This window comes from Ornithorhynchus anatinus, chromosome X1, assembly GCF_004115215.2.
Source record: "Ornithorhynchus anatinus isolate Pmale09 chromosome X1, mOrnAna1.pri.v4, whole genome shotgun sequence".
Classification (NCBI taxonomy): domain Eukaryota; kingdom Metazoa; phylum Chordata; class Mammalia; order Monotremata; family Ornithorhynchidae; genus Ornithorhynchus; species Ornithorhynchus anatinus.
The window spans coordinates 113,630,700-113,700,887 of NC_041749.1; the positions used below are offsets into that span (position 1 = coordinate 113,630,700).

Below are 70,188 nucleotides of genomic sequence, written 5' to 3' on the forward strand. Positions count from 1 at the left end.
ATAAGTAAGGGAATGGCTGCTAGGGCTATGTCCAACAGCGGTGAAGTTTTCTGACTGAAGACGAGGGCATTCTGCAAGTAGAGCAGCCCAGCAGGAATCCTGAAAAATAGGTGGCTAAGGTAAGGCTCCCTTCTAGGTCATGCGCCATGGCCCAGAATTGACACTAGACTCTGGTCACTTTGGCCAGAAACAGATCCTACCCATTAAAAAAAAAACAACAAACAGACCTTTGTGTGCACTTCACCATTTCTGCACCCCTGACTGCCTATTCCCTTGTTGCACTCAGTGCCCCAGGAGGAACATAAGGTGGGTTAGCCCCCGGAGATGTGATCCCCTGAGGGCGGATGCTGCAAAGCCGCTCTGAGAAGGTTCTCGGAAAGGGCAAGAAGCAGCTTCGTTCTCTGATGGTGGAGGTGGGGTGCTGCAAGGCTACCACTAGGAGATGTTCAGAAGCAGGAATTGCAGGTTTTTTGCCAACGTATCAACATATCAACATATACGTATGAACGCATCAACGTATCACATCAGTCACGATCCGGTGGGTGATCTCTACCAGGGACAGAGTCAATCGAAGAGAGTCACACTGACCATTACAATCTACCCACTTACATATATCCTCCCTCAGGTCCACTCTTCTGCTATTAATCAGTCAGTTGATTGTATTTTATTGAGCGCTTATTGTGTGCAGAGCACTGTAGTTAGCTCTTGGGAGAGTACAATAAAACAATATAGCAGACACATTCCTTGCCCTCCATACCTTATCTCACCTTGGCTTCACGGATCTTATCTCTTTGGCCGATCATTCTCCGTCTCCTTCGCTGTCGCCTCCTCCCCCTCCCATCCTTTAACTGTTGGAATTCCTCAAGGGTCAGTTCTTGGCCCTCTTCTGTTCTCCATTTTACACTCACTCCCTAGGTGAACTCATTCGCTCTCACGGCTTTGACTGCCATCTCTACGCAGATGACACGCAGATCTACATCTCCGCCCCTGTCCTCTCCCCCTCCCTTCAGGCTCACAACTCCTCCTGCCTCCGGGATGTCTCCACCTGGATGTCGGCCCGCCACCTAAAACTCAGCATGAGCAAGACTGAGCTCCTCATCTTCCCTCCCAAACCCGGTCCTCTCCCAGACTTCCCTATCACCGTTGATGGCACGACCATCCTTCCCGTCTCTCGGGCCCGCGATCTCGGTGTCATCCTTGACTCGTCTCTCTCGTTCACCCCACACATCCTATATGTTACCAAGACCTGCCAGTTTCACCTTTACAATATCGCCAAGATCCACCCTTTCCTCTCCACCCAAACGGCTACCTTACTGCTACGGGCTCTCGTTATATCCCGGCTAGACTACTGTGTCGGCCTTCTCTCTGACCTCCCTTCCTCCTCTCTCGCCCCGCTCCAGTCTATTCTTCACTCCACTGCCCGGCTCATCTTCCTGCAGAAACGCTCTGGGCATGTCACTCCCCTTCTTAAACACCTCCAGTGGTTGCCTATCGACCTCCGCTCCAAGCAAAAACTCCTCACTCTAGGCTTCGAGGCTCTATGTCACCTTGCCCCTTCCTACCTCTCCTCCCTTCTCTCTTTCTACCGCCCACCCTGCACGCTCCGCTCCTCTGCCGCCCACCTCCTCACCGTCCCTCGGTCTCGCCTATCCCACCGTCGACCCCTGGGCCACGTCCTCCCGTGATCCTGGAATGCCCTCCCTCCTCACCTCCGCCAGGCTAATTGTCTTCCCCTCTTCAAAACCCTACTTAAAACTCACCTCCTCCGAGTGGCCTTCCCAGACTGAGCTCCCCTTCTCCCTCTACTCCCTCTACCGCCCCCCCTTCACCTCTCCGCAGCTTAGCCCTCTTTTCCCCCCATTTCCCTCTGCTCCTCCCCCTCTCCCTTCCCATCCCCTCAGCACTGTACTCGTCTGCTCAACTGTATATATTTTCATTACCCTATTTATTTTGTTAATGAATTGTACATCGCCTTGATTCTATTTAGTTGCCATTGTTTTTACAAGATGTTCTTCCCCTTGACTCTATTTATTGCCATTGTTCTTGTCTGTCTCCCCCGATTAGACTGTAAGCCCGTCAAACGGCAGGGACTGTCTCTATCTGTTGCCGACTTGTTCATTCCAAGAGCTTAGTACAGTGCTCTGCACATAGTAAGCGCTCAATAAATACTATTGAATGAATGAATGAACTGCCCACAGTGAGCTTACAGTCTATTAGTCCTCTTCTCCATTTGTATCCTCCTGTGATCGGTTGATCGGGTGGGCTGGTGTCTGCTCCTGGTGGTGGTATTTGTTAAGTGCTTACTATGTGCCAGGCACTGTACTAAGCGTTGGAGGGAGTACAGGCTAATCGGGTTGGACACAGTCCCTGTCCCACATGGGGCTCCCAGTCTTAATCTCCATTTTACCGATGAGACAACTGAGGCCCAGAGAAGTGAAGCCACTTGCCTAAGGTCACACAGTAGACAAGTGGAGGAGTCGCGATTAGAACCCATGACCGTCTGACTCCCAGGCCCGTGCTCTATCCACTAGGCCATGCTGCTTCCCATGGGCCCCCTCCCCATCTCCTGGTCTCAACTGGTTTCAGCTAGGGCCTGCAGGGGGTTCTTTTTTCCATGCCCTCTGTGGACTCTTCTCTTCTTCTGGTAGTCAGTACTAAGTAAGCCTAGCTTTTCATCTTCCACCTGGCCTTCTGCCTTACATCCATAACTACATTTCTGGCATTCCACCTTACATCCTTTGGTATTCTTTGCCTTATAACGCATAAACCTACAGCTTCTCTCCTTCGTCATTCCTTGATGGAATGAGAAAGTGAAAGTGGCACTGTAGAAATCGCTAGCTCTAGAATCAAACCCTTCATGCAGGTTTTGGGTCCTGAAACTTCAGAAATGAGACACGTCCATTGTTCTTGATAGGAGATTCTATCATCATTGCTCTTTAGGTGAAAACCAATATCCTCATTCTTTAATAATAGCAATAATAATAATAGTAGTATTTGTTAAGTACTTATTCAATGCTAAACACTGTGCTCAGCACTGGAGTAGATACAAGATAGTTGGATAATCAAGTTGGACACAGTCACTGTCCTACATGGGGCTCACCATCTAAGTTGCAGGGAGGAGGATTTGATCTCCATTTTACAGATGAGGAAACTGAGGCACAGAGAAGTCAAGCCCAAGGTCACAGAGAAATCCAAGCAGAGCTGGATTACAAATGGGTCCTCTGACTTTCATCCTCTCTTTCCACTGCCTTGTGCTAATAAATCCTTCACCAAGCTGCTCTAGATTACCATTACTGAGCACCTATTGTGTGAGCACTTGTGACATATATAGAAGTATATTAATACCTTAAATTGGTATAATGCTTTTTGTCTTTTAAAAAATACTTTTACATTACTTACCTCCTGTTGTGCTCACAATATCCCCGTGAAATATTCCCATTTTACAGAGAGAAACTGAAGCACTGAAAGATTGAGTTACCCAGAGTCACATGGAAGGCTAATGGCAGAGCTGGGACTAGAACCAAAATCTTCTGATTCCCACACTTCTTCCCACTAGACCAAACCTTTCCTTGTTCCAAACCATCCTTGTCTTTATGGAGTTTGCAACCTAATGGAGAATGTAAATCCATATAAGCGCATATAAGACTATAAAAGTTCCCGTAACTGGGTCAGACCAATGGTCCATTCAACCCAATATTTTGTCAAAAAATGATAAAGGGAGAAGCAGCATGGCGTAGTGGATAGAGCATGGGCTTAGGAGTCAGAAGGTCATGGGTTCTAATCCTGGCTCTGCCACTTGTCTGTTGTGTGGTCTTGGGCAAGTCACTTCACTTCTCTGGGCCTCAGTTACCTCTTCTGTAAAATGGGGACTGAGACTGTGAGCCCCACGTGCGACAGGCTGTGTCCAACCTGATTATCTTTTATCTACCCCAGCACTTGGAACAGTGCTTGGCACATAATAAGCACTTAATAAATACCATTGTTATTATTATTATAACGGGATGTTTGGAGAGACTGTGTGATGGCTGATCTCTTTGACATCAATTATTTTAATTGCGTGTCTTACTTCTGTTTCACTCTCCCAAGCAGTTGGTTCAGCAGCATGGCTCAGTGGAAAGAGCCTGGGCTTAGGAATCAGAGGTCATGGGTTCTAATTCCGGCTCTGCCACTTGTCAGCTGTGTGACTTTGGGCAAGTCACTTAACTTCTCGGTGCCTCAGTTACCTCATCTGCAAAATGGGGATTAAGACTGTGAGCCTCACGTGGGACAACCTGATTACCCTGTATCTACCCCAGTGCTTAGAACAGTGCTCAGCACATAGTAAGCGCTTAACAAATACCAACATTATTATTATTACAGTGCTTTGCATTGGTAGGTGCTCAATAAATACCACTGATTGATTGATTGATGATCCTGATATTTGGGAATATACCATCTAAAATCTTTTCCCTCTTCTTCCCTAACTTTCCCTCGAGTAACTTATTATGGATCGCTTAGCCATTAATTTACCCAAAGCCCTCTTGAACTAGTGATATTTCCCGCCTGCACCTGTAGTCCCATATTCCATATTCTTACTACCTGCTGTGTGAAAAAGTGCTTCCTTTTGTTTTTTTTTAAACCTACCATTTTCAAGCTCCAGTGATCAGGAGCTTATGCTTTATATGAGACGCAATGGGGAGCCACCGGAGATTTTTAAAAAGGAGAATAATGTGCTCCGATCAGCATTTTAGAAAAATGATTTTTGCAGCTGTGCTGAAGATAGACTGAAGAAGAAAGAGGCTGCAGACAAATAAAGAGATTGTTACAGCAATCTAACTGGGAGATGACAAGGGTTGTAACAGAATAGCAGTTGTAAGGATGGAGAGGAAGGAGTGGATCTGTGAAATATTATTAAGGACTTAGACTTAAAGACAGATTGAGTGTAGGAGGTACATGAGAGAGAGTGAGAGAGGAGTCAAAGATAATAGAGATTGCAAGCTTGTGGACCAGGAGGCTGATGGTGTTGTCAACCGTGATGGGAAAATTACAAAAATGAGGGCTTAGGAGGGAAAATGAGTTCAGATTTGGACATATTGAGTGTTAAGTGCCAGAGGGTTGTCCCAGCGGAGATATTCTGAAAGCAGGAAGAATTACAAAATGGAAGAGCAGGTGAGAGGGTCAGGGCTGGAGGTGTAGATTTGGGAGTCATCCACAAAACCGTATAAGAACCAATGTTTCATTTCAAGCACAGGGATGAAAAGGTGACTGAGCATTTAAAGAGGGAATAAGCACTTCAGAGCTTAGGAGTGACAGGCAGGTACTTCTTCGAATTAATGCCTGCTATTAGGTCTTCTCGGCCTTTCTTAAAAGCTCTCAGGTTTGGCCTGGAGACCTAGGATGAGCAAGGCTAGCAATCTATCCCCAAAAGCTGGGGAGGGGAAAACAGTGGCTTTAATAGTGGTGGTGGTATTTTATATATATATATGGTACTGGTTAAGCCCTTACTAGGAGCCAGGGGATAAGTTCTGGGATACAGCCAAGATAATCATCTGGGCCACAGTCCCTATCCCGTATTGGGCTCACAGTCTAAGTAGAAGGGAGAACAGATATTTGATCTCCATGTTACGGATGAGGAAACTGAGGCCCAGAGAAGTCAAGTGACTTGCCCAAGGTCACAGAGGAGGCATATGGTAAAGCAAGTATTAGAACCCAGGTCCTCTGACTCCCAGGCCTGGGCTCTTTCCACTAAGCTTTCCTAACTGCTGGAAACTGATAGGGGTGCCCCCATCACCCCCATGGAGTTGGCACCTATGCACAAAAAGATGCAGCTGGAACCATGAGTGCTGATGAAAATGAGATTAAAGTGAGCAGAGCAAAGTAGTAGAAATGGTACTTATTCAATCAGCGGTATTTACAGAGTGCATAGCACTCTACTAAGCACTTGGAAATAATACACAGGTGAGATTGGGCATGGTCCCTGACCCTGGGGGGGGGGGGGCGGCGCTCAGAAGCAGCACTTAGAACAGTGATGATGATGATGTTGGCATTTGTTAAGCGCTTACTATGTGCAAAGCACTGTTCTAAGTGCTGGGGAGGCTACAAGGTGATCAGGTTGTCCCACGTGGGGCTCACAGTCTTCACCCTCATTTTACAGATGAGGTAACAGGCACAGAGAAGTTAAGTGACTTGTCCAAAGTCACACAGCTGACAAGTGGCTGAGCCGGAATTTGAATCATGACCTCTGAGTTCCAAGCCCGTGACATGTGCTTGTTACATAGTAAGCGCTTCACAAATACCATAATTATTATTTTAAAAAGCCAAGAACTGAGCCCTGGAGGTCATCCACAGTTAAAGGGTGAGAAAGAAATTAGAGTCAGCAAAAGGAACCTAGGAGCAGTCAGAGAAATAGGATGAGAACTAAGAGAATATTATGTCCAAGGCCAGAAGGAATTTCTATAAAGAGAGGGATGGTCTACCGTGTTAAAAACAGCAGAGGGCAAAGAGGAATGGGACAGACTGTAAGCTCACTCTAGACTGTAAGTTCATTGTGGGCAGAGAATGAGTCTACCCACTCTGTTATATTGTCTTATTGTATTCTCCTAATCGCTTAGTACAGTGCTCTGCACACAGTAAGTGCTCAATACATACAATTAGTTGATTGAGGAAAAACCATTAAGTTTATAGAAAGAGATCACTGGAAATCTTGGTGAGTCTGGTCTCAGTAGAGTGAATACCGTCAAGAGAGATATGGAAAAGAGGAAGTGGAGGCAGTGGATGTATAAAAGCTCTTTGAGGTTTTCAGATAGGAAGGAAAGCCGTCTTTTTGCTGTCTTCTCCTGCGATACCCCAGTTCAGACTCTTCACCTTCTCTCAAGTTAACTTCCTAATTATACCTCACTCGCACTCTCTTGCCCTTTGACTCCTGACTCTCCCATTTCTGATGCCCTCCCCCCAGTCAATTCGTCAATCAAATCCGCCAAATCACGTCCCTCAGTCATTCATTCAATCGTATTTCCTGAGCGCTTACTGTGTGCAGAGCACTATACTAAGCACTTGGAAAGTACAATTAGGCAACAGATAGAGACAGTCCCTACCCAACAAGGAGCTCACAGTCTAGAAGAGGGAGACGGACAACAAAACAAAACAGAACAAGTAGACAGGCATCAATATCATCAAAATAGATAAACAGAATCATAGATATGTACACATCACTAATAAGATATAGTAATAAATATGTACAAATATACCCAAGTGCTTTGGGAAGGGGAAGGGGGTAGAGCAGAGGGAAGGAGTAGAGGCAATGGGGAGGAGAGGAGGAGCAGGGGGAAAGGGAGGACTCAATCTGGGAAGGCCTCCTGGAGGAGGTGAGCCCTCAGTAGTGCTTTGAAGGGGGAAGAGAGTTAGTTTGGCGGAGGTGAGGAGGGAGGGCATTCCAGGTCAGAGGTAAGACGTGGGCCAGGGGTCGACGGTGGGACAGGCGGGAACGAGGCACAGTGAGGAGGTTAGCGGCAGAGGAGCAGAGTGTTCGGGGTGGGCTGTAGACGGAGAGAAGGGCACCCCCTTCAACAAGTATTCCTTGACTACTGTCTGCCTTTCTGTTCACGTCATCTTATCTTAATACTGAATTACCTGTTCTTCCTCCCCCTTAGACTGTGAGCACTATGAGGGTCATGGATTGTGTCCAACCTGATTATCTCATATCTGCCCCTGGCTTAGATTTAGCACTTAGAGTAAGTGCTTAGCAAATACCATTATCATTATAAGCTGTTTATTGCATTTAGGGACTTTGGGGATTTTTTTTTGTTTTGACACATTATCATTATGCTCTTTCTGTTGTTGTCATTGCATGTTTACATTTTGTGATTGCCTGACTCCTCCATTAGATTTTAAGCCTCCAGAGGGCAGGGACTGTTTCCCCATTTTACAGATGAGGTAACTGAGGCCCAGAGAAGTGAAGTGACTTTTCATTCATTCATGCAATCATTTTTATTGAGCGCTTACTGTGTGCAGAGCACTGTACTAAGTGCTTGGGAAGTACAATTCAGCAACAAATAGACACTTGCCCAAAGTCACACAGCAGACATGTGGTGGGGTCTGGATTAGAACCCATGAACTTCTGACTCCCAGGCCAGTGCTCTAACAATAATAATAATAATAATGTTGGTATTTGTTAAGCGCTTACTATGTGCAGAGCACTGTTCTAAGCACTGGAGTAGATACAGGGTAATCAGGTTGTCCCACGTGAGGCTCACAGTTAATCCCCATTTTACAGATGAGGTAACTGAGGCACAGAGAAGTTAAGTGACTTGCCCACAATCACACAGCTGTCAAGTAGCAGAACCGGGATTAGAACACGTGACCTCTGACTCCCAAGCCCGGGCTCTTTCCACTGAGCCACGCTGCTTCTCCCACTATGCCATGCAGTCCTATGCACACAGTGAGCCTTCAATAAATATCATTGTTTGATTGATTGATTCTACTTTTATTGTATACTCCCAAGTACTAAGTATAGTATTCTGCCCGCTAAATTCCTATTCACAACTCACCACTGCGAGGGTTGGTGGGGTGAAACGGTCAGAAGTAGGGGAAAGCTGGCTGACTGAAAAACCACCTAGAATGTCTTCCAAGGAGGGCAGGCTCGACAGAAATTCTGAAAATAGCTGGACTATGTGGGTGGCAAAGACTGTAGTGGCTATCAAGGTGGTTACCTGGCAACCACCTGCTGGTCTAGCATGCTATGGCTTCAGCACTATGCTGCAGTCACTTTAGCTGTACATAGAATTTGTCTGTAAAATTATCGTGTGCACTTTACCATGTGCGGCAACCCTGCCTGCCTGCTCTCTTGTGACATTTTGTGCCCCATGCGGGAACACGACTGAAAAGGATAAGAGAGTGTGGGTGGTGCTGCATAAGGACTAACACTATAATTAATTCTTCTGTGCAGCGTCTGAATGCCCCAAAGTCGTGTGACTGAGGCTGTTCCATCATTCTTGATGGGATAGTTTATCCTTACAGTGTTCTGCACACAGTAGTCACTCAGTAAGTGCTGATGATGAGTGTTGGTCCAGTTGAAAGCACTAGACTCTGGGAAATAGCAGACCTGGGTTCTAGCCCTGCCTCTGAAAGTAGGGGAATATCTGTTGGGGCCATTTTGACTGAAGGACCACCTGAGGTGTTTCACGAGGTGGACAGACTCAGTAGAAATTCTGAAAAATGGCTGACTAACATGAGCAGCAAAGCCTGTGACTACTACCAAGACAACCAAGACTACCACCTCCAGGTCACAGTGACGTGGCACAGTATCGACACAACACTGCGGTCGCTTTGGCTGTAAATGGGTCTGTGTGTTAAAAAAAGCCAAAACACTCTGTGGACACTTCCTAATGCATTGCATCCCTGCCCGCCTACTCTCTCTTTGCACTCTGTACACCAGCAGAAGCAAAAGTGGCAGGAATGAGAGAGTATGAGTGGTGTTGAGGATGCCATCAGCACTATAATCAATTCTTTGGTGCAAGTTTTCGGTCCTGAACCCTAAAGACCGAGGTTCATCCGTCTTTCTGGACAGGAGAGCACATCACTGATGATGATGGCGTTGATGTTGAGCTTACTCCAAGTTCGGTAAATTTTTTTTTTGGTGCACGGGGCATGGCTGGCAGCCTGTGGATCAGCCTGTGGGAAGCAGCGTGGCCTAGTGAATAGAGCATGGTACTGGGAGTCAGAGGACCTGGATTCTAATCCCAGCTCTGCCACTTGTTTGCTGGGTGACCTTGGGCAAGTTACTTCACTTCTCTGTGCCTCAGTTACCTCATCTGTTAAATGGGGATTAGGACTGTGAGCCCCACACGGGACATGGACTGTGTCCAAACTGATTAGCTTGTATCTACCCGAGTATTTAGTACAGTGACTGGCACAAAGTGAAAAAAAACAGCATTCATGACTCTAGGTGGTCAGGCAATCCTATCCTTCATTCCCATGGTGCCTGAAATCCCACCTCCTCCAAGAAGTCTTCCAGATTCATTGCTGCTCCTAAAATGGATTCACCAATCCAGGAGTGCACTTTCCCCTTAGCTCACATATGTTAATTAATTATTCTCTTCTTGTTTATATTCTTGCTCAAAGTACTTCAAGTCTTTCTTTATCTGGGTTAAAGTGTACGGGACTAGAAGGTGCGAAGTGCAAGTAGTGCACTTTGCATAGCGGCTAGAGCAAGGGCCTGGGAGTCAGAAGGTCAGGAGTTCTAATCCCCGTTTTGCCTCTTGTCTGCTGGGTGGCTTTGGGCAAGTCACTTGCGTGGCTCAGTGGAAAGAGTTTGGGCTTAGTAGTCAGAGGTCATGGGTTCTAATTCTGGCTCCACTACTTGCCAGCTGTGTGACTTTGGGCAAGTCACTTCTCTTCTCTGCACCTCAATTACCTCATCTGTAAAATGGGGATTAAGACTGTGAGCCCCATGTGGGACAACCTGATCACCTTGTATCCTCCCCAGCGCTTAGAACAGTGCTTTGCACATAATAAGCGCTTAGCAAATGGCCATCATTATGATTATTCTCTGAGCCTCGGTTCCCTCACATGTATAATGGGAATTAAGACTGTGAGCCTGTTGTGGGACAGAGACTGTGACCTACCTGGTTTGCTTGGGTCCACCCCGGCGCTTAGTACAGTGCCCGGCATAGAGTAAGCGCTCAACAAATACCGCATTTATTATCGTCGCTATTAGAGAAGCAGCGTGGCTCCTTGGAAAGAGCCCGGGCTTGGGAGTCAGAGGTCATGGGTTCAAATCCCGACTCAGCCACTTGTCAGCTGCGTGACTTTGGGCAAGTCACTTCACTTCTCTGGGCCTCAGTTACCCCAGCTGCAAAATGGGGATGAAGACTGGGAGCCCCACGGGGGACAACCTGATCACCCTGTATCCCCTCCAGCGCTTAGAACAGTGCTCCGCACCTAGTAAGTGCTTAACAAATGCCATCATTCTTATTACTAGCCCCCAGCCCGGAAGCCTGTGAAAGGACCGAGGTAAAAAACATTTTCTGGAGGGCGACTCATTCATCTGTTCTTTCGTTTCATCGAATTTCTTCCGTCCCCCGGTTGAGAGAGGGCGGGAGGTGCTTGAGGAAGGGGAAGCAAGGGAGCCCCCCATAGGGAAGTAGCACGGCCCGCCGCCCGAGCGAGCCACGCCGGAAGGGCGCCCTCCGGCGGCCGGACAGGCCGGCGCTCTGGCCGGCGGAGGGAAGGGAGAGAGGCGAAGGGCGTGGCCGCTCGTCCCCCGGAGGCGGCCGAGGGGGCGCGCACGCAACGTCCACCGGCTGGGATGGGAGGAGGGCGGGGAGGAGGAGAGTGGGAGGGGGAAGGAGGCGGGGTGGCGCCTCGGCTCGACTCGGGGCAGCGGGAGCGGCGGGAGCGGCAGTCCCGAGGAGGAGCGGGTCGGCGGTAGGAGTCGGAAGCGGAGATGGAGCAACCGAAGAAGGCAGTGGTGGTGACGGGTAAGGGTTCTTGGGGGAGGGGGCGGAGCCCGGAGGAAGGAGAGGAAAATGTTATTGCTCCAAGGGGGCAGTTCCTAGTTTCCTTTGCTCGGGGGGCGGGGGGGTTCGTTGGTGGAGGAACGACTGCCCTCCTGTCGAATCTGGCCCCTCTACCCTCTTTCCTCCTCCATCCCACTTCACTTGAGTGAGGCGGGGCGGGGTGGGTCCCCTCTCAGCCGTTCTTGGTGGGGACGGTTAGCCCTCCACTTCCTCTCCGGGCCCCCTCCCCCCACCCCTCAGCCGGGGCTGCGGGCCGCGGGGGGCTCTGCGCCCACCCAGGCCCTCGGGGCAGGCAACGGCCCCCGTTAGCCGGGGGTAGGGGGAAGGGAGGGGACTGTGGAGGGGGATGCCGCTCCGGGAGGGAGTGACCGGCCCTTGCCCTTGCTGCTGTGGACTTGTCAGAAAGTCTTATCTTTCCCCTCCCCCCCGGCTTCCCACTCCTCTCTTCTCTCTCCCACTCCTCTCCCGGGCCCCTCGGGATACAAAAGAAGAGGTTGATCTCTGGGAGAAGGAGCCTCTGTGACAAATGGGCGTTCTCAAGGTTTCCTGGAGCGCCCCGCACCGCCCTCGTCGGGACCTGTGTTGGGCGAGGGGCTGGATGGGGCTGGTAGCTGATTTGGGCTTCTGGGGCTAGCTTGGCTCGGCCTCACTCCTAGAATGGTCAGGGGTCCTGCCCCAAGGACCCCCGAGAGGGAAAGTGCCATTCAAGACACTTCCCTGCAGAATTTTCTGCCGAGTGTGACTGGCCTTCCTCCTCTGCGGGTCACTCCGGGCCTCTGCTGTACCTTTTTTTCCTCCTTCCTATAATCACCCTGGCCTTCAGAGCCCAGCTTTTCGTCCCACCCACAGGGCAACTTTTCCCTCTCCCAAAGGGCAGTGCTATTCATAATTCCCACTCCCCCACATGCGTGTTTTCTTTTAGTACTTTAAGGATTGGTGGGGGCGGGGTTGGTTGGGGGGGAGAGGCCAAAAGGAGAGAAGAATCCTAGAGGGATCTCTGCTGCTAGCTTGTTGCTAATTAGTCATCGAGAGTCCCCTCTCCCCCTCCCCCAATCCCTTCCTTTTCTAGTTAGGTGTCCGAGCACATTCTGAGCACGTTCTGTGAAGTTTGTCTGATGGCATCAAAGTTGGCCATCCACCATGAACTGTGTGGGAGGGGAGATTGAAGAAGAGTCTGAAAACTCTGTAGGTGTAGGAGCAGTGAAAGGTTAGATTTTGCATTGCTTGATTGCAGTCAAAGTTTAATCTCTTGAATCAGTATTGAGCTTCGGGGCTATCGTCCTCAGAGCTGAGCACTTGGTGTGCAGATTCAAAATGGACTTTCTTTGACTGCTGGTAATGTGTCAGTGCCCAAAGAGAAAGAAATGCCAGGTCTGTAGAAAAGAAATGTCTGCAGGGGTGTCTGCCATTAAAAGTTCCTATAACTCTTTCTTGAGTTCTCTTCTGGAAATGGCTTTCAGCTATCTTTAAGGGGTATATTTTAATTGTTTTGGTTGTTTTTTTTTTGAGATGTGATTTTTTTTCACTTCCTTTTCCCCCTCCACAGCTGTTAACCTTTTTCCCTGCCTTCCTGCTTCAGTAAATGTGATATTTGCATGAAAAACTTGGAAGTATTGAGAATTAAGTCAAGTTTGTGAATGACACCTGCTGGAGTTACTGAGAGAATTCTTTGATATCACTTATACTCCTGAATGCTAATGGCACTTTTCCTATTAGGACTTCTTTTTGACTGCCTCACTAATGATGGAGAAATGGGTTATGTGATCTATTGATAAGAACACAACTCTCTTGTGGTTTAGACATAGATTTTTTGATTTCTCAGTAAGTCAGCGTGGACAACAGTCTAATTTTACACGTAGCCAAATTGCTCAATTTGTTTTGATATAAAAAGGAAAGATCCTTACTTAGCAACGCTACCTTGCTTATTTATTAGAACTTGCAGGTCCACTGTTCAAACACCTCTTCTGGGATTTCTTTAATCACTAAAAGAGCGATCACAGAGTTCCTCTAACTTTTCTCTGTCTTCCTTGGTAGTAAGAATGAAAATCAGCTGCCTTTCCTCATCCTTCGTATGCACAGCACTCCAGCTTTTCTTGAATTTTTTGAAGATGAAAATTTATTGTGGAGAACTGGCCCCAATTTGCTAGTGAATTGCAAATTGAAATACCCAGGAACAAAAAGGTCCTTTCATGATTGCAGTCCTCTTTTATCAGCTCCTGAGAAGCCCTAATTTAGTTCAAGCAATTTCTATAATCCACTCAGAGTGTGTTTATTTCTAGAGACAATTGTATGGGGATCATCTAGGTAATATTTGATACTTTCCATTCTGCAGTCTGATTGTGGAAACTTTTTTTTTAATGCTCCCCAAGAGTTCAAAGGGCTTTGCTGAGTGTTTAGTTTCAGCAAGAGTCTAGACTGAGGAAAAATTACTGTGAACTGATTAGGCTTTCCCAAGGCCCTTTTCAATACAGGGAGATGCAAATTGCTTCATTCATCCACTTCAGCACTTGAAGACATGCAGTAATGACTTCATTATTGTGAAACTTTTCTTTTGTGTTTTCAGGATTTGGTCCATTTGGAGAACACACAGTTAATGCCAGCTGGATTGCAGTCCAGGTAAAAGTATACTTTCTAATATACTACACACATATATCAGGCTGGGCTGATATCTTCGTGCTTAATAAAATAGTTTGTATTAGAAAAAGAGTAATTGAATAAGAACACTTCCTTGAGAAGTACCTTGGGGAAAATATTTAAGTGAGTGTTCACAGATTTAAAAGACATGTAACCACTGCAAACACCATCTACACCATTTCTTATATTAAGGAAAATATGATATGCTACTCAGTTTGTCCCTGGGAAATCATCATGAATGCTTGATTCACAAGAAGAGGGGCCAGAAAGGGGGAGAAAGCCCTGGATTAGAATTCAGTTCTGTTCAGTACGTGGCATGCTATTCAACTTTCAACAGATGGAGAAACTGAGGTACAGAGTGGAGGAATGGGATATTGCCTGGGTGAAAGTTGCTAAGTGCACATTAGTGTGATGTCTTTGGAAGTGGGCTCCCAATTCCATTTTAGTGACTTGCCTCGTAGATGAAATCGGAGTCTTGCTAGGTGAGACCGCAGAGAGTTGTTTTGCAGTACCGATGTAAAGATGAGGAAAAGCTTTTTTACAGCAGCCATCCTTTAGCTGTAAACTGTTCCTATGTAGAATGTGCACAAAGCTCCATTGTAGCTCTGCAGCTGAAATTTAGGGAGAGATTTTTCTCTTGATTGCCATGGAAATTGAACAAAACTAGCCCTTCACCGGGCTCCCCGAGACTGTAGCCCTTAAAATGGGAACTCTTTCCAATTAAACTGCAGACTAAACACAATTAAAATCGTCTTGGAAATGGCTGGCCCAGGTGGTCACGGCTGTGCTCTGCTCTCCTCCTTGACACTTTCAGAGTCCCATGGGGACCAAGAGCCCTTGAAAGGGGCTCGCCCCCCTCCGCCCCCCAGTTTGAAGAGAGAAGCAAGTGCCGTAATGTAGAAAGGCAGCACTACCATGGGTTGGTTTAGGCGGGACTACTGACTGGCTCCTGTCCAGCTGAGGTTCAGTCCAGCTGTCCTTAGCCTGAGGTCAGCCTGTGCAAGTAATTACCGTTTCATTGTAAGAAGAGGCGGTAAGTGGGATGGCAGTGAAGGAACAATGGCAAGCTTTGAGGGGGTGGGGAGGAAAGAGAAGGAAGCCAAATGTTTTTCTACTCTTAGTATAAATCAACCCTATTGAGACTGCAAGCAAATATTATTTATGCCCCGTTAGCCCCTCTATTAAAGACCCTGACTGCAGCCAGCTCTCATGCGTTGCACTCGTAAAAATTGTGAAGTTGAAAATCTTTATTTTGACGCAGGTAGTTGTAGTCTTATGTCTGTGTAGGAAGCTTCCTGCTCCGTCATTCAGCTCTCTCATCGTGTTCTAGTGACACTTTTTTAAATTCATTTTTTTAAATTTTACAGTTTAGTTGAGGAGTGACTAAAATCCTAAAATGTAAAATCCCCAGGCCATGTGTACCAGGGATTTGCCATTCCTCGCTGTGTTCCAGTCCCAAGAGGCCCAAACAAAAAGGAACAGCATGTCTTTGAACACGTGTGAGTCTGGCATTGTGCAAGTTTCAGACAGGGGACTTCATGGAGCTGAGTGGACACAAAGACGTGTGTCTGAGTTTCTGAATCCCAGACAGTGTGATCTGCATCTTAATAGAAGAAAAATCAATTAAACAATCTTTGTAAACCCTTTCTAGCTTTGGGGCTAAGCTAGTTCTGGTTTATTGCATCTTTTATTATTCTGCAGCCAGAGGGTAAAATTCCTTATTTTTTTCCAACTTTACACCCTTTTTTCTTAAGCACTTTTTTTATTTGTTTAAGAATATAGGTCACAATATAGGATTTTCTTTGAGAGACCAGCAATTTTAAATCTGGCTTGAAAATCAAATTTTCAACTTATTTTTTGACTAATCAAAGCCATTCCCCAAAAGTCTTGATTGCAATGCCCTGATCTCTCATATTTTACTTTTTCTCTGGGAGAGTTTCCATACACACATACACGTGTGTGTGTGTATTTTGGGGAGAGGTTGAATTGATCAGCAGTTTGTGCCACCTACTTCTTGCACACTGCCTGGCGCAGAGTTGAGATCCTGGCTCTCCTGACCCAAATTTAATTTTCAGAATACAAGCTTCCCCCTTTTTAGCTACCTTAAAAATCTGCTGATTTTCTCCAAATGCTCTCCTGCTGTTCCGCACGCACAGAACAAACTTGTGCTGTGAGATGAACCCTTTCCCATAGGTCACAGTTGGGATTTCTGATGTTTTCAGTTCTGGGCAGTGACTCCCTATTTTTCAGGGTGATGGCCCACTCTTCAGAGTTTCTCTCTAGTCACTGCATTATTCATGCTGACTCTTTCCTGTTTACACCAGGTCCTGACAGATCAGGGGTACAAGGAGTGCATGCGAATGTGCTGCTCTAAAGATGTATAATTCATCTTTAGACTCAGGTGTGCCCTGTAGACTGTGAAGCTAATTGGCTCATGTGGCCAACCTCTTGATGTGTTTCTGCCGGAGCTGGAGGATGAGAAGATGGGTCAGAGGGCATTTTGACATTACCAGGGACAATTGCTGTCAGGGTGTCTAGACAGACCTGATAAGGATATTAAAGGCTAACAAAGAAGCCTATTGTTGAGGGGTCAGGGAATAGGTCAAACATGTTCGTTTTTCTATATTTGTCAGGTATACAAGGCTGTAGACAATAAGTTTGTCTGGGGCCAGAGGACTCCCTTTATTACTGAGTAGCTGTACGTGTGCACAGTGTTGGGTAAAATGTTCTTTTCATTGGGAATTGGTAAAACTATACTTTATAAAATGCTGAAGCAGTGATGTAGTTTACCTTCAATTAGAATCGTGACAAAAGATCCATGGGGCAACCTCAACGTGTTCAATGTTGTTAAAAAAAAAAAAAAACAACAACAACAAACATTCAGTGTCAAGGTACTTCACCAATTCTCATTTCACTATCCGCACAGTCCTTTTCTAGTGTCTTCAAGTTAACAAGGGAGAATTTCTGAACGATGTTAGTAGAAAGCGAGCATGTGTTTCAAGAAAGCTGAGTTACTAAAATTCTGTGTAGGTAACTGCTTGTTTCACTAATGCAACAACTTTAGAATCTCCCATTTAAAAGAGAAAAATGAGTGGGGTAGGGGAGGAGACCCAGAGCAGTATTGGGAAGAAGAGGTAGATCAGCACTTAACATCCATTTCTAGTAGGGTATCTTGATGTGCCACGGATAGTAATCAATACAGCAAGCCTTTAATATCAGGACCTGGGTCCCAAAGCCCTAGCAAGTAATTTATCATTGCTGTTGGGTCAGACTCGCTGTCCCATAAGAGGTTGACTTCAGTCTTTTCTGGGTCAATTAGTAATCTTGTTAGTTACCGCTTTCAGAGTCCGTGCTGTTCTATAGACGCACGCACGTATCAATCAACTTTACAGATAATATACAATTTGTCAGTGTGCACGAATATTTCTCCCTGCCTGCTCTGTTCCCCAGGCAGAACCCAAATAGAAAAATTAACATTCTTCTGTTGGCCTAGCATAAATTGTTATCAAGTGGTAATCTGAAAGACTCTCATGTGTTTATTGTGAATGTGTATAGCTATTCAGATGTATTCATTATGTGTATGGTATACTGTAAATAAATCTGCTAGTGCGTGATTTCTTCCACCTGCTTGAGTTCTAAAGAACAGGGTTGTTAATTAGTATTTGTTGTTTGCCTACTGCATGCAGAACCCCCCCCCCCCCCCCCCCCCCCCCCCCCCCCGGGGGTGATAAAAGAAGAGTAAATCCGCACCCATTTGCCGTCCCTGCCTTTGAGGAGTTTTCAATCTAGTGGTGGAAGCCTAGAAATAATGTCTCTGCAAAATATGATAAATACAAAAAAAAAAGAAAAAACCTGTTCAGCACATAAAAATCAAAGCAACATACAAATGTCAGAAACAACGTGATATGCAAGGACTCTGAACTAATTAAATAATTGGAAAAACTTATCACTAGGGGGCTCTGGGACCCAGGCTTCAATTAGGAAGAAGTAAAATGCTAAACTGATTATTCTTTTTTTTTTTTTTTTTTAAGTCAGATGTGGACTGTTCATACTATTTTACTAATTTTGGGATAAACACTCTTGGGGATGGGCCAAGTTGAGAAATACATTGTAAGGGACAGAAAGTGAGTTTGAAAATAAGATTTCTCTTTTCCCTCTCCCATTCCAATAAACTTCAGATTTGACTCCAAATCTGTTACAGGGCCTTGAGAAAAGTTGTGAATATGTATAATATTGAAATTAAGACCATTTAAAGCACACTGCTAATATGACTTGGTAAGCAAATTCTAGAACAGTAATGTTTAATGACTCCTAAGTGAGTAATTCTAGCCTCCAAGAGACCCATATTTACTGAGGAAGAACTGCAAGTGTGAAGTCTTGAAAACAAGATCCATATTGTCTAAAATGTAGTAAGCCAGAAGCCTTTCAGTGTCTCTTTAATTTATCTTTCTGTTGATAGGCACATGTAAGCCTGTGACATTAATAGGAATTATGTATTCCAGTTGAGAAATAAATCTTCCTCCTTTGGCTCACATGAAAATTTGAAGATTGTTTTCAGTTTCAGCCTAATACATTTATGACCCAGTTAGCATCTGTGCTTAACATGTTCCCAGTGCTCAGCGATAGAGCTGTGTTGGCAGTGGGGCTTCAACAAAAATCCAAAGGTAAAGAGAAAAAAAAAAGTCCATTCTTATGTCTTGGGCTGTTATCATGCTAGTGGTAAATATGTGAGAAAACAGTTATCCATCTTATTTCTGACCAAATTGAGCTCCCGATTCTGATGGAATGTGTTCGTTTTCTTGAATGGTCAGGCTGTGTTTTGGAACAAATTGCTAGGAATCGGGTAGGTATGAAAGAATCAACAAGTTTAATTTACAGAATAAGGCTTAGCAACAGCAAAATAAACATTAAGGTGGAGGTGATGCTTTTCAGTGTGAGCTTAAAGTATAGAGCCCCTGATGTAAAGGAAAGAAGCAGCTAAAAGATAAGGCAAGGTTCAAGAGACCAACCAGCAACATGAACTAGAGAAATAAAAAAAGACCATTTCCTAATTCAGCCAAACTCAAGGAGTTGTTATTCTGTCAGGGATAGGCAGTGTAAAGATCAAAACTATGTAGCTAAATTAATGGCTCTCTTGTTTCCTGGGCTGGTCGATGCATTTTCTCTAGGGCTTTAGGTTTGTTAGTGGTATTAACTCTGACTTTTTTCAGCTGTTCTCTTGTCTCCCAGGCCCCAAGAACATGCGTGAGCTGGTAAATCTTTGCTATTAATCTGCAGGGCTGTACAGCAAGCTTCCAATTATTCATGCTGATTGGAAGGGGGCAGACAGAACATGGATAAATGGAATCCACAGTACTCTGGAAACCTCATTTTACCCATTCATATCCACTTCCTACCCCACCGAACTATCTCTGCACTGCCAACCAAGTGGTAAAAAGAGCTGATTTGAATGTCACCCAACTGTCTTTTCTTCTGCCCAGCAGAAAGTGTAGTGCTAAGAAGCAAGCATCAAGAGGAAGGAGAAAAAGAAACAAGAATCATGAGTAATCCACAAAGTGGATGATGAGTATTGATTGTGCTCTCGGAAGAGAGGGGTGAAGTTCAGCGTGGAAATCCTAGAAGAGGGAATCCTTAGAGCTTTCAAGAAGGGCCTGGGGTCAGAGACCCCCATCTAGCATTCCTTCCTTGGAATGCTGGGGTTGTGGCTGTTGGGGTGTGAGCAGCTGGGGGAGGGAGGGGTAAAGTGGTTTTGCAGAGAAGTGAGAGAAGTTGACCTTGATAGTTCTCCCCACCGGCTTCTCTGCAGCTGTAGAGTAAATTGGATAGTAAAACTTTAGAATGGGCATTTGGGGCTCACAAAACTTCTCTCTCCCTCTCTCTCTTTCTCTCTCTCTCTCTCTCACACACACACACACACACACACACACACACACCATTTTCCTTGAATCTTCACAGTTCACTGTAGCACCAAAAAGACATGCAGAAGAGGAAAATATTTCTCATTCAGATCACTTCCTTCTTTACTTTGTAGAATTAAAAACAAAGAGATGGAAAAAGACCCTCTTAAAGCTGTGGGACTGTGTAGTCCCTCTTCATGCCTTTCTATACACATGCCTTATTTTGAATTTCTACTTTCCAAAGCAATCTCACTAAGACCTCCATATCCCTATGGTGTTCACTCAATTTATGAACCGCTCAACAGATACTGAATAAAATCACTCTTCATTTCCTTGGACACGCTCTCCACAGTTCTTCGTCCTATCCTTGTGGGATGAAGCTCTGCACAGAGCCTGGCCAGCTCACGGGTCCCACAGGATCAGATTCCGTGGACTTGGAACAAAACCGGTGGGCCTAGATAGCCTCCACCTCCCCCTGCTCGAGCCCCACTTCCAGACAAAGCAGTGGAGGGAAGCGGGGAGGCAAGGAGCTGAACTGATGAGGCTCCATTCAATTCATTAATTCATTCAATTGCATCTATTGAGTGCTTACTGTGTGCAGAGCACTGTACTACTAAGCACTTGGAAAGTACTTCACAACAATAGAGACGATCCCTACAATGCCCACAATGGGGGTCTGGGGTTCTTTACCTTAGCCGCTGTGTGAGCGGCAGCCATGCTGACTTAAAGGGGCCACCCCCTCTATAAATGTTGGCCCTGCCACCCAAGAACATTTAACAGCAAAACCTGGGGGTGGGGAGAGAGACCAGACTTCACATTTTTCAGAGTGGCAACCTTGGACCAGACTTGGTTGGACCCTGAAAATCTAGGTCGTGAGGTAGTGGACCAGACAGGTAGTGCGAGAGAGCGGCCATTTTAAGGATGGGAAAATGAGGGCATAGAGGAAGGCCACGATGCAAGATAGTCCACAAGCTATGACCCGAGCGAGACCTTCAAACTAGTGATCTGTTCACGAGGCTGATGCTCTCCGTCTGCTGCGGGAGTCCCTGGAAGTAGGAGATGGCTCTTTATGGTCCCCAGCTCTGCGGCGATAGCTGCCTCCCTAGCCCACGCTTAAGTGAATCAGCGTTTGGGGAAGAGCCACAACGAGAGCCCCCCCAAACTCATCTTAGGCAGCCACCAGAATCTTTTTCACCCATGTGCTAGGCCATGCTGCCCTCCAGTGGCTCAGGCTTCTCTAGCACCGTGTTTGATGCCGAAGGTGATTGCGCTGATGGAAAGCTGCCCTAAAACCTAAAGAGAAAAGCTTGTCTACCTGGGATGCCTCTGTGAGCCTTACATTCTCCTCTAATTTCCCAATTTGGGATTTCGGCTTTTAACCAGCCCTGAAATGCGTGGCTCTGCTTTTTTCTGCAACGAGGTGGGACCTGGTATCGTATTAAACGCCAACTAGAAACACACTTTGCCCCTGCGAACTACACTCCACATTATTCTTCTTTCCTCCCTCCATGTCACTGACCCTTCACCTTCCTCCTCCCAGGCTGTTTTTGTGAAACTCAAAACCAAAATGCCATTCAGCAGAAGCCATCTGGCAGAGCTGTTTTCAGGAACACCTGTTGTAAAGATGTGCGTTTGATGCGATCAAAGACAAATCCTTTGAAACGCATATCTACAAAGTAAATCAATTTAGAGAAGTTCAAGTTGCATTGCTCCCCCTGATTAAAATGAGGAATTCGTTTTGTAAAAGACTAGTTACAATTGTACCCTGATTCTGTGCTCCAAACTTCAGCCTGCTGTGGAAAATCAGCAGAATCCTTTACCAGTTGAACTTTTATTAGGCCTTTTTAAACATTTTATGGCTGCAAGGCAATCCCTTTTACAAGATTTCACCTTGTCTGGAGGAACAGAGTGACAAACTTGATGCCCCTTAGTTCAAGTGACCAGATGGTTTTCAGCCTGCTCCCAAAGAGAAAAGAGAACCCCTCTCTTTAGCACACACTAATGACCTGTCAGCCGCTTTCAGCATTCAGAATGTGGACCCAGTGCTTGTTGTTTAGGCTCCGTACTCTGATCAGTTCATCAATGGTATTTATTGAGTGCTTGCTCTGGGCAAAGCACTGCTCTAAGCAGTTGGGAGAGTGCAATACAGTAGAATTAGCAGACAATTCTGAACTCTGGAATTTGAGTCTACATTGGTTCTTTCTGTATCTTTTGGGCTTTTCTCCAGGATGTTGTTTTCTTTAGGGTGTTTGAAAAAAATAACACAATCTCACGGAACATCCCTTGTCCAGGTGCACAAACAATTGTGCTGCTTGTTGCTCCGGGTTAGGCAGGAGAAAGATGGTGGCTGGGAGTTTTAACACTTCATAAACCAACTTCTGCAGCCAACAAACTTCAGTTACTTCCATTTCCATCTCTATTTTGATCAGAATGGTTCTAACATCTTCTGTCCCAGCAGGATATCCTGGCTGCACTTTCTGAACAACAGGTTCTCCACATTAGTCCTGAGCAATATTACCCTGTTACATCCCCGCTGAGGCAGCAGCTTTGTCATTAAGCAGCAGGCAAAACCTTTTCTTTAAAAAGGTTTTTCCATACATTTGTGCAGATGGCAATTAGACTTGATGCCAAATTGAGAGAAATAGTCAGAATATTGAATCCCAGGTAGACATTTTCGCAAAAGGGAAGTCCAGCCATTTATTGCTGCACCTGAACACATGTTGAGAGATAAAAGAACTAGTATAAACCCTCCTGGGAGTTCTGAGTAAGGCTATCAAAACAAATTACATTCCCGTTTGAGGCCCGGCCCCATTTATGACCGCCACAAATGGTCTACAACCAATTACCAGTATTATTTCTGACATTTGTTAAGCACTCGGTGCACAGCAATGTACTAAGCGCTGGAGAAAGGTACAAGGCCCGGCACCTGACCCACTGAGGCCTCGCAACCTAAAAGATGGGAGGGAGGCAGACACGCTGGGAGAAAAATAACCAGTGAAATGTTTTCAAGTTCAGAAATTGCAGCTGGGGTGAGTTGCGATTGTACTGTTTCCATCTGCCCTGTGGCTAAAGCCCGGATGAGGCCTTGCTTCTTTCTCCCTGCCTCCCAGATCTTATCGTGGGAGGAAGCTGCCTGCTGGGGTGGAGCATTTCAGCGCCCCCATTTGTACTAGGCACATCGACTCCCCCACAGCTCCAAGACCTACTGTACCTCGCCAAAGTCCGGGTGGGGTGTGTGGTGAGTTCTGTTGGGCTCCAAGTGTCTGCTGATGGAAGCCCACGTCTTCCCAGTATGCTCCAGTTGGGCTCTCCATGTGGTCTGTTGCTGGTCTTTGCAGAGTGCAGGGTTCCATGGTCGGCTCATGTCAATCCTTTGTGGAAGGGGCTGTGTGTCTAGTCTATACAGAAATCCCTCAGGCTGACCTTCTGCCCCCTCTCCCCCCCACCCGTGCTGAACCTCAGAATTTGAGCCCCATCAGTTTCTTCCAGTGACAGACTTCTCTCCAGGCAGTTGTTTTCTTAGCATGCTTTGAAAAACACAGTTCTTGAATGTCCCTTGTCCAGATGTAGCAGAAATCCCTATCCCTTTCTCTCCTCGACTCCAGCTGAGCGTCTGGTGTACAGGAACGTGGAGCTTGGATTCTCAGCCTGGGCCAGCGAGGCTGGGGGTCACCCTAGTTAGGGGCTTAGCAGATGTTCGCCCCCTCCAAGATGGTGGTCCCGCTCCCTAGCGGGAAGCAGGAAGTGGTTCTGGATTGTCCTCATCGAATGCTTCCACCTCAGCCAATTTATATCTGTAAGGACCCAATGTGCCAATCTGGTCTCATTGTCTTGATGCTTTTTGTTCCCTCTGCTTTCCTGTTTCAGGAGCTGGAGAAGCTGGGGCTGGGGGACAGTGTGGACCTCCACGTGTATGAAATTCCAGTGGAATACAAAACAGTACAGAGGCTAATTCCTGCCCTGTGGGAAAAGCACAGTCCACAAGTGAGTGACTAAAACCCCAAACCAGCAGGATAGGTTGATCCTGGGCCCCTGAGGATTGAGTGTGCAACTCTCCTTTGGGAAGTCAAGGGCCCCAGTGCAATCGCAAGATCTGGAGGCCGAGAGGGTGAGGGGTGGTGGGTACATGTTGGGCTGTAGGTGGTGCTGCCAGCAAAGACAGCTCCCGCGGTCCCAATCCTCCCAGCCCATTTTGCTGGCTACCCTCTCCCACCCCAACTCTGAGGTGGTACAGATAATTCCTGGGAACCACCCTCATTATGACTTTCTCACCCCCTTCGCCTCCCCTCCCTGGCACCGGCACCTCATTCGAGGAAATGTGACCTCTGCATGTTTGGTTGAAACTCTGACTCTTTCATCGATGGTGGGGCAATGATGTCTGTAACTCAACTCGCATCTAAAGTATTCTTAGCACTTGTCATCCTTTTCAGCGCCAGTAGTAAAACCCACATGATCATACCCAAGTGACGAGGTCCACTGTAGCTTCGTTAAAATGTGTTTCTGATGTCAGTCCGATAAATGAGCCTAAGCTGAAAGTGAGTCTGTGACCAGGCCTTTAGGAAAGCGCGTTGTTTTAGTGGGAAAGCTCTCTGGAAAGGCCTTCCCTGGCACCCCACAGCTAAACTGGTCACCTGGACCGGCTTAGCTCTCCTAATGCAGGGCAAATCCTAGGCAGCTGGAGCGGTCAGGTCAGACTGAGGATGTGTGACCTAGGACCCAGAGAAAGATCCCTGTGCTCTTTGGCCTTGGGCTGCTCTCCTCCCAGGGTTGAGCAGAGCACAGGGTTAGCCAGTCGGCATGCTCCTTCCTCTGCAGCTGGTGGTCCATGTGGGGGTGTCGGGCATGGCAAACACCGTCACCTTGGAAAAATGCGGACACAACAAAGGGTACAAAGGGCTGGACAACTGCCGCTTCTGCCCTGGCTCCCAGTGCTGTGTGGAGGATGGGCCAGAATGTATCGACTCCATCATAGACATGGACGCCGTGTGTAAGAGAGTCACCACCCTGGGTCTGGATGTCACGGTGACCATCTCCCAGGATGCTGGCAGGTAGGACACCCCAAGCAGCGGGGGAAACATCCCTGGGTTTCTGAGGCACTCGGAGCTCCTTTTTTTTTTTTTCCTCCCAACACAAAGCCAAGGTCTAGTAGGAGAGATAGACCAGGTGAGAGCCCCATGTGGACTCGGGTCAGCTTGTGGGTCATGAGCCAAAACTGGCCAGGTTCAGATCCATCCCCTATTGCCCCTTCTCTCCCCCGCCTCCAGTTAGAACTGCTGCAGGCGGTGAAGGCGGGGCTGCAGTGCAGCTGAAGCGCTGCAGCCTGGGGGCAGAAATCACATCTGATTGAATGCACCATGCACTCATGGTGGTGGTCCCTGGAAGTCAGGCCTGGACCCCCTCCGGTCCCAATCAGATCTCCTCCGTCCCACGGCTCAGCTTGGCTTGGGCTGGACGAGAGGTTTTCCGTCCATGTACGGTTCGACCCCAGGTGCTCGCCTTTCTTCCAGGGTGGGTGATGGTGCTGCCCGCAAGCCCAAGTGGTTGAGCAGCATAAGAACACCCTGGCAGAAGAGTACCTGGAGATGCGGGTGAGGATGGCGCCCAGACCCAGGAAGCGGGGATCTGCGGCCGAGATGCGAGTGTGGAGTTTTTAGCTCCAGTGCGGAGAACCTCCTTCCTCCGTCTGGTCCATCCTCCCCGCGTCCACAGCGCTACCAGCTCACCCAAGCTGCTGAGCTTCATTCGTTCTCGTTGACTTGCCGCTCTCGCAATTTTGCTGAAATTTAATTTCCTGCCACTAAAGACCCTGCTATGTTTCGCTTCTTTTTTTTTTTTTGTCCCTTCACTCCCACTCCCCACATCTTAGGTACCTCTGTGATTTTACTTATTATACCTCGTTATACCAGAGCCACGGCAGATCTGCGTTTGTTCACGTCCCCCCGCTGGGAAAACCATATAATGCAGACCAACTGGGCCGGGCTCTGCAAGCCATCATTGAGGAGATGCTGGATGTTTTGGAGCAATCCGAAGGCAAAATCAACTGTCACCATGAACACTGAAGCTGGGCAAGGGTCCTACCACTTTTGCACTTCCCAAACAGTTCCCTCCTGCTTAAGAACTTTGGCAAGCAGTCCGTCCCCATGATACAGGACGGGAACCAAAGACACAAACACGCTGATTCGACTCTACTGAAATTCTGTGAATTCTCTCCCCCCCCCCCCCCCCCCCCCCCCGCCTTTGTGAGTGAGTTCCAGTTGATTCAAAGAAAGAGTCAATGGTTTTTCTCTCTTTTCCTTTCTTTTTTTTCTTTGGGGTCCAGGTGGGGGGAGGGGAGGGTGGGCTGGGGAGGGAGTGGGGGAAGGGGAGAAACCAGCTGCAACAGTTTACTGTGTTTCCTGAAGTGGCTGTGAAGCATGGGGCCAAATTTTCTGCAGAGGATATCCATTAGTCAAGTGACATCTACAAACTAAATACCAGGGTCCAGATGTGCAGGATTGACATCTGGAATCTGAGCATTTGGGTAAGGGGAAACTACAGATGCTGACCCCTGCGCATAGTTAGTCCTTAATTTAAAAGGTTGGACGAGCGAGACTTTGGATAGAGCTTGATGAAAAATAATGACCAGAAAAGAGGCAACCTAGGAAGGGGGAGGGGGCTAGGGTTTCATTTATTCTTACCGTAGTGCTAGTTGGGATCAGAGAGTAATTTATATTCTTTCTTGGAAAAATGAAAATGTTAAAAAAAATCACACAAAAGTAAATCATCCATTCCCTTTACCTGGGGCACAGGCCCTCCCCCGCCCCTGGCTCGTCAGTCACTTGAGCCAGTAGGACTTGGGATCTATATTCTGAGTAGCTGGGGAAGCATGACCGAGGATGATTTAATGCCCTCTGTGGGTACTAGTGACCCCAGGGATTGTGTGGAGAGAGACTGGGACCATCCCCTTCCCAGCCCACACAGACTCCCTGCCAAATACTCCTGACATGGTTTTCCAGCCAGGCTACAGCAGTGCCCAGCTCGGCACCACCCTAGATCGGGGGACTGTATATTGCCTATGTGAAACATATTTTTCGATTTTCATGCGCGTGTGTGTGGGGTTCTGTATTTTTAAAACAAGTTTGTAGCAGCTGAAAAAACATTGTGAACGACCACTGTCTGCCATGTGGGATGCGTTTTTCTTGAGCTTTGGTGCTAGAGGTGATTCAACCCTGTTAACCTTAAAAACAACTCTGTACTGTGTATTGTAACTCTTTTTCTGTAACTAAGCTCTCTGAGTGTATATGTGTGTGTGTGTGTGTGTACACATGTGGGGGGGGAGGTCAGGGGAGGAGTTTGGGGGTTTTTTTTAATGTCTCGGGTAGGAAGGAGTCACTTGAATTGAACTCAAAAGTCAGTGTGCAGGTAATACACAATTTGGCTTCGAAGCCCAAACTGCCATCCCCATGGGTAAACAGAATGATAGGGCCTTGCAGAGGAGCTCAGGGTGACTTTCCGGAGGGCCATCTCTTTGTAAGAACTTTCCACTCAGCCATTAGCAATTTCATAAGGCTTACCCACTCCCACTGGGAAACAGCAGCAATCAATCAGTGGTATTTATTGAGTGCTTACCATGTGCCAATAAATAAGTGCCAACTAGGCACTTGGGAAAGTAAAATAAAATAGAGCTGATAGATACATTCCCTGCCCACAAGGAGCTCCCGGTCTAGAGGAGGAGACAGACATTAAAATCAATTACTGATAACTTAGTCACTCTAACAACTCTCCCCAAATAGCCCATTTATTTTTCCAACACATTCGTTTTTAGCAACGTGGTTTTAATCCAAGTAGCTAGCAGAGCTGTCCTCAGTTCAAAGATGAAGCTGCTAGCAGTGAGACAGCATCCATGAATGTGGGTGGCTGAGAAAGAATCTCTTGCATACTTTTTCGGTGGAAATACAGTAGTATTTATCTTTAAAATGTGCTGGGATCTGTTGGGGGTGGGAAAACAGAGGGGCTTTTGAATTCTCTTTCCCAGCAACAATTCTCTTTTAAGTCTAAGCAGCTTCTATATGGTCCTCGGACAGTCATAGTTGCTGAATCTTTTGAAAACATGTGTTTGCTTTACAGAAAGTGGGGATCTGGTTTGAATCGCTTTCTGATTCCATTCTTCTTTTGACTAATGAAGAGAAAGCGAATGGGAGGTTTGTGGCCAAGAGGGGTAAGAGACCGTGCAATTAAGCAGATGGTCTCCAAAAGGGCCCCAGTAACAAGCAGATTAAAATACCTGTGCTTTGTACTGCCAGACCCCAGAAGGCCCCCGTCCATGCTTTCTCATGCCGCTGCACTCTGTTCAGCTGGGTTGCCGAACCTGTTGTGTCTAGTTCATCAGGCACCCTGTGCCTCTCCCCACAACCCCCCCCCCCCCCCCCCGCACCCCAAGTCAGCTGTCTCAACTGCCCCAGTAATAGGCAGCCAGGTCTGAGTTCCTAGCCTACCAGACTTGCCGTGCTCAGTTCTGGGTAAACAACCCCCCACTTCCTCTTCTCTGAGAGCAGCTGTGAGTTGTGGTGTGTGTGCGTATACACACGAGCATGCATGTGTATATCTGTGCATCTTGGCATTTTCCCATTGGAAATGTTATTTGAAGTTTTGTGAAAATTTATCCCTATGGAAGTTGTGACTGGTCAGTCTGAGAGACCTCTCCTTATGCAGGAGCTAGAGCACACTCGATGGTTCCGCCTGAGGTCACGAACTCTGGACACATGCTAAAGAGAAGAGTGGGGGGAGGGACAATTACAATAGAGGAGAAACCTCTGAGGAGAAGGCTGGCAAGTGTTGACCTGTGAACTGCCCCTCGGTGAGGCCCTCTCCCCCGTTCCTCCTTTCCTCAAGCACATCTTGTCATGTCAGTCATCCCCACGGAGGTCATAGTCTCCTCTTTCCCCTTTTTTTCCCGCTTTGCATTGCAATCCATGTTTAAAACATTGTGTGATTTGATTTAGTAGGACTATCTTATACTATCATTCTTTTTGCAATTTGAGTAGCCAAGTCTCTTTAGAACAGATGGGTCCTGTACATGATGAATTTTTGTATAGTGATCATGTTATTATGATATTCAGCTCTTTGGATTTAATCTGACAAACATTTCTGTCATTACCTGTCGACTTTAAATTCTTTTTTTGGTTAAGTTCCTTCATCCACTTTTTCCATAGCTCTAATTCAGAGCTTCGGCCCGAAGTTCCTTGTCAGAGTTTTTTCTGTATCTTTCGCTCTTTCTTTTCCCTTAACTTCAAGCGATATACCCATCTGACTGATCTGGTGGAGTAGGTGGGAAATAATGCCTCTGTTTGATCCATGTGAGCTGTAGAGGTCTGGGTGATGTGCCCCAGAGACTTTGGTGTGATGGATAACTTTGCAAGTAAATGTCAGGTTGGACATATGCAAAGTAGAGCCTGTTTTGAAGGCTGGTGGGAAAGCCAAGTGTCTGTAATAAAGTGCATTATCCAAAGCTGTATTCTCTGCAAAAAAACCCACAAAAAACAAAAACCCACCTAAAACGCCTCTCAATGCATTAGAATGATTCTCGTAATATGCACTGCAAATTTGCGGCATTTGGAAGGAAAAATATTTTGTTTTCTAATAGCATATAATAACTCTTAGGAAGAGGCATATCGATTAGCCAGAAACAAATCTCTACCAAGATTTGATAAGGGTGCCTGCCTTACTCTGGCACACCATCTGCTTTGGGTTTCATAAAGCTACTGTAGAGTTTGAAAGGAACCAGATGAGGGCAGCCGAGAGAGGTCTGTTGGGCTCAAAGAATGAAAGTTGGAAAATCGGATGGTTTAACCTGGAAAAAAGAGTTAAGGGGAATTGAAGAAACAGTTGAAGGATCAAAGTTACTTTGAGAGTAGAGCACCCCCTCACCCCCTCACCCCACCCTCCAACACCCAAGCAAAAGAAGCATACTGGATGTCACTGCAAAATGATCTGATGCCTTAATTTCTCCAGTTCACCTGTGAAACTCACTGCTGCCCAAAATGTGTATCTCTCTCTCTCAGACACACACACACACACACGACATCCTCTCTCTCTCATACAGAGGAGATATCCATTAGAGCTTGAGGGTGGTAGGTTTAAAACAACAAAAGGAAACACCATAAGCCTATGGAATTTCCTACCACAGGAAGTTCTGCAGGCCGAAAATATCAGTAGTTTCAAGAGAAGTTTGGAGATGGGAACCATATTGAGTTACTTAGGGGGAAAGTTGGGGGATGTTCCCTGGTCCATCCTTAAACGTTAGAATGGCTGTCCAGGAGGGCAACTATCTCTCAGTTCCTCCAAGCATCCTGTTGCCAAGATCAGAGATTGAGCACTGGGCTGAATGGACTGACCACGGATCAGGCCCAGTAATGGGCCTTATTCTGTCTTAGGTTCTTAAGCAGGAGAAAAGTTTCCCTTTAAGGGAGTGAGTCCTGCCCTTAGGCAAGTCTCTGCTAGAGATGGAAACCTTTTTTAAGTTCTGCTTAGTCTGGGCTTTCAGGAGGTGATGTGATGGCTGTGTCCTAGCATATGTTCCTTGCTCTAATTGCCCTTCCAGGCTTTGGCAATCAAGTTAAAAGAAGCAGGCCATCACCATTGTCAGATCATTTGAAGTGTCTTTGCATGCAGCTCTGAACAGAGCACTGTCCAGAACTCAAGTAGGCTTAGTTTAGGTCCTCAAGGGGCTTATAGTCCATTCTCAACATCTGTCTCCTAATTGGCAGGAAAGACATGTTTCTCTTGTTAGGCAGTCTCTACAGCAAAACCTTTGAATAGGTTCTAGGTGATCAGAAACACATTTTTATAAAATTCAAATTGGTTTCAGCCTGCCATACTCACACTGCCCTTGTCCCCTCCCCCCTTCTATTCAGGCAGGCTGATCATTGGGAATGAAATATCTGAATTCTTGACTGAAGTGTAAGGGACAAGGAGAAATGTATATTTTAAAAGATTAGATTCACCCTGTTCTGTTTTTAAAAAAAGAACTTTGGTTTGGGAACTTTGCTTAAATCACCTCTGTTCTTAAAGAAAACCTATCCAGTGGTTAAGAGTGGGTTAATGATTTGTTCAGATCACATTTTGATCCTAAAGCCCAGAGTAAAATGTAAAAATTTTCTTTCCCCCTTTTCTGAAACAGTTATTCACTACTTGAGCTGCTGCAGGTGCCTCTCACTGGAGTGAAAAACCTTCCAGCTTTATTCTCCCCCACCCCTGGCATCCCCCCTGCATGGGCCCCTCTCTCTGTTTTTCTCTTCCCCAGCCCCCCTCCCCTCTCGCCCAGACACCCACTTCAGCTTTTCAGAAACCTGAAGCCAAAGAGCTAAAGAGAGAGAAAAGTGACCAAAACCCTACACAGTTTGAACAAAAGAAGAGGAATTCGGGAGATGCTTCCCTCCCAGGAAAGAAATCCACTGCACCTTATCCTTGGACTGGTTTCCCTTAGATGGATACTGCAAGGTGCTGGCTTTTGGCTCCAGATGATTATTTTTAATCCTGAAAATGTTTACTTTCACAGGGAGTGCCTTTCCCCAGATTCAACTGAACATAGCGTCTCTGCCCAGGGTCAGATGAGCCATTTGCACACTGAGGGGCAGGAGGAAAGTGGAGGAGTATTTTGGTAATCAGCAGGAGTTTCTGATTTCTCCCTCGTCCCGGTGCTTTACTGCCCCCATGCCCCCAACTTCCCCAGTGACCCCACTAGGTGAATATGGCCTTGAACTGAACTCTCCAGCCCTGTTTATGAATTGTTACCAGTCCTCACTAGAAGCTGCATAGAAGCACCTCAAGATTGGCTTTTTTGTGTTGTGTGCCCAATTAAAATTGTCACCAGATCACCTTGATTTTGCAATCTGCCTCTTCATGGCAAAGATTTCTCGCAAGACCCTAAAATGTTTCTTCCTTGTGAGAACTGAGTGAGAGTGAAATGTGCTTTGAGGGCCCTTCCTCAAGTATCTCAGGTTTTGCAAAACTTTCATGATGGGCGGGACTCTTGAAACCCACTACTGATGCAACAGGTATAAAACCCTGGATCCTCTCCCTGGGTGGTTGGGAGGGAGGGCCAACGCATCTATGTTTTCTGTGCTTACTCCAGTGCCTTGTCCAACCAAACCGTGTCATGTGCCCCAGGGGGGCAGTGTAACCCAGACCAAGAACTCAGACTTTCAGACATTGCTTGACTGGATTCTGTAAGACCTGAAACACATGTTTGCAAAAGTAAATAAAGTGAGTTAACATTTGCTTGGCCTATTTTCCTCAGTTGGGGATGGTTTTCTTTCCTGATGGGGTGCCCGGGCTCTGGGTGACTGGCTGTGCACTCCCCGCTGAGGCCAGGCCTTGGTGGTTGGCCTGACTGGGCTCTACCTCTCCCAACCCTTTGCCCAGGATCAAAGCCCAAATGTGGAGAAGGATTGAGCCCGGAAGGAGACCTGTTCTACCACCTCTGAATACTGCATGCACAGATCACCGACTCACTGCCCCAGCTGAACTCTTAGGGATAACATAGGGCACTTAATCCTCCCTAACAGCTTCCTGCTTCTTCAACTAAGGGTCTTGCTGCAACAGGGAAAGCTTTCTCCCAAAACATGGAGTGACATTTGTTTTAAAGAAGGGCTGAACCTGCCAGGTCTGTCTCAGCTTCCTACTCCAGCCAGGTTTCTCAACCCTCACTGCTGTATTGGATGAATCCCTTGGAGAGAGGAGAACCCTCCCTCCCCCCAGTCAGCTGCAGGGAGGTACATCAGTCAATCAGTGGTATCTGTAGAGCGCATACTATGTGCAGAACATTGAACTAAGCACTTGGGAGGGTACATTACAACAGAGTTAGCAGACATGTTCCCTGCCCATAATGAGCTTACAGTCTAGATGGGGAGGCAGACATTAATGTAAATCATTTATAATATATAATTTAAAGATATGTACATAAGTGCTGTGAGGTTGAGGGTGGGGTGAATATCAAATACCCAAACGTCACAGATTCAAGTGCATAGATGACACAGAAAGGAGATGGAGCTGGGGAAAAGATGGCTTAATCTTGGAAGACCTCTTGGAGATGTGACTTTAATAATACTGGAGCCTCTTCTAACCCCTCTTACCCAGGTGTTAATAGTACTACTAATAATAATAATGGTATTTAAGTGCTTACTATGTGCCAAGCACTGTTCTAAGCACTGGGGGAGATACAAGATTATCAGGTTGTCCCATGTGGGGCTCACAGTCTTAATCCCCATTTTACAGATGAGGTAACTGAAGCACAGAGCAGTTAAGTGACTTGCCTACAGTCACAAAGCAGACAAGTGGCAGAGCTGGAATTTCGAAAATTGACACTATCAGGACTGAGCTCCCCAAAGTCACCCCTCCCCCTTCTCCATCCACCCCGCTCCCAACCCTCTCCCCTACTTCATCCTTCCCTGCAGTATCCTCAGAGGAGATCTCCCCCTCCTCGCAAGTGCCACCCCCTCCACCTGTGCTTCGGACCCCATTCCCGCTCACCCTATAAAAACTATGGCCCCTTCCCTCCTCCCCTCCTTAACATCTGTCTTTATCCACTCACTCTCCAGTGGCTTCTTCCCCTCTGCCTTCAAACATGCCCATGTTTCCCCCATCCTAAAAAAACCCTCTCTTGACCCCACTTTCCCTTCCAGGTTTCGTCCTATCTCCCTCCTACCCTTCCTTTCCAATCTCCTAGAATGTGTCATCTACACTCGCTGCCTTGAATTCCTCAACTCCAACTCTCTCCTGAACCCCCTCCAATCTGGCTTCCGTCCCCTCCACTCCACTGAAACTGCCCTCTCAAAGGTCACCCATGACGTCCTTCTTGCCAAATCCAATGGCTCCTACTCTATCCTAATCCTCCTCGACCTCTCAACTGCCTCTGACACTGTCAAACATCCCCTTCTCCTCCACACTTTATCTCACCTTGACTTCATGGACTCCGTCCTCTCCTGTTCTCTTATCTTTCTGGCCGTTCATTCTCGATCTCCTTTGCGGGCTCCTCCTCCCCCTCCCATTCACTAACTGTAGGGGTTCCCCAAGGGTCAGTTCTTGGCCCTCTTCTGTTCTCCATCTATACTCACTCCCTTGGTGAACTCATTCACTTCCACGGCTTCAACTATCATCTCTATGCAGATGACACCTAAATCTACAACTCCTCCCCTGTTCTCTCCTCCTCCCTTCAGGCTCATATCTCCTCCTGCCTTCAGGACATCTCCACCTGGATGTCTGCCTGCGACCTAAAACTCAACATGTCTAAAACTGAGCTCCTTAATTTCCCTCCCAAACCTGTCCTCTCCCTGACTTCCCTGTCACTGTGGACGGCACGACCATCCTTCCCATCTCACAGACCCGCAACCTTGGTGTCGTCCTTGACTCTGCTCTCTCATTCAGCCCACACGTCCACATCCTGGATCCCCTCCAATCTGGCTTCCGTCCCCTCCACTCCACTGAAACTGCCCTCTCAAAGGTCACCATTGACTCAAAGGTCACCATTGACTTCCTTCTTGAAAAATCCAACGGCTTCTACTCCATCCTAATCCTCCTCGACCTCTCAGCTGCCTTTGACACTGTGGACCACCCCCTTCTCCTCAACACATTATCCAACCTTGGCTTCACTGACTGTCCTCTCCTGGCTCTCCTCTTATCTCTCTGGCCTTTCATTCTCAGTCTCCTTCGTGGGGTCCTCCTCTCCCTCCCGTCCCCTAACTGTAGGGGTTCCTCAAAGATCAGTTCTTGGTCCCCTTCTATTCTCCTTCTACACTCACTCCCTTGGTGAACTCATTTGCTCCCACGACTTCAACTATCATCTATATGTGGATGATACCCAAATCTATATCTCCTTCCCTGTTCTCTCTGCCTCCCTCCAGGCTTGCATCTCCTCCTGCCTTCTGTACATCTCCACCTAGATGTCCTCCCGCCACCTAAAACTCAAAATGTCCGAGACAGAGCTTCTTATCTTCCCTCTCCAACCCTGTCCTCTCCCTGACTTTCCCATCACTGTGGACAACACAACCATCCTTCCAGTCTCACAAACCTGCAACCTTGGTGTCATCCTTGACTCCCCTCTCTCATTCACCCCACACATCCAATCTGTCACCCAAACCTGCCGGTCTCACCTTCACGAACATCACCAAGATCCACCCTTTCCTCTCCATACAAACCGCTACCACTTTAGTACAGTCACTCACCCTATCCCGACTGGATTACTGCATCAACCTCCTTTCTGACCTCCCAACATCCTGTCTCTCCCCACTTCAGTCCATACTTCACTCTGTTGCCCAGATTATCTTTCTACAGAAACGTTCTGGGTATGTCACCTGCCTCCTCAAAAATCTCCAGTGGTTGCCTATCCACCTCCGTGTCAAGCAAAAACTCTTCACTATTGGCTTCAAAGCTCTCCATCACCTTGCCCCCTCTTACCTCATCTCCCTTCTCTCCTTCTACATCCTAGCCTGCACACTCTGCTCCTCTGGTGCTAACCTTCTCACTGTGCCTCATTCTCTCTTGTCCCGCTGTCGACCCCTGGCCCACGTCCTACCTGTGGCCTGGAACACTCTCCCTCCTCAAATCCGCCAATCACTCTGACCCCCTTCAAAGGCCCACTAAAGGCTCACCTCCTCCAAGAGGCCCTCCTAGACTAAGCCCCCCTCTTCCTCAGCTCCCCCTCCCCTCTGCGTCACCCCGACTTGCTCCCTTTGCTCTACCCGCCCTCCCTGCTCCACAGCACTTGTGCATATATGTACAAATCTATGATTCTATTTATTTATATTAATGCCTGTTTATTTGTTTGTAAATATGTGTAAATATCTATAATTCTATTTATTTATATTGATGCCTGTTTACTTGTTTCGATGTCTGTCTCCCCCCTTCTAGCCGGTGTGGGCAGGGATTGTCTCTGTTTCTGAATTGTACTTTCTAAGCGCTTAGTACAGTGCTCTGCACACAGTAAGTGCTCAGTAAGTACAATTGAATGAATGAATGATAGGCTTGGGCTTCAGCTTCCTTCTAACTAGGGTTGTGAAGGCATGAGTGAGTATTGTACAATTCTCAGGCCCTTGGACAAAGGGGAGGGAGGATAGGGGCGGACCTCTCAGCTTTTTCATTCTTTCCTACCATGAACCACCAGTTCTCGCAATCGGCTGGCGACCAGTCTGTTCCTTTTCTCTTTTAGCCGCTGAGTCCCACTTGCCGAGCAGACAGACTTATTGCTGTGCTGGGAGAGGAAGCAGCCTGGACACCCAGAAGCAGGGGCCCTTTCTCTGTGGGAAGAAGAGAAGGTGCTAGACCTCTTCGAGACACCTTATCCAGGTGAGAAGTCTTCTCCCCTTTCCAAGTGTAATCGTCTGTCCCCTCCAGAAAGGCCCTCATTGCTGGGGCAGCAGGACCTCAGTGTCCTGACTTGTGAAATGGGGCAGACAACGCAGGGAGCCCCCAACGGGAGCTTTTGGCTGCTAGGGACAAGAAAGAGACTTGGGCTTTCCTCGATGGCTCCCTTCTCTTCTACCCTCCCCACCAGGCCCCCTGGCTTGTCCAAGATTTACCCCCTCATCTCCTCAGCGTCATCCCTTTGGGGTGACTCACCCTCACTCTCTGAGTTTGCAGTCTGGCTTCGCTCAAGAGGCGATGGAACCGGAAAACCTCAACTGCAGGAAATATGCAGTGTCTGCAGCCTCACACTATCTCCCCACTGGCCTTCAGTCTCCAGCCCCAACCTGGGTTTCCCTGGTGCATCCAGCAACAGCCCGAAAGGCTGCCAGGGCATAGGGGCTGGTCTCTGGCCTCTTTTCTTTGCGGGGCAGATGGGGGGTGGGGTGGGGTGAATGCTAATTTGCATAAAGTCCCATCCAGGCCAATAAAGAGTCAGGCTGGGACTCCAGGGGCGTGAGAAGTCGAGGTGGAGAAAAGGGATGAGAATGGGGTTAGTGGAAAGGATGAGACACAGAACAGGGATGAAGGAAGATCGGAGAGATATCTACCCCTGAAGGGCAGGAAAAGAAACTTGGGATATTTCCCCCAGCCTCCTTCTCATGTCCCCGGTCAGCCACAGCTCAGCACAGGCTCCCTGGTGTGGGTGGAGGGGTGAAAGGAGTGGGATCGGGATCCGAGCAGTGGGGCTTGATTTTTGAAAATGAGACGACAAAGAAACAGGTCCCCAGGCTCTTCACTGGCTCCATCCTGACACCGCCTCAAACACCCTCTTCCAGGCTGCCCCTCCCCCCCACCCCACCTCACGGTGGAATTCATGGCAGTGGGACAGGACTTGAGGACAAAGGGGTAGGGGGGGAGGGCTCAGTCCCTAACCCTGGTTCTCCCCAGACATTAGGATGAAGGCCTCCCTGGCCTCTATGTTGTTGTTGTTGCTGCTGCTGCTATGGGGACCTCCCTGTGGTGCCCAGTGCTTCAGTAACCAGAGCCTAGTGGAGGGTACACTGAACGTAAGCTACCAGAAGAATTGCACATGGCTGGACTGGAATGACTTTCTTGGTATAAACAACCTGACCCTCCTGAACCTCAGCCACAACCAGCTGATGGAACTGCGGGGGAGTTTCCAGAACCTGACCATCTCCCACCTTGATCTGTCGGCGAACCGACTGCAAAAGTTTCTGCTGGACTCCTTGGGCCACTTGGAGTATCTCAACCTGTCCGGTAACCCTCAGCTGGCCGCGGTCCCCCACAATGTGGCAAGCCACTGCTGGCTGAAACTGCGAGTGGACTGTCGCTGCAATGTGGCAGGAAGCGTGGTCCTTGCCCGCAACTGCTCGTCTGCCCATCCGGAGTGCAGCCACCTGCAGGGCAAGGTCCTCGACCTCGCCACCTTCTACTCTGGGTGCCACAACAACCGGATGGCGCTCATCGCGGGGGTCGCTGCCGCCGTAGGAGCTGTCATCATACTGGGTGCCGGAAGCATAGTGGTGTTGGTCAAGCGGAAGCGCCGAAGGGATGTGACAGTGCAGGAGAAGTGGAGCAGCGGCGTGGGGCCAGTTGCTGCCAGCCAGCAGCCCCGCTACAGCAGCCGGAGCCCCGTGGTTCTCGACGGCGCCAATCCCGACGAAGACTACGAAAACGTGTTTGAGGGTAGCCCTGTGGGTGTGCATCTCCAGGAGAGGGACCCAGGAGAAGGGATAAGCAAGTGAGTGATTGAGTAGGGCTCTCCCTCCCTGTCTCCCTCCCTCCCTCCGTCCTCCTACCCCAAGTTGGGCTGTTAAGAGCCAGAAAGGAACAGGAACCAGGCTGGAGGGGAACATCTTTGCAAGCTACCATTGAGTGAGTGTGCAAATGACAGGCAAAGGAGTGTCGGAGCCCTTTGGGCTGCAGGACTGGGGAGGGACAAGGTTTCCCTGGGGCAAGGAAGGGAGTTGGATGGGTGAAGAGATGGTGTCCCTACCTCCAGCCCTTGCTGATTCTTTTAATTTTATGATATTACAGTATCTGTTAAGCACTTACTATGTACCATGTAATATAATAATGTTGGTATTTGTTAAGCGCTTACTATGTGCAGAGCACTGTTCAAAGTGCTGGGGTAGACAGAGGGGAATCAGGTTGTCCCAAGGGGGGCTCACAGTCTTAATCCCCATTTTACAGGTGAGATAACTGAGGCACAGAGAAGTGAAGTGACTTGCCCACAGTCACACAACCGATAAGTGGCAGAGCCGGGCTTCGAACCTATGACCTCTGACACCAAAACCCGGGCTCGTGTACTAAGTACTGGGGTAGATAGAAGATAATCAGGTTGGACACAGTCCTAATCCCCATTTTACAGTTGAGGTAACTGAGGCACAGAGAAGTGAAGTGACTTGCCCACAGTCACACAACCGATAAGTGGCAGAGCCGGGCTTCGAACCTATGACCTCTGACACCAAAACCCGGGCTCGTGTACTAAGTACTGGGGTAGATAGAAGATAATCAGGTTGGACACAGTCCTAATCCCCATTTTACAGTTGAGGTAACTGAGGCACAGAGAAGTGAAGTGACTTGCCCACAGTCACACAACCGATAAGTGGCAGAGCCGGGCTTCGAACCTATGACCTCTGACACCAAACCCGGGCTCGTGTACTAAGTACTGGGGTAGATAGAAGATAATCAGGTTGGACACAGTCCTAATCCCCATTTTACAGTTGAGGTAACTGAGGCACAGAGAAGTGAAGTGACTTGCCCACAGTCACACAACCGATAAGTGGCAGAGCCGGGCTTCGAACCTATGACCTCTGACTCCAAAGCCCGGGCTCGTGTACTAAGCACTGGGGTAGATAGAAGATAATCAGGTTGGACACAGTCCTAATCCCCATTTTACAGTTGAGGTAACTGAGGCACAGAGAAGTGAAGTGAGTCACCTGAGGTCACACAGCAGACAAGTGGCGGAACAGGGATTAGAACCCAGGTCCTTCTGACTCCTACTTTCTTTGCCTCCTCCTCTTTTGCCTCCCCCACCCCCAGCAGGGTCAGGCTGCCAGAGGACGAAAGCAACTACATGAACTATAAGAATCTCGAGGACACTGAGCAGCCTATCTACTGCAACCTGCCGGACCTGGGCTACTGCCGCCCATGGGAGTTGGAGACCAACTTCCAGGAGCAGCACATCATGCCAGAACAGTGAAACATTCCCGGCTCAGTCCCACCTCCCCTGGGGCAGCTCAGCCCAGGCCTGGGCCGGACAGCGCAGGACACCTGGGCCCATCAGATCCAAAACCAAGCCCCGAGCTGCGATGGCACAGAGAGGGGTCAGAGACGGAACCAGAGTGAGCCCCAGAGCACCCCCCTCTCTCTGAGCTGTGGTCAGGGAGGCATCCTGGTGTTCCCAGGCAGCCTGGACACCTTTTACCCTAACCCCCACCCCCACCCCCGTAATCCTTGGTGATGCTTTCAGACAGGGCAGGTCTCTGAGCTCTCTCTCCTCCAACTTCCCAGGACACAACCGAGTCTCTTCAAGCTCTGTCACCTCAGGAAACCACCTCCCTCTCCTTTCCCCACAGGTGCGTGCAGAAAAGGGAAAGATGATGGCTGCCCCATTCCCTTCTTTAGCTGTAGCCAGGGACCCTGGGGGCAGAGAGGCCTTCTGGAGAGTGAGTATTGAGGAGCAAAAACCTCAGCGCCTTCTTCCGGGTTTGAGGAGTGGGGGTGAGGGAGAAGCTGGGCTTTAGAGCCGGACTGGAATTGGTCACTGAGACATTTCCTTCCTCTTTATAAACCATACACCAAACAGCCTCTCAGCACTACTGGTTTTCCATTTGAGTGTCACCTAGTCTCCTTGACCACAGAGGAGACTTAAGGGTGTTCGGGAAGGGTGGGTGGGTGGGAGCAGAGATCCAGATTGAAGAGATGGTGACTTTTCCCCTCCCATTCCCTGGAGAAGGGACATGCTGCCACCTGGGAAGCCACTGTGCGGCCAACGACGTCACGGCAGGGGTGTTGAGGGGGCCATCGGTGGGTCATCCATCAGCCCAGTAGGGCTTCCATGCCGGGGCACTGCCCTCGACTCTGGGTTTCTCTGGAGCCGCACAGTCACAGCCCTGGGGGAGACTAGGGGAAGCAGAGTGGCTAGGGGAAACAGCGTGACTCAGTGGCAAGAGCACGGGCTTGGGAGTCAGAGGTCATGGGTTCGAATCCCGGCTCTGCCACTTGTCAGCTGTGTGACTGTGGGCAAGTCACTTAACTTCTCTGGGCCTCAGTTACCCCATCGGTAAAATGGGGATGAAGACTGTGAGCCCCACGTGGGACAAACTGATTACTCTGTATCTACCCCAGCGCTTAGAACAGTGCTCTGCACACAGTTATTATTATTATAATTATTAGGGAGACCCGATCGCCTGGTTCCGGGCGGGAGAAGACCCGGCGCTCAGCGGGCCCCATCGAGATCCCTTGCAGAGCGGGAGGCTGATATTGTCCAGGCTGGCCGCTGGGCGGCAGTGTTGCGCAGCCTTGTCCCCCTGCAAAGCCCTTTGCGTTCCCGATGAAGATCCACCTTGCCCCTAAACCTCTCTCATTTACTCATTCATTCAGTCGTATTTCTGGAGCGCTTACTATGTGCAGAGCACTGTACTAAGCGCTTGGGGTAATAATAATAATAATGTTGGTATTTGCTAAGCGCTTACTATGTGCCGAGCACTGTTCTAAGCGCTGGGGTAGATAAAGGGTCATCAGGTTGTCCCACGTGGGGCTCACAGTCTTCATCCCCCTTTTACAGATGAGGGAACTGAGGCACCGAGAAGTCAAGTGACTTGCCAAAGTCACACAGCTGACAGGTGGCGGAGTCGAGATTAGAACCCACAACCTCTGACTCCTAAACCGGTGCTCTTTCCACTGAACCACGTTGCTTCGTACAATTCGGCCACAGATAGAGACAATCCCTGCCCAATGACGGGCTCTCTCGTTTTGCCTCAGCCCGAGGCTCCCCCTTCTCCGACAATCCGGGGAGCTCGGAGTGGCCCAGCTAAGACCGGACTCCCAAGCCACGGTTATGTGTGAGAGGCGTTGAGGGCTTGTCCGTCTAGGGACAAATCTCTCCGTCTCAGCTCTGCCAACGATCGCCTCTCCTCCTCGACTCCCTCCTCCGCTCCAAGAAGGGACCCCTAAAACTGGCTCTCCAGTTCTCGCGGGTTCCCCAGCAGATCCCAGGACTCCTAGGCAGACATCGGATCCCTCTGACCCCTCGGCCAGGCTCCCTCTCCGGTTTTCTCCACCGATCTTTTGGCCTGCCCCTCCCCCACATCTGTTTTGACGCGGAGACTCGTGAAGCCCTCCTCCCCTACCCCTTCGCCCCGCGGAACCACAGAACCCAGCTCCCCCACCCCAGAGCCGGCTCCATTTCCCTTGGAGCGACAGATGAAGGGCGGAGCCACAGGTGGAAGAGCACTTCGGGGCCTCGGGATGGGAGCCCCGGGGACCGGGAAGACAGAACAGGTGACCGGGAGCCGGAGGCGCCCCGAGGAGACGTGGCAGCTGGGGGTAAAGGTGGGCCCCGGGTGGCAGAGCCAGTCCCCACTCCCCCGACAGCTCTAAACTGACAGCCTCTCTCCTTGACTCGGGACAGAAGGTGCGGGTGGCGTCGCGACAAGCTGTTCCGTGCCTCACTTGGCCCCACTTGGCCCTGCTCCTTCCCGCGGCCACCTACTCGTGTTCCTCCTCTACCCGGCCACTCTAGCTACCGCCTGGCCGAGGGCGAGGCCCCGACCGTGGGTGGGTCCGGTCCTGGGTGGGGGGAAGACGGGGTCCGAGGGGCCTGTTCAGACGAGGCTCCAGATCCTGATAAGAACTTCAGATAAGAGAAGCAGCGTGGCTCAGTGGAAAGAGCACGGGTTTAGGAGTCAGAGGTCAGGGGTTCTAATCCCTGCTCTACCACTTGTCAGCTGTGTGACTTCAGGCAGGTCACTTCACTTCTTGGTGCTTCAGTCACCTCATCTGTAAAATGGGGATGAAGTCTGTGAGCCCCACGTGGGACAACCTGATTACCCTATATCTACCCCCGCGCTTAGAACGGTGCTCCGCACATAGTAAGTGCTTAACAAATACCAACATTATTATTATTATCCCGGCCCCCGGCCACAGACCCCACCAGGACTCTGCCCTGGTTTGGCCCCTTCATTCATTCAATCTTATTTATTGAGCGCTTACTATGTGCAGAGCACTGTACTGAGCGCTTGGTTGAAGCGCAACGCCCCAGAGCCCAAACCCTGGGGGAGGCCTGGCCTACAGGGAGTAAGGGCAAAGGGGCCGAGAAGGCGAGGATGGTAACTATCTTCATTCATTCATTCATTCAATCTCATTTATCAAGCGCTTATGTGTGTAGAGCACTATAATAATAATAATAATAATAATAATAATAATATAACATTAATTGTGGTATTTGTTAAGTGCTTACCATGTGCCAGGCACTGTACTAAGCTCTCGGGTGGATACAAAGGTAATCAGGTCAGATATAGTCCCTGTCCCACATGGGGGCTCACAGATGACATAACTGAAGCACAGAGAAGTGAAGTGACTTGCCCAAGGTCACCCAGCAGACAAGTGGCAGAGCCGGCATTAGAACCCATGACCTTCTGACTCCCAGGTCCGTGCTCTATCCACTATGCCATGCTGCTTCCCACTGTACTAAGCACTTGGGAAAGTACGATTCAATGATTCACGGTCTCGACGCCGGGAAGCGTCATAGAGCCTGCGAGAGCCTCATGAAGGAGGCCAGAGATGTCAGGGAGGATGTCCCCAGGACAAAGGGCCAGGGGAACACGACCTTCCAGGTCAGGGCTGGGTCAGGAGGCCCTGCTTGGGACACTCTACTGGCCGGTCCTAGTCGCCCTCCTGCCTGCCCCTCCCTATTTATTGAGCATTTACCATGTGCAGAGCACCGTACTGAGAGCTTGGGAGAATACAGTACACTCACAGTACAGTACAGTGTACAGTACAGTACAGTACAGTGTACAGTACAGTACACTCACTCCCTTGGTGAACTCATTCCCCGCTGCCTTCAAACATGCCCACGTCTCCCCCATCCTAAAAAAGCCCGCTCTTGACCCCACTTCCCCCTCCAGTTATTGCCCTATCTCCCTACTACCCCTCCTTTCCAAAATCCCAGAACGAGTCGTCTACAATCGATGCTTAGAATTCCTTAACTCCCATTCTCTCCTAGACCCCCTCCAATCTGGCTTCCGTCCCCTCCACTCTACCGAGACTGCTCTCTCTAAGGTCACCCGTGACCTCCTTCTTGCCAAATCCAATGGCTCCTACTCCATTCTAATCCTCCTTGACCTCTCTGCTGCCTTTGACACTGTCGACCATCCCATCCTCCTCCATACCTTATCTCACCTTGGCTTCACGGACTCCGTCCTCTCCTGGTTCTCCTCTCACCTCTCTGGCCGGTCATTCTCGGTCTCCTTCGCTGGCGCCTCCTCCCCCTCCCATCCTTTAACTGTTGGAGTTCCTCAAGGGTCAGTTCTTGGCCCTCTTCTGTTCTCCATTTACACTCACTCCCTCGGTGAACTCATTCGCTCTCATGGCTTTGACTACCATCTCTACGCAGATGACACGCAGATCTACATCTCCACCCCTGTCCTCTCCCCCTCCCTTCAGGCTCGCATCTCCTCCCGCCTCCGGGACGTCTCCACCTGGATGTCGGCCCACCACCTAAAACTCAACATGAGCAAGACTGAGCTCCTCATCTTCCCTCCCAAACCCGGTCCTCTCCCCGACTTCTCTATCACCGTGGACGGCACGACCATCCTTCCCGTCTCTCGGGCCCGCGATCTCGGTGTCATCCTTGACTCGTCTCTCTCGTTCACCCCACGCATCCTATCCGTTACCAAGACCTGCCGGTTTCACCTCTACAATATCGCCAAGATCCGCCCTTTCCTCTCCACCCAAATGGCTACCTTACTGCTACAGGCTCTCGTTATATCCCGGCTAGACTACTGTGTCGATCTTCTCTCTGACCTCCCTTCCTCCTCTCTCGCCCCGCTCCAGTCTATTCTTCACTCCGCTGCCCGGCTCATCTTCCTGCAGAAACGATCTGGGCATGTCACTCCCCTTCTTAAACAACTCCAGTGGTTGCCTATCAACCTCCGCTCCAAACAAAAACTCCTCACTCTAGGCTTCGAGGCTGTACATCACCTTGCCCCTTCCTACCTCTCCTCCCTTCTCTCTTTCTACCACCCACCCTGCACGCTCCCCTCCTCTACTGCCCACCTCCTCACCGTCCCTCGGTCTCGCCTATCCCGCCGTCGACCCCTGGGCCACGTCCTCCCGCGATCCTGGAACGCCCTCCCTCCTCACCTCCGCCAAACTGATTCTCTTCCCCTCTTCAAAACCCTACTTAAAACTCACCTCCTCCAAGAGGCCTTCCCAGACTGAGCTCCTCTTCTCCCTCTACTCCCTCTATCACCCCCCCCTTCACCTCACCTCTGCCGACTTGTTCATCCCAAGCGCTTAGTACAGTGCTCTGCACATAGTAAGCGCTCAATAAATACTATTGAATGAATTGAATGAATGAATCTCCGCAGCTTAACCCTCTTTCCCCCCATTTCCCTCTGCTCCTCCCCCTCTCCCTTCCCATCCCCTCAGCACCGTACTCGGCCGCTCAACTGTATATATTTTCATTACCCTATTTATTTTGTTAATGAAATGTACATCGCCTTGATTCTATTTAGTTGCCATTGTTTTTACGAGATGTTCTTCCCCTTGACTCTATTTATTGCCATTGTTCTTGTCTGTCCGTCTCCCCCGATTAGACTGTAAGCCCGTCAAACGGCAGGGACTGTGTCTATCTGTTGCCGACTTGTTCATTCCAAGCGCTTAGTACAGTGCTCTGCACATAGTAAGCGCTCAATAAATACTATAAATAATAATAATAATACAGTAGAACAGAATCGGTAGACATTTTCTCTTCCCACAAGGATCCCACCCCTCCCCCCCTTAACACACACACACATCCTCGTCTCTGCTCCTCAGGCCTGAAATATCCCATCAGCTTCTCCCGGAACATCTCCTGTTGCCCCCAACATTGGTTGTTCCAGTTCTCCAGCCACAAATCCCTGGCCTGGCACTCTGGGCCCCCAGGGGGCTGGGCATCCACCAGTTCCTGCCCCAGGAGACGGGGAGACCATGATGCCTTATCGATTGGCAGGGTGAGCACCCACATCAAAGCACGTAGTGGACCTGGGTTGCAGTAAACATTAACCAGCCTGGGAGTCAGTCAGTCAGTCAATCGTATCTACTGAGTGTTTAATGGAGAACCAGCATGGCCTAGGAGAAGCAGTGTGGTCTAGTGGATAGAGCAAGGGCTGGGGAGTCAGAAGAACCTGTCTTCTATCCTGGTTCCTCCACTTGCCCCAGTCTCCTCATCTATAAACTGGAGATTAAAACTGTAAGACTCATATAGGACAGGGACTATGTCCAACCCCATTATCCTGTATCTACCCCAGCGCTTAGAACACTGCTTGGAACTTAACAAATACCACAGTTACTATTATTAGTACTGTGTGCAGAACACCATACTAAGCCCTTGGAAGAGTACAATATTACAGACACATTCCCTGCCCACAGTGAGTTTACAGCCTGGATGGGGAGACAGGCATTAATATAAATAAATAAATTGCAGATATGTACATAAATGTTGTGGGGCTGGGAAGGAAGCTAAATAAAGGGAGCAAGTCAGGGTGATGCAGAGGGAGTGGAAGAAAAGGAAAAGAGGGCTTAATAATAATAATGATGATGATGATGATGATGATGATGATAATGGCATTTGTTAAGTGCTTACTATTTGCCAAGCACTGTTCTAAGCACTGGGGTAGATACACGGGAATCAGGTTGTCCCACGTGGGGCTCACAGTCTTAATCCCCATTTTACAGATGAGGTAACTGAGGCACAGAGAAATTAAGTAATTTGCCCGAAGTCACACAGCTGACAAGTGGCGGAGCTGGGATTAGAACCCACAACCTCTGACTCCCAAACCCATGCTCTTTCCATTAAGTCATGCTGCTTCTAATAACCTTCTTAATCAGGGTAAGCCTCTTGGAGGAGATGCGCCTTCAATAAGGCTTCGAAAGTGGGGGTCGGGGGGGAGTAATTGGCTGTTGGATATGAGGAAGGAGGGCGTTCCAGGCCAGAGGCAGGACATGGGTGGAAAGTCAGCGGTGAGATCGATGTAGAGCAAGAAGATTAGCATTAGAGAAGCAAAGTGGGCATATTGGGTTTGTAGGAGAGTAGCTAGCTGAGGTAGGAGGGGGCAAAGAGATCAAGTGCTTTAAAGCTAATGGTGAGGAGCTTTGGTTTGATGAGGAGATGGGTGGGCAACCACTGGAGGTTCTTGAGGAATGGGGAAATGTGGCCTGAACATTTCTGTAGAAAAATGATCCAGGCAGCAGAGTGGAGTATGGACTGGAGTGGGGAGAGAGAGGAAGCAAGGAGGTCAGCAAGGAGGCTGATACAATAATCAAGGCAGGGTAGGATAAGTGATTGGATGAACGTGGTAGCAGTTTGGATGGAGAGGAAAGGGTGGATTTTAGCAAAGTTGTGAAGGTTGAATCGACAGTATTTAGTGATGGATTGAGTGAGGAAGCACTGTGGTTTCATGGAAAGAGCCTGGGTTTGGAAGTCACAGCTCATAGGTTCTAATCCCAGCTCTGCCACTTGTCAGCTGTGTGACTTTGGGCAAATCACTTAGCTTCTCTGTGCCTCAGTTACCTCATCTGTAAAATGGGGATTAAGACTGTGAACCCCTTGTGGGACAACCTGCTTACCTTTTATCTCCCCTAGGGCTTAGAACAGTGCTTGGCACATAGTAAGGACTTAATGAATACCATAATAATAATTATTATTATTGTTAATGAGAGAGAGAAGTCAAGGATAATGCCAGGGCTACGGCTTGTGAGACAGGAAGGATGGTGATACTGTCTACGGTGATGGGAAAGCTAGTGGGAAGACAGGGTTTGGGTGGGAAGGTAAGAAGTTCAGTTTTAGCTATATTAAGTTTGAGGTGACGGGAGAACGTCCAAGAAGAAATGTCCTGAAGACAGAAGGAAATGTGAGACTGCGGAGAGAGAGATAGATCAGGGCTGGAGATGTAGATTTGGGTATCATTCATTCAGTAGTATTTATTGAGCACTTACTTTGTGCTGAGCACTGTACTAGGCACTTGGAATGTACAATTTGGCAACAGATAGAGACAATCCCTGCCCAATGACGGGCTCACAGTCTCCCCATAGACATGATGGTTGAAGCCATGGGAGCGAATGAGTTCTCCAAGGGAGTGGGTGTAGATGGGGAATAGAAAGGGACCCACAACTGAACCTTGAGGGACCCCCATAGTTAGGGAGAGGCAGAGAAGGAGCCTGTGAAAGAGTCTGAGAATGAGCAGCCAGAGAGATAGGAGGAGAACCAGGAGAGGATAGTGTCAGTGAAGCTGAGGTTTCCAGGAGAAGGGGGTGGTTGACAGTGTTGAAAGCAGCTGAGAGGTGGAGGAGGGTTAGGATGGAGTAGAGGCCATTGGATTTGGCAGGAAGATCACTGGTGACCTTTGAGGGGGTGGTTTCTGTGGAGTCAAGGGGACGGAGGCCAGATTGAAGGGTGTCAAGGAGAGAATTGGAAGAGAGAAACTTGAGACAGAGAGTGTAGACAACTTGCTTAAGGAGTTTGGAGAGGAATGGTAGGAGGGAGGTGGGGCGATAACTGGAGGGAGCTGTGGGGTCAAGGGAAGGTTTTTTTAGGATAGGGGAGACATGGGCATGTTTCAGAGCAGTGGGAAAGAAGCCATTAGAGAGGAAACAGTTGAAATGGCAAGGGAAGGGGCAAGTGTTCTGATAAGGTGTTAAGGAATGGGGTTGATTGCGCAGGTGAAGGTGGTGGGTTTTGAGAGAAGGCGGCCTCTAGAGATATTGCTGGGAAGAATGGGAGGGTTGAAGAAGGGGCCAGAGGAAGGAGGGCCTGGGGAGGGTCAGGGGAGATTTTAGCGAGATCTCGCCTGATTTGATTTTCTCAATAAAGTAGGTGGTCAGGTCATTAGTGGCAAGGGATGGGGGAAGCGGGGTACCGGGGGTTTGAAGAGGGAGTTAAATGTCTGGAACAACTGTCGAGGGCAATGGTCATGAGTGTCAATAAGGATGGAGAAATTATTTTGCCAGGCAAAGGGGAGGGCAGAGTTAAAGCTCACAGGATAAACTTGAAGTAGACAAAGTAAACCTGATATATAGATTTCCACCAGCAGTGCTCTGTGGTTCATGCACAAGAGCAAAGGAGGTGGACCGTGGAGGTGATCCAGAACTGCGGGTTAGTGGTATGAGATCGATGAAGGGATAGGGGACAGAGTGAGTTGAGTTCAGTAGAGAGGGTGGTGTTGAGAGTGTCAATTTGGTCATCAAGTGAAGGTAGTTTGGGTATGGAAGCTAAATGGGGTAGATGAGTTGAGAAAATTGGATGGGGTCGAAAGATCAGAGGTCTCTGGGGGGGAACAGCGCAGATTTGTGGGAATGAGGTGTTTAGGAGAGAAGGCAGGTGAGGAGGCTGTGGTCAGATAGAGCAGGGAACAGGTTCTAGAATAGTTACAGGCCCATAGGGAGCCCCATCCCTCAGCACAGAGAGGAAAAATCCACATGGCATGTGGGAACCCCCCAGCTCCCAAACCAGAGTCCTCTGGGGTCTACCAGAGGGCCAAAAAACTTCTGGATTAGGGACCAGTGGATGGGAAGGGAGCCAGGCTCCGGATGCCCTGATGTGGGCTGGCTGGGAAGGGTCGGGGCAGCTTGAGGCTCAAGATTAACCATGGGGGTCGATGATTTGCTTCAAGGTCCTTGGAGTCTCTGACTCGACTCTGTGACTCTGCGGTCTTCACAGTTGGGAACTTCAGACACTGCTTCCAGATCTGGTCAGGGTGATCTGGTTATCTGCAGGGGTGGGGGGAGGGCTTTTTTTTCCTTATTTTTAATTTTTAGTGGTATTTGTTAAGCACTTACTGAAGCTACCTGCCAACCCATGAGAGACTCAGAGTGACCCTGGCCTAGGGAAAGGAGGGCAGAGGGTGGGGAAAGGGGTTCGGAGATAGGAGGTCAGCAGGCAGACAGGCTGTGGTGGAGCCTATCTCTCAGTCCCAAAGGAGCAACCCCCAACCTCGCACCAAGGCAGTTCTCATTCATTCGTTCATTCAGTCATATTTACTGAGGGTTTACTTTGTGCAGAGCACTGTACTAAGCATTTGGGAGAGTACAATACAATAAACAGGCATATTCCCTGCCCACAACGAGCTTATAGTCTAGAGGGGGAGACAGACAATATAAATAAATAACTAACAGATATGTACCTAAGTGTTGTGGGGCTGGGACAGGGGATGAATAAAGGGAGCGAGTCAGGATGGCGCAGAAGGGAGTGGGAGAAGAGGAAAGGAGGGCTTAGTCAGGAAAGGCCTCTTGGAGGAGAAGATATGCCTTCAATAAGACTTTGAAGGAGGGGAAGAGTATTTGTCTGTCAGGTCTGAGGAGGGAGGGCATTCCAGACCAGAGGCAGGACGTGGGTCGGTGGCGAGATAGATGAGATTGAGGTACAGTGAGAAAGTTAGCATTAGAGGAGTGAAGCGTGCTGGGTTGTAGTAGAAGAGTAGCAAGGTGAGAGGAGGGGCCAAAGTGATTGAGTGCTTTAAAGCCAGGGGTGAGGAGTTCTTGTGAGACTCCAGCTGGTAGAGGCACTGTGTTTGGTAAGAGGCTGGGGAATCCCTGAGCTCCTCCCACAACTCTTGGAGCCCGACTCCTTTCTGATCTCCCATCTTCCTGTCTCTCCCCACTTCAGTCTATACTTCATTCATTCATTCATTCATTCATTCAATATTATTTATTGAGCGCTTACTATGTTCAGAGCACTGTACTAGGCGATTGGAATGCACAATTTGGCAACAGAGAGAGGCAATCCCTGCCCAATGACGGGCTCGCAGTCTAGATACTTCACTCTGCTGCCTGGATTATCTTTCTGCAGAAATGCTCTGGGCATGTCACTCCCCTCCTCAAAAATCTCCAGGGGTTGCCTATCAACCTTAGCATGAAGCAAAAACTCCTCACTATTGGCTTCAAAGCTCTCCATCACTTGACCCCTCCTACCCCACCTCCCTTCTCTCCTTCTACAGCCCAGTCCACACACTCTGCTCCTCTGCCGCTAACGTCCTCACTGTGCCTGGTTCCTGCCTGTCCCGCTGTCGAACCCTGGCCCATGTCCTACCGCCGACCTGGAATGCCCTCCCTCCTCACATCCGCCAAACTAACTCTCTTCCCCTCTTCAAAGCCCTACTAGGAGCTCACCTCCTCCAGGAGGCCTTCCCAGACTCAGCCCTCCCTTTCCTTCTGCTCCTCCTCCCCTCCCCATTGCCCCTACTCCTTCGATTTGCTCTACCTTCTTCCCCTCCCCACAGCACTTGTATATATTTGTACATATTTATTGCTCTATTTATTTTATTAATGATGTGCATTTATCTATGGTTCTATTTAACTATTTTGATGGTAGTGATGCCTGTCTACTTGTTTTGTTTTATTGTCTGTCTCCCCCTTTTAGACAGTGAGCCTGCTGTTGGGTAGGGATTGTCTCTATCTCTTGCTGAATTGTACTTTCCAAGCACTTAGTACAGTGTTCTGCACATAGTAAGCCCTCAGTAAATATGGTTGAATGAATGAATGAGCCCAAGATGGATGTTAGATGAGGTAGCCTGGGACCTCCAGGAACCAGGACCAGCAAAGGATCTTCCCCTGTTTGGGATAGAGCAGGGAGCCCCAGGGTTGAGTTCTCCTTTTGCCCACTGCTGCCCCTGCTGTGGCATTGCCCACGCCCCAAGGCCTCACTGCTGTGCCCTTTTCTCTGGCTCCATCTGCCCCTGGCTGGGCCCATGGGCCGGATCGTTCCAGCGGGCTGCCTCCGGCACCCTGTGGGTCAAGGCTCCTGTTTAATGGCATCAGCCTCTTTCCGAGGCCTCGAGGAGCTTTTGGCCTTGAGATCAGAGACTGCAGTATGTCTCCACCCAATTACTCAGCTACCTGACTGAAAGCAGGCTGGGCAAGGTGGGGTCAGGTGGAAGAGTGGAGGAGGGGAAGGGGTTTGTGGCAGGTTGGGTTCTGGCTGAGTCAAGTGGCTGGGAAGCCTCCAAAACCCAACACAAGGCTGAAGTAGAACTATTCTCTCCACTCCACATCTGGGTTCTGTCTCTTCTTTTCTGCTTCCCTGACCGGTCTCAGGGAAGAGCTAGGCCCCTGGACCCTGGGTCAGACCACTCTCTACACAATGGAGAAAATCTAGTTCTCTGGCTGAGAGACCTAAAAAAACTAGCTCTCAAGGCTGAAAAGATCATTCATTCATTCATTCAATTGTATTTATTGAGCGCTTACTATATGCAGAGCACTGTACTAGCACTTGGAATATACAATTTGGCAACAGATAGAGACAATCCCTGCCCAACAATGGGCTCACAGTTTAAACGGGCGAGACAGACAACAAAACAAAACAAGTATTCAGGCATCAATACCATCAAGATAAATAGAATCATAGATATATACACATCATTAATAAAATAGAGTAATAAATAATATATACAAATATGTACAAGTGCTGTGGGGAGGGGAAGGGGGAAGAGCAGAGGGAGGGAGTAGAGTTAGAACTGATCCACTAGGCCTGGTGGGTTGTTAGGGGAGTAATGTCAGTCCCTTGGTCTGGGCTCACGTGACCGCTTGCCACCAGCAAGGACACACCGGGGGACCTTGGGGACACTGTCTCCAGACCTCAGTATCATCAACAGCAGCACTGATTGAGGTCTATGGTGCAGAACACTGACCTAAACACTTGGGGACAGACATTTTGTGTAAAATGCCATCCCTAGCCTCAAGGAGTTTACTGTCTTATGGAAAAGACAAGGCACCCAAAATTGAGGAATAAGTAATCATTTAAAAGAGTGTGAGTGAAGATATAAATATTAAACCCAGATGAATAAATGACATAGTAAAAACTATCATCTCTAGGCAGATGATTCCCAAGTCTACTTCTCCAGCCCTGACCTCTCTCCTTCTCTGCAGTCACACATTTTCTCCTGCCTTCAGGACATCTCTACTTGGATGTCCTGCCGACACCTCAAACCTAACATGTCCAAAACAGAACTCCTCATCTTCCTACCCAAACCCTGTCCTCCCCGCGACTTTCCCATCACTGCAGACAGCACCACCATCCTCCCTGTAAAGCCCATAACCTTGGCTTTACCCATAAACTCATCTCTCTCCTTCAACCCACATGTTCGATCAGTCACCAAATCCTGTCCTCTCAACCTTTTCAACACGTCTAGAATCCACCCCTTCCTCTCCATCCAAACTGCTACCACCCTGATCCAAGCACTTGTCACATCCCAACTACTGCATCAGTCTCCTTGCTTACCTCCCTTCCTCCAGTCTCTTCCCTCTCCAGTCCTTACATCACTCTTTTCCCCTGATCATTTATTCTAAAAAAAATAGCTCTATGCACATCTCCCCACTCCTCAAAAACCTCCACTGGTTGTCCATCCATTTCCACATTAAGCAGAAACTCCTCACCGTCAGCTTTAAGGCACTCAGTCAGCTCTTCCCTTCCTAATATGATAATTGATCATTGTGATATTTGTTAAGCACTTACTATGTGCTAAATACTATACTAAGCACTGAGTTAGATATGAGATAATCAGGTCCCGCATAGAGCTCACAGTCTAAGAAGGAGGGAGAACAGGTATTGAATCCCCATTTTGCAGATGAGGGGACAGAGGAAGTGAAGTGACTTGCCTAAGGTTACACAGGTAACAAGTGGCAACCCAGGATTAAAACTCAGGCCCTCCTACTCCTAGGCCCACGAGAAGCAGCATGGCTTAATGGATAGACCACCGGCCTGGGAATCAAAAGGACTTGGATTCTAATTCCAGTTCTGCTACTTGTCTGCTGTGCAACCTTGGGTAAGTCACTTAACTTCTCTGGGCTTCAGTTGGCTTATCTGTAAAATGGGGATTAAGAGTACGAGCCCCATGTCCAACAAACTGTTGGACTGTGTCCAACCCGATTACCATGTATGGAAGCAGCATGGCTCAGTGGAAAGAGCCTGGACTTTGGAGTCAGAGGTCATGGGTTCGATTCCCTGCTCTGCCACTTGTCAGCTGTGTGACTGTGGGCAAGTCACTTAACTTCTCTGTGCCTCAGTTACCTCATCTGTAAAATGGAGATTAACTGTGAGCCTCACATGGGACAACCTGATTACCCTGTATCTACCCCAGCGCTTAGAACAGTGCTCTGCACATAGTAAGCACTTAAATACCAACATTATTATTACCCCAGTGCTCAGTATAGTGCCTGGCAAGTAGTAAATGCTTAACAGATACTCCAATTATTATTATTTCCATTAGGCCATGCCGCTTCTCCTACATAGCCTTGCTTCTCTCCCACTACAGTCAAGCACACATGCTTCACTCCTATCAAGCCAACCTACTCAGTGCTTTCTTCTTGTCTCTCTCATTGTCAACCCCTTGCTCATATTCTCCCTCCTGCCTGGAACTCTCTCCCACTTTATATCTGACTGATCATTACTCTTCCCCTCTTCAAAGCCCTAATAAAATCATATCTCCTCCAGGAAGTCTGCCCTGCTAATCTTTTATTTCCCCATCCTATTGTCCCTCCCTCCTGTGTCACCTATGAAATTGGGTCTGTCCCCGTCGCAAGCACCCCACTCTGCTCTCTCCCCACCCTATGTTCCTTTTCTACTCTGCCCCTGCTAGCATGTTTTATTCCTCTCATGCCAACTTAATCACTGTGCCTTGTTCTCTCTCTCCACACATCTCTTGCTCATGCCTTCTCTTTAGCTTGGAACTCCCTCCCACTTCACATCCATCAGGTCGATGCTCTCCCCATCTTCAAGGCCCTTTAGAAACCACTTCTCCTCCAGGAGGCCTTCCATGATTACCCTCTCATCTCTGTAACTTATTATCCTCCCCAGTTGCCACTTCAACACTTCCATGTCACTTAATCATTTGGACACTCACTCCTCCTGACATCCTGCTGCACTTATGCAACATCCTGCTGCACTTATTGCACATGTCTTTACACTCTATTGCTTCCTCCTTCCTGTAATTTATTTTAGTGTGTGTCTTTCCTGATAGACTGTAAGGTCCTTGAGGGCAAGGACCAAGTCTATTGTACTCTCCCAAGCCCTTATACTGCATGGTGCACACAGTGGTGTTCACTAAATCCTATTGATTGAATCAGAGAAATTCTCCTGGAAAAGGTGGCTTTGTAGGAGGGTGCTGAAGGAGGGGAGGGATGTATTTTGTTGACTTTGAATGAGGAGAGAGTACCAGGTTGGGAGGTAGGGGGAGCAACAGATCCTGGTTTTGGAGGCCTCAGAGGGTAGTGGGCTGGGTTGGAGGTGCCAGGTTCTCAGTGGCCAGGTCCAGGGCCTTGGTTGCCAGAGGGGGGAGAGCTGGCTGACCTGTAGCTTCTATGCTCCGTTCCCTCTTCTCACTTTCCTCGTCAGTCATTGTCAGTGGCAGCAGCAAAAGACCTCAACGTCATCTTCAATATCTCACTCTCCTTTCCCTCAAAATTAGTCAATTGCCAAACCCTGCTGGTCTGGCTAGCCCATGGATTTGTCTACATATGCAGGTCCTTATTCCCTGGCCTCCTTGCCTCCAGCATCTCCTCCTCCAATCCGATCATCTCTGACCATATTGGGCCTCTCCATATTATGATAGTGATAATAATAATTATGACATTTGTTAAGCACTTACTATGGGTCAAGCACTGTTCTAAGCCCTGGGGTAAATACAAGTTAATCAGGTTGGACACAGTCCCTAGTCTCATGTGGGGCTCACAGTCAAAATATGAGGGAGAACAGGAATTGAATCTTTATTTTATAGGGGAAGAAACTGAAGCCCAGAGAAGTTAACTGACTTGCCCAAGGTCACACAGCAGGCAGGTCCTCTGACTCCAGTCCTTTGCTTTTTCCACTAGGCCACACTACTCTTCAACCAGAACCCAGCAGGGCTCTCCAGCACCCAGTCTTTTGACAACGAGCTTCCCCAGCAGCTGTCTACCCTCCTCCGTCACCTTCGCCACACCCTGTGCTCACACCCTCTTGGCTCAGGCAAGCCTGATCCAGAGTCCCAGAGCTGTCCTCCCATTCCCAGATAAGTCTGTCCTTCAGTGTCTGCTTACAACTCCCCTCCTTTGGGGAGCTTCCTCTGCCTAAGCAGGAGCTTGATACCAACCTTTTCCAACCCTTCCCCAACTCCTCACCCTCTACATCCGGGTAAAATTTCACAATGTCTGATCATGCGACCTGGCTGTAAGAGGTTGGGTGGAGCAGGCAGTTTTGTCCATTCACCAGCCAGGAATTTCCCCTCTCCCACCCACCCAATCTCTCTAGGCTCTAGTCTCCCCAGCTCTCCATTCAGTGATTCCCAAACAGGAGGCTTGGAGGAGCAGGAGAAAGAACAAGGATATAACAGATCGTAGTAGGATGAAATAGCTGAATAAATAATTGACTATGCTGAGACATACCTATAATATATATACTGCTGATGGGGGAAAATACATCTCAATGCTAATAATCATAATAGTTGTCATATTTGTTAAACACTTACTATGTGCCAGACACTGTTCTAAGCGCTGGGGTAGATACAAGATAATCGGGTTGAACACAGTACACTCCCTGACCCACAGAGGGCTCACAGTCTTAATCCCCATTTTACAGATGAGGGAACTGAGGCACAGAGAAGTGAAGTCACTTGCCCAAGGTCACACAGCAGACAAGTGACAGGGCCAGGATTCTTCTGATGCCTCCTGACACCCAGGCCCTGGTTCTATCCCCTAGACCCCACTGCTAAGGGTGGCTGTTGGGTTGACTTTACCCAGCTGTGGCCTAAGGCCCCAACACTTGGTCTCAGAAGCAGGGAGGAGTTTCCCCCGTTCTTCTGTTCTTCAATTCTCCTCCAATTATTTGGAGAGGAGACAGGGAGAGAGGTAGAGGTGCTATCTCCTGCCCGCACCCTGCCATCCCCACCTGCCGCAGTCACTGGAAAAATTCAGCATTGGTTGGGAGGGAGTTTGGGGGTGAGTTTAGACTAGGAAGCTGTCCAGGAGAGCCACAAAGTCAGGCCAGGCTTGTCATTTTTATGCCTTTATGTTGGTGTTTCACAAAGTCATGTACCAGGATTGGAACCTAGGTGTCCAAACTCCCAGTATGAGGCTATCCCTAGCTCATCTGTGCAGGGAACACATCTACTAATTTTGTTATATTGTCAGTGCTTAGTTCAGTGCTCTTCACACAGTAAGCACTCAATAAATACCATTGATTGATTGATTGATTGATTGATTATTGGGCTCCCTGGAACTTTCCCTATTTGTACAAAGATTGACAAGTCACCTAAAACCCAAAACACAAACTTCGGATCTCTTCTTTCTACTTCTGGCTTCCCCACCTCAAATCCTCCAACTCTTCCTTTACCAGGCCATTCTGGTCTTTTCCCTGCCCATCTCTCTAGGGCTGTCACCTTCCTGGAAGCCCTGAATCAGAGCACAACACAAGATTTAAAATTCCTTTTTAGCAGCCCTTTCTCCCTTGACTCCCTCCCTCAGATTTTGCAGGTTAATAATAATTTTGGTATTTCTTAAGTGCTTACCATATGCTAAGCACTGTACTATAAGAGATGTACAATTTGGCAATGGATAGAGACAACCCCTGCCCAAAGACGGGCTCACAGTCTAATTGGGGGAGACAGACAGACAAAAACAAGACAACATAATCACGACAAATAGAATCAAGGGGATGTACACCTCATTAACAAAATAAATAGGGTAATAAAAATATATATAAATGAGCACAGTGCTGAGGGGAGGGGAAGGGAGGGGGAAGGAGCAGAGGGAAAGGGGGCTTAGCTGAGGAGAGGTGAAGGGAGGAAGGGGGAGGGAGCAGAGGGAAAAGGGGAAGCTCAGTCTGGGAAGACCTCTTGGAGGAGGTGAGCTCTCAGTAGGGCTTTGAAGATGGGAAGAGTTAGTTTAGCGGAGGTGAGGAGGGAGGGCATTCCGGGACAGTGGTAGGACGTGGGCCAGAGGTCGACGGCAGGATAGGCGTGAACTGGGGACGATGAGGAGGTGAGCGGCAGAGGAGCGGAGGATGCGGGGTGGGCAGAAGAAAGAGAGAAGGGAGGAGAGGTAGGAGGGGGCAAGATGATGGAGAGCCTTGAAGCCTAGAGTGAGAAGTTTTTGTTTCGTGCGGAGATTGATAGGCAACCACTGGAGGTTTTTAAGAAGGGGAGTGACATGCTCAGAGTGTTTCTGCAGGAAGATGATCCAAGCGCTTAGTACAGTGCTCTGCACATAGTAAGCGCTCAATAAATACTATTGAATGACTGAATGAATGAATGAATATAAGGTCACAGTCTCTGTCCCACATGGGGCTCACAGCCCAAGGGGAGGGAGAAAGGGATTTAGTCTCCCCATTTTACAGATGAGGTAACTGAAGTAACTGAGACCCTAAGTGACGTGCCCAAGGTCACACCGCAAGCAAGTAGTGGAGCTGGGATTTGAACTAAGGTCCCCAACTCCTAAGTCTATGTTTTCATGTTCTTTGCACTAGGTCAAACATTCCGTGGGCCCAGAACAAGGAACTCCTTTTCTCTCTGTTCAGGTCTTACAGAACCCTAGGGTGTCTATTTGGTCCCTGCTTCTTTCTGTTTCCCTTCCCATCCCTTCCCTGATCCCACTTAAAGCAGAAATAGCATGCATGGATTGGACTTTTCTGCGGTCCCAGATGGGGCCACAGTAGCCAGGGGCAAGTTCGGGTCTCCACTGGAAGCTCTGCAACTATCTCTCCTACTCTGTTTCTCCCTCCTAAAAGCTAAGCTGCCTGGGAAATGACTAGGCCCTTTCTCCCAAAAGAGCATAGGACTGGAAGCCAGGACACCTGAGTTCTCATCCTGTGTCTATTGTTGTATTGTTATTGTTGCACTGTACTCTCCCAAGCACTTAGTACAGTGCTTTGCACACAGTAAGTTCTCAATAAATATGACAATGAATGAATGAAGTCTCTGCTGCTTGCATGTTCTGTGACCTTGGGCAAGTCACTTAATGGCTTGGTGCCTCAGTTTCCCCATCTGTAAAATGGGGATTAAATATCTGGTCTCCCTCCCCCTTAGACTGTGAGCCCAATGTGGGACCTGGACTCTCTGATCTGATTGTATTGTATCTACCATAGTGCTTAGTAGAGACAATTCTAGTGCTTAAAAAATGTTATTATTATTATTATTGTTGTTGTTATTAATGAAAGGGAGAGATTTCTGCTTCTACTCTGCCACTTCTTGAGCCCAAAGAATTCTCCTTAGGGCAACAGGGAGGAAGTTTGGGAGGAGTCTTTTTAGGGATCCAGATCAGCCAGGAACACAGCAAGCAAATGCCAACACTGCACCTCCCCTATCTATTTCTGCATGTACTAAATCATGTCATCTGCCGGTCACTCCGTGTACCTCAGGCAGAGCTGCCCATCCAGTTGGCGCTCTCGGTAAAAGTGCTTTGTGTGGGCTTTCCAATGCTGGCCATGAGGCTAGCAGGAACCCAGAGACAGGGGTTGAAGAAAGGGAACTCAGCACTGGGAGGAGGGTGAGCTAAGAGTGGGCATGGGGGACACACAGCATAAGCTTTCCAGAACCTGGATGCTTCTTGAGGACCCACAGATCTGGAGCACTTCCAGCTAGGAGGCCTGACACCTTCCCCCAGCACTTCCACAACCCCCTGGATGCACAGAGGCGTCCCGGTTTCCAGCTTTTTAGAATATTTATTATTGATCATCCACCAAATGCCTCTTGGGCTCCCACCGGAACAAGACAAGAATGCCCCCTTATAGCACTGTGGAACAGACTGTACAGAGTTCTCCTCCCCAGGCCCCTGCCCCCCTAATAAATTATCAATAAATAAAACCATCCATGAATACAGCCGCCCTCCGGACGGCTAGGGAGGTGGAGAGAATACAAAACTTTTCTTCCTTCTGGGTGACTTTTGCCTTTACAGAGTGGAAGCTGCCGGAGGGTGGGTCCCCTCAGGCGCAGTGACAGTCCTTGGCGATCATGTTCTCGAAGGGCGAGAGCGTGATCTTACCCTCACTGTTGTAGTGCATGAGCACCATGGGTTCATAACTGGAGGGCACGCAGCAGGGCTCCGGCGTGGTGCCCGGGGCCAGGTTGTGCATACGCGCTTTGATCAGCGAGTGCATGCTGGCCGGCTTGTAGTTGTGTGGGCAGGAACCCTGGCAGAACTTCATCATGTAGTCCTTTGGCGCAAGCACCCAGTCCGCCCAGCCCAGCTCCTGGAATGACACGTGGTGGGTACGCGGGCAACACTTGCCCCCTTGGTGCTCACAGTCCTGGCCCAGAGCCCTGGCTCGCCGATTCGCCCTGCTCTGAAGCTCCTGAAACTGCACCTCCAGCACTGGGGGTTTGGCCCCGGGGCTGGCCAGAGCCTCCATCACCTCTCGGGGCCCGACGAGCTGCAGCCGCAGCAGAGGCCTGGAGCTTCCCTGGAGCCACTGCTGTAGCGTCGGCGTCAGGTCTAGGGTCAGGCTCTCGGCCTCCAGGATCCCAGAGTCCAGGAGTCTGGGGGAGCTGGGGCCTTTACTTAGGGCCCCGGGGTCTGGCAGCAGATATGCTTGGATGTGGGGCCTCCTCTTGGAGAGGAAGCGGCTGAGCTCCATGCCGAGGAGCCCCTGTGGGAAGAGCCGGAGCTCGGCGCGAGTCACCTGAGGCTCCCAGGGCAGCCCGGCCTCCACCGCCGATCTGGAGAGTTGTAAACCCAAGCGACCCTGGCCCGGCTCTTTCCACCCTTCATCGTTGCTCCCAGAAGCCTCGCTGCCGAGCTCCACTGCAGAGAGAGAGAGAGGAGGGAAGAGAGTTTGGGACACTCCGGACCCCACAGTTCTCCAGAAGCATCTGGCCTGGATCTGGCCCTGGCCACCCCCCACATCGTCAGAGTGCTGACTCAACCTTCTTGAACCATCAGGGTCCTGGTGGTCGATTCCATCCTCCCCTTTGGCATAGGAGAGTCAACCTGAGGGGGGCAGGGGAGGGAGAGCTGGACTTCCTGGGGGCTTCTTAAGGGGCCCGGACCCCTGGCCGAAAGGAGGAGATACCTGGCTCTCCCCTCCTCCCTGCTGCCGGCCCACTGGGCAACTGGGGAGGGTGGGGGCTCCCGGGATGCTCACAAAGGTTAGTGAAGGGTGGATTGGGGTTCCTAGGCACTTTGCCTCCTGCTCTGCCTGGTAAGGAGATGCCAGGGCAGGTAACGGGACCTAAAGCCGAGATCCCGCTTGTCTCTGTGCCAGTATAAGTCCCCTCCACCCTTCCACCCCTGGCAGAGCCACTGCAGACCCCAGTCTGCGTCCCTTTCCAGGCAGAGTGGCCACTTACATTTTGGGGTCAGGAGCCGTATGGCCCGGGAGGCTGGCCCTGTTTCCCCCCTGCTCTGGTTTCCCCACATCTCAGCCAGCGCCTCCTCATAGCGATGCTGCAGGCTGAGGGTCTCTCCAGGGCTCAGGGGCTGCCTCACTTTGGGGGGCTCCCGCAGATCCAGCCGCTCCAGGATGCCCTGTTTGATGGCTTCCAGCTGCAGGTGTCTCTCATGGGCCATATGGGGGCGCGGCTCGGTGCCCGGGGACAACAGCAGCAGCAGCAGCAGCAGCAGCGAGGCGGCCGCGGCCAGACGAAGGCCCGGGACCGAGCCCACCATGGTGGGGACGGGCAGCGGGTCGGAGGCAAGGTTGCTACGGCGAGGGCGGGCGGGCGAGGGCAAGCGTGGGGACCCGAGGGCAACGCCGCAAGCGAATGAATGAACTTGGATGCCTGCTGGCTTTGCTTTTATATGGAGTTGGACTTTATACCCCCCCGCCCCCTCTCTTCTCCCCGCCCCCGCCATGCTCCCTGCCCCACGTCACCGCTGGAGAAGTAAACACACCAGCTCAGTTAGAAAGTGATTTTCCACTCCGGCCCCAGCCTCCTGCTCCAGGGGAGACTACAGCCTTGCAGAAGGAGGAGGAGAGACAACCAAGTTGAGGAGGGGAAGGAGAAGAGAAGTGATGGTGTTGAACTCTAGGGCAGGTGGGGACCATCAGGGGGTGCTGCAGCTGGAGGGCAGGATTCGGCCATGAATTCCCCTCTTAGAGTTAATTGATTCCTGGGGGCCTAGCGCCCTCCCCACTCTCCGCCTGCCGAACTGCCAAGGGCAGATCAGGGAAACAGGTCAGGAGGCAGTTGGTAAGGGTGAAGATACAATGACCTGGAAGTTCAGACAACCTCTAAGCCTTAGGCTCCTAGCTGGCTCTCTGCCTCTCCTCACTGCCCACTATCCCTTTCACCAGCTCAGGCTTGAGTTTGTGAGAATGCAAGGGGTAGGGGCCTTTGGAACTATCAAGTTTGAAAACACCTTGTCTTTATTTTAGTGTCTGTCTCCCCCCCCCAAGATTGTCAGCTCCTCAAGGGCAAGGATCAGGTCTATACTAGCTCTCCCAAGCTCTGAATACAGGGCTCTGTGCACAACAGGTGTTCAATTGATTAATTGATCCAGAACTTGGGTCTCCACTGGTACCCCAGCCCAGGACAGATCTTTCTTATTTGTAGTCTCCCAGAGCCTGGCAAAATCAAGTAGTCAACTTAATAATAACTGTCGTATTTGTTAAGCACTTACTCTATGCCAAGCACTGTACTGAGCGCTGGAGTAGATACAAGATAATCAGGTCCCACATGGGGTAGGAGGAAGAACAGGTATTGAATCCCCATTTTACAGATGAGGTAACTGAGGCACAGAAATGTTAAGTGACTCATCCAAGGTCACACAGCAGACAAGTGGCAGAACTGGAATTAGAACCCAGGTCCTCTGACTCCCAGGCCTGGTTATTTTCACTAGGCCACACTGCTTCTCAACACGGCAGGTAACACAAGTTTCCTCTTTTGTAGTGAGGCTGGGCAGGGCTCATCATTGTTTAACCGCAGTCAACCCATCAGTGGTATTTACTGAGCACTGACTGTACTTGGGAGAGTACAGTAGAGTTGGTAGATACGATCCCTGTCCTCAAGGAGCCAACAGATGGTATTTCTTGAACTCTGACTGTGTGCAGATCCCTATGTTAAGCAGCATGGCTTAGTGGAAAGAGCCCAGGCTCGGGAGTCAGAGGTCGTGGGTTCTAATCCTGGCTCCGCCAGCTGTCAGCAGTGTGACCTTGGGCAAGTCATTTAACCTCTCTGTGCCTCAGTTACCTCATCTGTAAAATGGGGGTGAAGACTGTGAGCCCCACACGGGACAACCTGATTACCTTGTATCTACCCCAGAGCTTAGAACGGTGCTTGGCACAATCCAATAGGGAAGCCGCAAAAGCAGCATGGTCTAGTGGAAAGAGCCTGGGTCTGGGAGCCAGAGGACCTGGGTTCTAATCCCAGCTCTGCCACTTGCCTGCTGTGTGACTTTGGGCAAGTCACTGAACTTCTCTCTGCCTCAGTTTCGTCAACTGCAATTCAGTACCTGTTCTCCTTCCTACTTAGAAGTAGAGCCTCACATGGGATAAGGACTATGTCTGGCTTGATTAACTTGCATCTACTCCAGTGAGCGCTTAGAACAGTGCTCGACATAGAGTAAGTGCTTAACAAATACTGTAAAAAATAGGTACTGTAAGATGACTGCACTTATCTAGCCCTCCTTTTGTGCAGAGCACTGTACCAGCCGCCCGACAAAATAGACACATTTTAAAAGAATTATTCCCTGCCTTTTAAGAAAGTCATGAATTCTTGGGTGAGTTTCATGTTCTTTCCTGGGAAGGCCCAAGCAGGGTTCAGTTCTCCCAGTTCATAGAGTCCTTAGACCCATGGAGACTGTCCCAAATGGCATCTCTTTGCTGTCTCTGAACCCAGGAGGCTAGATAAACTCTGAACAATAATTGTGCTTCATCTCTCTCCAAGCTCTAATCCACTCCTCCAACACTACCAGGCCAGCAGTAGCAGGAGCTCCAGGTCTACTCTGCTCCCTAGGAACTAGTACTCGACACTTGATTCCAGCCAGACCAGAATCCTAGAAATCCTAGTGCAGGAAGGGACTTCAAGAGGTCTTCTGGTCCAGTCACCTACCACCAGATGGGTGTCTCTGCCCTGAACACTGGCTGCAAATCAGGAGTTGGGTATCCAGCTGGGCAGGAGCCCTTACTGTTCAAGGTTTTTTTGAAACTGAGGCAGGAACCTAGAGCCCCAGAGCCTCCCAGAGCTGGGACTGAATCCATTCTCAGCTTGATGGCTCTTGCCTCCACCATTTCCCCTTCAGATCTCCAGAAATCATAAAGGGATGCTATGCTTGGAGATAGACAGTGCTCTCAGCACAGGAGTCTTGGGAACCTCTGTGAAGTCCACACACAGGACAAACTTTCTTCCCAGATACCAAGTCTGTAGTGAGCCAGCGGGAAACCATTTTGTTGGCCAAGAAGCCATTTTACAAGTAACTGTTCTTTGACCCCGTGAACAATGACATCGAGGAGGAACTAGGCTGCTTTGCTGCAGAGCAGATCATTGCAAAACCAGTCCGTGAGGTGGGTATGGAGGGAGAGTAGCCTTCGCTCTCTTTATCGCTTCGCTTTATCTAGTAACAGTCTTGGGGCAACAAACAACTGCCATGACGCCCAAGGCAGCGAATCGGGAACCATTGCGATGCCTGAGGCAGTGAATACGAGGAGGCAAATAAAAGAAGGAAGAAACGGGCCCCTGCATGGCAGAACCAGCTAAGACTTGCTCCAGGACGCCTATGGCGCGGTCGCCACGAATCAACTAAGCACAGTCGCTATGAACCAGGAACCGGATCACGGAGCAGCCGCCGTGCACTAGTTAAGGCTTGCACTGGGAATCCACACTACCACTCGCAGCCATCACGAGACGGCCAGGCTGCCACGTGCCAGCCAAGGCTTGCACTGGGTGTCTGCACTGCCGCTCGCGGCCATCACGAGATGGCGCGGCCGCGACGAACCAGCTAAGACTCGTGCCGGGAGTCCTTGCTGCCACTTGTAGACATCATGAGATGGCACAACCACCAGGAACCAACTAAGACTCACTCCAGGAGTCCGCGCCGCCACTTGCTGCTATCATGAACCAGCGCGGCCGCCACGGGCCAGCCGGAGTCCTCGAACTCCTCCGACATGGGACCAACTGCATGAACTTGGGGCAAACGGACAGGTAGACGTGTGTGTGTGTGTGTGTGTGTGTGTGTGTGTGCATTTACCCCTTCAATTAGACTGAGAATTGAATAAAGTTTAGTGCTTTATACAGTGGGGTTTTGTTTTACTTTGAGCTTGTCATCGAGTGTCTGACCAGTTCAATGTCCCAACTCCACTAGGGAGGTTGGCTCAGGATTAAATGTCCCGACTCCACGAGGTAGGTCAGCCTTGGGATTAAATGCCCTGACTCCCAAAGGGAGGTCATCTTGGGATTAGAGCTGTTAATCGTGGTGGTGAGATCCTTAGAAGCTCAAAGCCAAACAGGTCAGGTGGGCTGAAAGGCGTAGTGCTCGGCTGAGCTGGGCAAGGATCTCAGAGGTGGGCTCATGACTTGAGTGCCTGAAAATAGGGGGAGGTGAATCCTTAGAAGCTCAAAACCAAACAGGTCAGGCGGGCTAAAGACCATAATGCTTCTTTAGATGTCTTGGGGGAGGCTGAGCAGGGTAAGGGCCTCAGAGACGGGCTCATGACAAAGTCAACATTCTCCTTGTAATCTGCTGGGGTCAGTTTGGGCCCTAGAACTAGGAACTTCATTCACATCCAGGCATACCCCCTTCCCAACCCCCTTCTCTGCCCACACTCTGCTGATCCTCTAGTCCCGGGAAGAATTCATTCATTCGATCATATTTATTGATCGCTTACTGTGTGCAGAGCACACAGCAAAACGTGAGAGTTCCTTGGGACCCCAAGGCCTCCGCCATGCCTCCTCTCATCCAGAGTCCAGAGGGTCAGGTGGGAATGGGAAGAATTTCACGACAGGAGGTGTTTGATCTCCACTTGGCTCCTTCAGCCAGAGGGGGTGACTGCTGGGCCATGCACACAGTCTTTCCAGGACTTATGTGATAACTGGAGAGTCTGGATGGTGGAATTCCAGTTAACGTTTCAGGGTTGTGGCAATGGGAGAAACAGAGCCAGGAAACACCCTCCCTTCTGTCCAGAGAGGGAACTGTCTTGTCTCTCCTCCTTTCCGGCAGCTTTATGGCCAGAAGAGCACAACACACATTCCACTGGGGCAGGGAGGGGGAGAGGGGAGTGTTTCTTTGCACGTAGGCTCTGGATGGGGTGGAGGAGGGGTTTTGACCTTCTCTAGACTTCTCAGCAGGTCACATAGGAGCACAACTGAGCTCCTGCCCCAAATAAGTAAGTGTCCCCTTCCTCTGACACTCGTGCCCTCTCCCTACCCAGTTACTACCATTTGGGTTCTGAGGTGAGCAGAACTGGTGATTGGGGAAGAAGGGGGAGGGTGCTAATGCCAATGAGTTCCTTCTATGCCCCTCCAACCCTCTGCCCTTTATGCGTCTCCTCTTTGCTCCTGCACATTAACCAGCAGTAGAAGTGAAGCAGTGTGGCCTAGGAATAGAGCATGGAGCTGGGAGTCAGAAAGGCCTGGGTTCTAATCCTGACTTTGCCACTTGTCTGCTGTGTGACCTTGGCCAAGTCACTTCACTTCCCTGTACCTCAGTTCCCTCATCTGGAAAATGGGGATTAAAACTGTGAGCCCCATGTGGGTCAGGAATTGTGTCCAAACTGATTAGCTTTTATCTACCTCAGTGCTTAGAACAGTGTCTGGCATATAGTGAGCACTGAACAAATACCTTTTTTTTTTTTAAAGTGTCCCAGTCATGGTTCAGGGCAGGGTGAGGTGTAGCTCTCCACCATTGGAAAGTGGGAAGAAGGTGTCTCCCCAACTCAGACAGGATCCTCCAAACCTGCCCATGACAACCTGAGATCGAGAGAGAGAGAGAGAGAGAGAGAGAGAGAGAGAGGATTTATGTCCATACAGAAGGGCCTGGGAACAAGCCCAGACATCATCCCTTCCCCGCCAGCCTACTAGAAATCCATCCACGTCTCCCGCCGCCTCCCCCACCTGCGTGGTGGCTGAACACATTTTGGACTTTGTGGTGGAGGAGTTTGCATCAGGGTGAATCTTCGTGCCCAGTACTTATCTCCTGCTTCCCTCTCAGATACCATTCCAACTTTGGCCCAGTCCCAGAGCTTTGGAACCACTGTACAGGGCCTGGGGTTCAGCTCAGTTATAGTCCCTCAGAGCCTCTATGACCTCCCCCCCGCCCCAACCCCCCAACCCCAGGCTGGAGGACCAGAGGGAAAGGTGATATTCACCTCAGCACTTTCCGCTCAGAACCGGACTTGCTATCTTTAGCTTATTACCTCACCCGCTGACGATCTCGTGGGCTGAGATGGCATCAGCCACTTGGAGGGGGGTCCTGGAAGTGAGATCATTCCCATCGGGTCGTTGACATTCCAGCTCTCAGCTTCCGCTCTGCGATGAGCCATTGCAGATTAGACATTCCCCGGGACTGTCCACATTCCTTGCCGTCGCTGCGGGAGTCAGCACAGGTGATTGAAGTGGCGTGCAGCAGCCAGTGCTCTTTGCTTTCTGCCTCAGCAGAAGCCTGTGCCAAGCTCCCTGCCAACAAGAGTCACAGGGTTGGTCAGGGCCTTGGCATCAGACCTCCTTTCTCCAAGGCTGGATGGATTGGGCCAAACCCATATCCCCGCTCAAAAGTCACTCTAGGCCCAGGAATAATACCCATATGGCCCTTTACGCCAAGGGTTTTTTATACAGACCCTCTGCTCAAGAGCAGGCAAGGCTGGGAAAAGGGATTCTCAGAGACCCTTGGTAAGGGATGGGGATGTGCCCCACTTGCCCGCTAAAAGCAAGAAGACTCAGGTTTGGTCAGGTGGACAGCGCTTTAAGGAGCAGAACTGGGAAGGTGGCTCCGCTCTTCACCCCTCCACCAGACCCATCTGAAGTAACCCTGGGTCATATTGAGGGAAGGAGGGGGACTGAGAGACTACCAAAAGTCTAGAGAAGCAGCGTGGCTCAGTGGAAAGAGCACGGGCTTAGGAGTCAGGGGTCATGGGTTTTAAACCCGGCTCCGCCATCTGTCAGCTGTGAGACTTTGGGCAAGTCATTTAACTTCTCGGTGCCCCAGTTACCGCATCTGTAACATGGGGATTAAGACTGTGAGCCTCACGTGGGTTACCTATATCTACCCCAGAGCTTAGAACAGTGCTCAGCACAAAGTAAGAGCTTAACAAATACCAACATTATTATTATATTATGCTGGCCCTGAAGGCTGAGGAGGCTGATTGATGTCAGGCCGTTGGTATGTGATGATATCCTGCTTGGAGAGAGGTGGGCTAGAAGGGAAATGACCTCACTTAGGGGCAGCACCGTGAGGGAAGAAAGGGTCAGGACTTACGCTGTGTGAGGTAAGCAGGCAGAGACACGGGCCAGGATGCTGCTAAGTGTCAGTGAGGAGAATCCCTGAAACAGGAGAGCCGGGTCGGCAAGAGCCAGCCAGAGGAAAGGAAAGGAGAAACAAACAAATGAAGCAGCTCCAGCTGCTTGATCAGAAGGGTAGCTTTACAGCTAAGGGGTTGGTGGGGACTCTAGCCTGGAGTTCAATTTACTACCTATTGGGGCATTTCCAGGATCAGACTGGGAAAATGTTCCATGAAAGGTTGCAAGCCAACTTTTCCCCAAAGGTGGCTGCCAGAGGGGGACCCCAGTACCTACCATCTGGTTTGATCTACTGTCACACAGGACTTGGCTCTAACCTCCAGGGAATTGAATACCATCCAGCGCCCATCTTTCCATAATCAGGTAGGAAAACCGAGGCCCAAAGAGGTCCAGGCCACACAGGCAGTGGAACAGAAACCAGAGAAAAATCAGGGGTTGGAAACCTTAGCTAGCCCACCTTTTACAACTGATTGCCAGTAGCCAGAAGTGGGCAGGAAAGGTAGTGTTTTCCAAAGACAGAAAAGAGAAGCTGAGAAGAATCCTCCAGCAGTTTGGCCTAGTGGAAAGATCCCAGGTCTGGGAGTCAGAGGACCTGGCTTTGTCGCTTTTCAGCTGTGTGACCTTGGGCAAGTCACTTAACTACTCTGGACCTCAGTTTCCTCAACTGTAAAATGGATATTCATTCCCTGTTCTCCCGCTTAAACTACGAGCCCCATGTGGGACCAGGTACTGTGTCCAACCTGTTAAACATATCTACCCCAGTAGTTAGAACATGCTTGGTACACAGTAAGCACTTAAATATCAAAATTTATTATTATTATTCTCCCTCCAATACCATTTTTTAGGTGGTAGAAGAGAGGCATTGCCAATCCTGGTCCTGAAGAAAGCAGTTCTTGGCCTCGCTGGTGGCTGGAACTGCTACAAGCGGCCTGCCTATACCTTTCACCCATTTCCTTCCCTCCAGAAGATGAGAGGTGAGGTTAGTTGCACTCCTTGACCAATGACCCATTCCCTTCATTCATTCAATAGTATTTATTGAGCACTTACTATGTGCAGAGCACTGTACTAAGCGCTTGGGATGAACAAGTCGGCAACAGATAGAGACAAGTCCCTGCCGTTTGACGGGCTTACAGTCTAATCGGGGGAGACGGACAGACAAGAACAATGGCAATAAATAGAGTCAAAGGGAAGAACATCTCGTAAAAACAATGGCAACTAAATAGAATCAAGGCAATGTACAATTCATTAACAAAATAAATAGGGTAATGGAAATATATACAGTTGAGCGGACGAGTACAGTGCTGTGGGAATGGGAAGGGAGAGGGGGAGGAGCAGAGGGAAATGGGGGGAAAAGAGGGTTAAGCTGCGGAGAGGTGAAGGGGGGGCGGTAGAGGGAGTAGAGGGAGAAGGGGAGCTCAGTCTGGGAAGGCCTCTTGGAGGAGGTGAGTTTTAAGTAGGGTTTTGAAGAGGGGAAGAGAATCAGTTTGGCGGAGGTGAGGAGGGAGGGCGTTCCAGGATCGCGGGAGGACGTGGCCCAGGGGTCGACGGCGGGATAGGCGAGACCGAGGGACGGTGAGGAGGTGGGCAGTAGAGGAGGGGAGCGTGCAGGGTGGGTGGTAGAAAGAGAGAAGGGAGGAGAGGTAGGAAGGGGCAAGGTGATGTACAGCCTCGAAGCCTAGAGTGAGGAGTTTTTGTTTGGAGCGGAGGTTGATAGGCAACCACTGGAGTTGTTTAAGAAGGGGAGTGACATGCCCAGATCGTTTCTGCAGGAAGATGAGCCGGGCAGCGGAGTGAAGAATAGACTGGAGCGGGGCGAGAGAGGAGGAAGGGAGGTCAGAGAGAAGATCGACACAGTAGTCTAGCCGGGATATAACGAGAGCCTGTAGCAGTAAGGTAGCCATTTGGGTGGAGAGGAAAGGGCGGATCTTGGCGATATTGTAGAGGTGAAACCGGCAGGTCTTGGTAACGGATAGGATGCGTGGGGTGAACGAGAGAGACGAGTCAAGGATGACACCGAGATCGCGGGCCCGAGAGACGGGAAGGATGGTCGTGCCGTCCACGGTGATAGAGAAGTCGGGGAGAGGACCGGGTTTGGGAGGGAAGATGAGGAGCTCAGTCTTGCTCATGTTGAGTTTTAGGTGGTGGGCC

At 49.3% G+C, this 70,188-nt stretch overlaps 3 protein-coding genes across 6 annotated transcripts; 2 read left to right on the plus strand and 1 right to left on the minus strand.

The window, feature by feature from the left end:
• The first annotated feature begins 11,324 nt into the window (after window positions 1–11,324).
• On the plus strand, window positions 11,325–26,314 carry PGPEP1 (pyroglutamyl-peptidase I). Of its 4 annotated transcripts, none has more exons than XM_029050054.2 (5): window positions 11,325–11,456; window positions 14,059–14,111; window positions 23,894–24,010; window positions 24,842–25,074; window positions 25,933–26,314. In XM_029050054.2, exons 1-5 carry the CDS (start codon window positions 11,423–11,425, stop codon window positions 26,168–26,170), a joined length of 675 nt encoding a protein of 224 aa, XP_028905887.1. In that variant the 5' UTR covers window positions 11,325–11,422; the 3' UTR covers window positions 26,171–26,314. The 4 variants fall into 4 exon arrangements, with proteins under 4 accessions (XP_028905887.1, XP_028905888.1, XP_039766026.1 ...); XM_029050055.2 differs by having other exon boundaries at window positions 11,326–11,456; window positions 25,893–26,314; XM_039910092.1 differs by lacking the exon at window positions 11,325–11,456 and adding an exon at window positions 12,577–12,702 and having other exon boundaries at window positions 25,893–26,314.
• Window positions 26,315–36,265: 9,951 nt separating this feature from the next.
• On the plus strand, window positions 36,266–40,245 carry LRRC25 (leucine rich repeat containing 25). The gene is made up of 3 exons (XM_029050053.1): window positions 36,266–36,346; window positions 37,355–38,168; window positions 39,473–40,245. The coding sequence occupies exons 2-3, from the start codon at window positions 37,363–37,365 to the stop codon at window positions 39,630–39,632; spliced, it is 966 nt and encodes a 321-aa protein (XP_028905886.1). The 5' UTR covers window positions 36,266–36,346; window positions 37,355–37,362; the 3' UTR covers window positions 39,633–40,245.
• A 19,050-nt stretch (window positions 40,246–59,295) lies between these two features.
• On the minus strand, window positions 59,296–61,340 carry GDF15 (growth differentiation factor 15). The gene is given in 4 exon segments (XM_001508483.4): window positions 59,296–59,976; window positions 59,978–60,056; window positions 60,059–60,394; window positions 60,940–61,340. Coding segments are annotated over 4 exon segments (1,134 nt in total). The 5' UTR covers window positions 61,259–61,340; the 3' UTR covers window positions 59,296–59,576.
• Between the last annotated feature and the right edge of the window lie 8,848 nt (window positions 61,341–70,188).

Bases quoted from the DNA above. Each gene is read 5' to 3' on its own strand.
- LRRC25 (XM_029050053.1), top strand. From the start codon at position 37,363: ATGAAGGCCTCCCTGGCCTCTATGTTGTTGTTGTTGCTGCTGCTGCTA. The intron at 38,169-39,472 runs GTGAGTGATTGA...CCCCACCCCCAG, and splicing joins CCAGGAGAAGGGATAAGCAA to CAGGGTCAGGCTGCCAGAGG.
- PGPEP1 (XM_039910091.1), top strand. From the start codon at position 12,636: ATGAACTGTGTGGGAGGGGAGATTGAAGAAGAGTCTGAAAACTCTGTA. The intron at 24,011-24,841 runs GTGAGTGACTAA...CTTCCTCTGCAG, and splicing joins GGGAAAAGCACAGTCCACAA to CTGGTGGTCCATGTGGGGGT. The intron at 25,075-25,932 runs GTAGGACACCCC...TCGTTATACCAG, and splicing joins ATCTCCCAGGATGCTGGCAG to AGCCACGGCAGATCTGCGTT.